The sequence below is a fragment of the Caloenas nicobarica genome, chromosome 3 (genome assembly GCF_036013445.1).
Source record: "Caloenas nicobarica isolate bCalNic1 chromosome 3, bCalNic1.hap1, whole genome shotgun sequence".
Classification (NCBI taxonomy): domain Eukaryota; kingdom Metazoa; phylum Chordata; class Aves; order Columbiformes; family Columbidae; genus Caloenas; species Caloenas nicobarica.
In genome coordinates, this window is record NC_088247.1 from 9,628,738 (window position 1) to 9,700,826 (window position 72,089).

The following is a 72,089-nucleotide window of genomic DNA, read 5'->3' on the forward strand; positions in this document are numbered from 1 at the left end:
ATATTTACATGCACAAAATCACATCCCTCACAAATTGTGCAGGTTTTCGGTATATGAACACTCTCTAGGGTTTGGAGTCCCTACTTGCATCCCCCTTTTGTGGGTGATCGGGATGCTCCAGCTGTACGTGTGTCCATGATGCTTGCTGCACCCTGCAAAGTACATGTGGGAAAGAAATGTCTACCAGGTCACACTTGCACAAACGAAGGTCCCTGCTTGCTACCCCCATCTGCCCTTTGTTGGCCAGGTGCAGGGTGATCACGGCATCCCAAGGGGCAGATGCTCAACCTAGCCTAATCAGGACATGGGGCAACTTCTGGCAGGACAAAACCAGACTTTGACTTGTTTTCTGTTACTTTCTGTCTGTCTCTCACTCACTGTTCCTCCCTACTGTTAAAACAAAAGTTATATTTTTTAATACGTTTTTTCAAGCTGATTTTTCCCAGAAGTCCTTCTGCAATTAAATTGGATAATGATCATCTTCCTATTTGGCTTTGTCAATCTGGGACAAATGCCACTCAGGCAGTTTTAGATATTTCAGCTACAGACACTGTTGCGCTCACATTCCTGCCTCAACATTATTTTTTAACCAGGCCGTGTTTCCTCAGAAAGGCCAAACAAGCTCCCCTAGAGATTGTAATTACAATGCTAAATCATAAACTCCTCCTTAATGAGTGTCTGTCATAAGCAGGCAGTCTGAATTTTATAATAGAGTTGAGTACAAACCCAGAATATTAGGTGTATCATTCTATTCTGAATTCTAGAAATGAATGTCACAAACAATCAGGCAAAATATTATGGCTGAAACAGAGTTGCTTCTATAAAAGTCTGAATAACAAATGATCTGTGAGATAAGTATTAGAGTTCAAAATGTGGAAAGGCAGAGTGCTATTTTTTTCTAGTAGTTTCCACTTGAAATTCTGTGACAGGAGAATTTACCAGTCACTCAGTCAATAAGTCAAAAATGACTTATCTTTTCTGGTGAAAAGTCAGACAAAAGTATGTTCTTTAAATTACATCCATTTTATGAATCAGATTAAGCATCCAGAATCTAATCCGTACTTCTCAAGTCTTTATAATATTGTCTATAAAGAACAAAGCAGAAAACTACTAATGTAGAATAGTAGAAAAGTTTACTGGAGCTTATATTTTGTTTGTGTTGTTTTGTTTTGTTTTTCTGATATTGAAAACTCTTCTTGACCCTTCAAACTAGAACCAAAAGAGTGATCCTGAGGGAGGAGAAGGACGTGGGGGTGTTGGTTGATGAGAAGCTCAACATGACCTGGCAATATGCGTTTGCAGTCCAGAAAGCCAACCATATCCTGGGCTGCATCAAAGTAAGCATCAGAAGGTAGAGGGAGGTAGTTCTCCTTGTCTACTCAACTCTTGTGAGATTCCACCTTGAATATTGCATTCAGCTTTGGAGTCCCCAGCAGAAGAAGGACATGGACCTGTTGGAGTGGGTCCAGAAGATGATCACAAAGATGAACAGAGGGCTGGAGCACCCTTTCTGTGAAGATAGGCTGAGAGAGTTGGGCTTGTTCAGCCTGGAGAAGAGAAGCCTCTAGGAAGACCTCATAGCAGCCTTCCAGTACCTAAAGGGGGCCTACAAGAAAGCTGGAGAGGGACTTTTTAAAAGGGCAAGTAGTAACAGGACAAGGGTGTGCTGGGTTAGCTGGAATAGAGTTATTTTTTAGTTGGAATCTTTTTTTTTTGTCAGTAGCTAGCATGGTCTTTTGTTTTGTATTTAATATGAGAATAATGTCTTAACATGCTAGTCTTCTTATGCTTTGCCTGAGAAGAACTAACTTATTTCTTTCCAGTAGCTAAACTATGTTTTGGAGTCAGTATGAAAAGAATGTAAGAACTCACTGATATTTTGGCCATTGTCAAGGAGACCAAGAACTTTCTCAAGTGTCCAGCTGCAGGTGTAGCCAGAGAATACTTAACTTTACAAAGTCATCATCCCTTCTTTCATCATCTTTAAACTTCTAGAGAGGTCTGCTGTTAGACTACAGAAGAAGATACCTAAGATGTACATGGTATGGAACTTGTGAACAGACTAAATACCTAACTTGTCAGCACATTAATCTCTAACAGAGGAACACATCCACAGTCTTGAAGATGAATCTACATCCACACACTAGTTTACTAAGAGCAGCTAATTCCTCCTCCTAGGAATATTCTCCACTGTTACTACTGAGAAGAAAAAAGATCAAGCTAGTGCTTTCTAAGGAGCTCTTTGTTTTCCTTAGACTTTGTGGCTCGTCTCTGTGTCTGTACACTCTTGCTTACAACAGAATTGATAATATCCACACAATTTAGCTCCTGGGATGAGCCAGTCAAATAACTTTTCTGTTCTGTGAAGAGTTCTAGAAACTGATCTCCTAATTCTATCTTGTTCCTACAATATATAAAAGGCAGTCCCTTTTCTGTGCCAGGTAATTAGTTATCATGACTATAAGATTTTTCATTATTTTTTGTCCAGTCCTGCAATATTGTGTCAATCCTACAGTCCTTTTATATGTGTAACTCCTACTGACATCAGATGAAAAAGTTGAGAAAGTCAATATTTATTCCTGCTCGTGACTTTTGTATAAAGTCATTCAGGTTAGAACTGTAACCTGGCATCTGTCTACCTGTCAAATTATGTCCTTCCTGCACTGATATAATAATTTGTGATTAACTTTTAAGACCTCAGAGACTTAACAACTGAACAGAGACAAGGACCAAGATGCTCATAAGTCAGCAGTGATTTGGGGCATGTAGCTCGAGACTTCTATTTCCAGGAGGGCAGAGTTTCCAGTTCATTGAAATTTGTCTTTAAGGGTTTGCAGTTCTTAGCACATTTTTTTTAATGAGTTGGAGAAAGTGCTGTGCACTTCTTATAAGCAAGTGATGTTGGAGGTCAAAACTGGGTCTGTTGTAACACCTCGTGTAAGAAGAGAATCACACTTCAGACTGGAGGCCTAGTACGGCTGTTCTCTCTCAACCAGTTCCCATTTATGGTGTTTGATATCCTGCTTGAATTGAGAATTGACTCAAGACTGAAGATTTCAATTGGAAATCAACTTCATTAAACTGTTAAATACATGCATATTTCCTGAAAATTAGTAATAAGTTGACCTGATACTATGAGGGAAAGATAGATCTAAAAAAAACCCCACTAAGTTACATAGTTTGACCTCTCTCATAATACATTCTTTTTTCTCTTGAACCAAGACTAATGCATTAAGTTTTTTCAGAAACTGAGATTGAAAGCATCCAGTCACACTCCCATCAATAAACAGATATCAAGAGGATAGTTGCCACAATAAGGACTTCTGGTGTAGGTCTCTGTAGCAATAACATTCCCATATCTACTGGAATATTGATTAAAGTTAGATGAAGAAAGTGTATACTTCATTCTTAATATACTGCGTCATATTGTAAGAAGTTTATGACATTCTTTCCTCCTTTTTCTTATACATTAATAATAAATTAAATATTGTTTAAGACAACAAGATAGCAAAGTGAAGTATTTTGTTTCTAAATCACCCCCTTTAATTCTCTTCTACAGTTACTTCTCATATATGTTGAAAAAGAAAGTCTGCCTACACTGGTTACAAAATCCCTTTGGGGATCCCAGCTGAAAACCGGTCATGTAGGGAAATAGAATAATTAATCTAAAAAATAAATGTAAAATGAATGGATCAAATAGAGAATACGTACATTTTTTGTGATGAAAAATCTCTCCCGTGACATTTGCATAGAAATGGCCTGAATTTTTGGGAATATAACCCACACTGTTCAGCATGGAATGTTTTATTAATCATAGTTCTTAAAGACAGTGAACATGGGAGGGGATAGATCAGGAAATAAATAATACATACAACAGAAATGGCCCTGAGATGAGTGGCTCTTCTCTTTATAAATATTACAAGCTTCCCACAATCCCTCAGGTAAGAACACAGTATTCAACACATTTAATGATGAGCAACAACAAAAGAAGAGCATTTTAATTTAGCATGGGATGTAGTTCCAAGTCTATCTTGGCTATCCTGAGAAGTGTATTACAGCCCTAATATTATTATCTAGTGAATTCCGGTATATTTTTATCCTTCACTACTGGAAACTGACTCATGCAGTAACAGCTTTGTATCATATTATTGGGGATGAAATTATCTGACTCTGTATGAATCATCAATATCAGATTAAAAACTGGCAGCAATGAATTTTGTACCATACTGCCACTTGATACAATAATGATGCTAATTATATCTGAAATTACAACTTCTAGTCCTAGCTCAGCAAGAGATCATTTCAGAAGAGAGGTGGAGGGAATACTTCTTTCTTCCTATATTCTTCTTTGGAAAACACATCTCTTTTTCAAATAAGCATTCCTATGAACATAAACACATTTATTTAAATTAAAAATCAAAAGCAAAATGTGCAAAAATGTTGGAGCACCCCGATGTGATCCTAGCTCTCCCCACACTGACAGTATAGGATGAGTCACTGCCTGATGGAGGTGTTCTGAATCATTCTGCCAGGGTTTTGAATGTACATTTTAGGAATTGCAATAACATGCACAGTAGCTGGCCTAAATCCCTTCCCCAGAGGCCAGCACTAATTGTGTGAACATATGAACACTGTTACTGGGTCAGAGCAAAAATCCACCCAGCTCCATTACCAACACTGACCAAGGGCAGATGCGTGGGGAGGTGTGTAAGAGCAGGGCACCATCTGGTGACACCTCCCTAGTACACTCTTTTGCCAGCAGTGACTTATGCCTCTGGGACTTCCTGGATGAAAGGTGATGCCTTTGAGTTTAATAGAATCCTGTCAATTTTATTTCATTAATTTTTCTCATCTCTTTCAAATCCAGATAAGCTTTAGGCATCCGCAGTGTCTTGTGGCAGGCACACAGATGAGAAAGTACCTCTATGGCTTGCTTTATCTGTTATTTGCTAGTTTTATTTGATGGCTGCAGCATAGATGAGATAGTTTCTATTCATTTCACCCACTCTGTGTTACTACTGTTTTACAGACATCTGTCGTATCCTTTCCTCAGTGACTTCTCCAAGATTAGGACTGTTATTCTGTTTGAGTTTTCACTATCATTGGTCCTCTTGTTGTCCACCTCTGTGTCTTTCACAGTGCTCCTGTATTCTTCTGAAGACAAGGGAACACTGAACTCTATTGAAAACACCTGAGGGAGGCAAACAGTGGTATTATGACATTTTCTATTTTGCTTTCTATTCCTGTACAAGTAATTCTTAATTCTGCCTGCTTTTGGCATCCGTTAAACACTGAGCTAATAGTTTCATAGAGCTACCTGCTGTAACTTCAATATCTCTTTCCAGAACAGTGATAGCTAGTTCACAAGCTGTCACTGTGGAAGCAAGATCACTGCGAATGCGTAGCGAAGTTTTCTCTCCCACAACTCTGCTTGCCTGTCACATCATTTTTACTAGTGAAGCGGAACATGGACAGAACTGCTTTTTGCAGCAGACACAGCCCTACAGATTATAAGATAAATATCTTCTCTCAGTGGCAGGGTCTGTTCCATTGGAGCCTAAAGAGTCGGAGAGGAAGATCTGAAATGAACTTTTTGCATCTGAAACAAAGTATGTCAAACGACTGAATGCACCTCTGTGGCAGAGAGATGGGAAAGGTAAACAAGGAGGAGCTGATAAATCACTGAGATAGGTCTAGAAAACAGTAGTGTTGCCATAGCTATTGTATCAAAGGAAGAGGGGAGAGTCACTGGAGCAGAAGGGACAGAGGTAGCCCACCTAGACTTGCTGAACCCAGGGAAAGAAGCAGAGCACTAAAAATGACTTCTAACAGTTCCTCTGCCTTCTCACTAAGTGAAGTTGTACATTTTGCTCGGCTGATCCTGGAGACCTTGTGAAGTGGGAGAGATATTACAAGTGTGGAGCCAAATGTGGCATGATGAAGCCATCCTTCTCTTGCCAGCACCAGCCTTCTATATCATACATAATGTCTTTATTTAGATGTGTTGATCCAATATGAAATATGAGCATCTTCTAAATCTGAGGAAAGGTTGAGGAGACCTTTTCTGGCACAAGACAAAAGAACATTTGTTGATGCTGGTACAGACTGTTACCAGGATGACTTATACATGATAAGGACAGAGGCTGATTGCATTATGATATTGCTGGGAAGCTTTACAATTTATTCATTCAATGGGGTAGTGAAAACTGTCACTGACAGTGATCTCTCAACCTCAAAATATGGGGTTTTTTCATCTTAAATTCCACAGCTTAAGAATTTTAGTACCAAGGAATTAAACCCACATGTATTTGTACAGGTACAGTTTGAAATTAAGACACCTAAACAGAGGTATAGACATGTTGTTTGCCCATACTATAGTCGATGGACAGTCATTTAGTGGAACCTTATGAATGTCCCCAGTCGGTGAGCCAGTAGGTACTTGCTGAAGCTCCCCAAACATAGGCACCTCATGCCATATCAGATGCCTTAAGTGTTCATAACACCAGTGCTGGGCTGGTAGATATGACAGGGACTTCTGGGAAGATAGGAAACATACTCCTTGGTGCCAAAAATAAATCCACATCTTATGCTTAGGATATTGAATCCCAGTCTTAACCCATATGGTCTGAGGAGACTGGATAATGATTCATCTTACTAGACATACAGTGTATGATTCAAGTGCTTGAAGAGATGTATTTAATCACAACTGGGCTATGCTCAGTTTCCTGCTTGGCCACAAGTCACCACTCCTAAGGCAAAGGATATAATATAGGTCTTGTGTGTTACACCTACCAGTCTTGGGTGGATGTTTTGCACATAGCAGTCTTTCTCAAATGGTGTTTTTGCCTGTGTGTAGGAAACTGAATTGCACCCCTAGTCACTTGTCAGAGAAATCTCCCCCTAAAAACAATGACTGTATTGACTATATCTCTATTGATTATGTGGCAAGTAAGACACATAGATCACCTGCATGCACATTCCTTTAGACATCTGTATTTGATGTCTTCATTTTGAATTGAATCCACTCCTCTAGTCTGGCTTCCTGCATATCAACTATTTCTTTTTACTATTTTTTTTGCAGGTGAACTCCTTTTTACAGCTGGGACACAATTACAGTATACGCATTACTTCTCTGCAGAGAATGACATTCACGGAAGGGCCTTAGCTCTAAATCAGCAGTATATATATTGTGATGTTAGCCTTTAATTCAGTCTGAGACACCAGGCACATCTCAGCTATAGCTAGTTACCAGCAGCTAATCCTGCATAACTCAGTCTACATAAAAACCATGCTGCAGATAAGCCTCTGCCAGTTTGTGGAGGACGGCGCACACACACAGATGCACACACACAGATGCACACAGAGCAAACCCACATGCTACTGACATTCAGGCAATTCAGTTTTGAGATAAGGTCTTCACAACATTTTCCTTAAATTGTAACATGCTGCTCAGCGAGTCAGATGCAGCTTTAGACCATTAAAGTGACCCTGCCTGGCAAGACCGGGACTTTTAGGGCATGCCGACACCAGTGTAGGTTCTCAGCAGCCTTTTTCTGATGATATTTCCCAGTACCATGCAGCAGACTTGAGAACTAGGATCCTTCCAAGAGAGTTTCCCTTGCACATCCATGGCTGGGCATGAGGAGGCAGGTAGAGTTTACATTTTCCTGAGCTTTGCTATCACTGTGTTAGCTTTACTACTATTTCAGCAGTCCTTTCAGGATCCCTTTCTCTACCCCTTCTGTTTTTTCCACTTCCATCAGCACACAAGATAGCAGGATGCTAAATGGGTGCCTTGGGTCTGAGCTGGTTTCTTTTTCTTCCTCCTTTCCTGTTTATTTTTCTAATGCTGGCAATGGATCTACTGCAAGGTTTCACCTCACTTATACACACAAAAAATTATCAGATTGTGAATTAGGTAGAAAAGTAGGGATATTATTTAGAAAATTACCTCCTATTTCAGCAGCTCTGTTGAGTACCACATTTACCGTGGATTAAAATCCATGCTGTCTTGAAAGGCAATTCTCTTTTCTAGTCTCAAGACTCTTCCTGCTATTCACAAACATATTCAAATGTGTGCTGAAAAGCAAACCTAACATTCAACTTTCTCCAGGTTGCGTGTTTGGAAAGAGTACTTTCCCAAAATTTGTTGAAGACAAAACCAAATTTCTTCTTCACAAATATGAAGCAGCTGTTCTACTTTTTTTGCAGGTTTTCTGCTGTTGAAGATTTTCTTGTAGTTATATTCCTCTGAGTACTTGTATTTATTCTAGGTTTGGAAAGGAAGGAACAAAACAAGCAAACAAAATGCCCTGATCTGGTTTTGCACATTACGTAGCGCCATAAGAATATACCAGTGAAAATACAAGCATTGATAAGTACGAGCCTCCCATCAAGAGGCTTATGAGTAATCCAGTCCAGAAATGAGAGCAGAGGAAGACTTATGGTACAAATTCTCTTGCAATGTGACAGAGGCACAGGTGAATTTTGGGACAGATGGTGTCTCAAGGATGCCACAAGTGTCTCGTCTCCGAATCCAGTTGACTGCATGGCATGCTGGTGCTACCTTGTCAGAGCCAGATCTGCAGCGGTGACTTCACCCATGTCTGAGTTCAGATACAGTGTTGTGTTGTGCTACAGCACAGCAGGAGAGTGAAACTACATCACTACTGTTTCTGGAGATGCAGATCTGCATACAGTAAGTTCAAGAGAATAAGGGAGAAGTAGTATCCACGTGTTTCAGCAAGAGGTCCATAAGTGGAGTCTGCAACAAGGAAATCTGGTACCATGCATGGCATCCAGTAAACCTCTTTGCTCAAATCTGTTTCAGTTGTAAACTTGTCTGTATGTGATTGTTGCCTACAAGCTTGGTGGGGAGAGACGGGAGGAACACAGAGCAGTACTTGGAGAAACAGCAGAATAGAAGAACTACACAAAAGGAGAAACGGGAAAGATGCTGCTTGTAGTAGTCATATTTCCCCATGTATTTTTTCTTGGATTTGTAAAACTGGAAACATCCTTCTACTCGGCACAGAGGTCCTGAGCTTTAAAACTTACAAGGATAGATGTTTCACTTCTACTAATTTGTCTGTCTTCCTGTGTTGCTCAAGAACAACCACAAAAGGAAATTTTGCAAAAAGCACTGTGCATGAGGACTCCTCTGGGGTTCCAAGGCGTCTGATGTTCCTCAAAATGGGCATGCATGATTAATTTTTGTTGCTAAGGAAAGTTACCCTTTTAACTTGCTTTTATCTTCTGGAAAGTCAGCTAAAAGTTAATAAAAATGGAGCTGGTGAGTAAAGCCTCAGTAGAGTGATATCCATTATATCTAAAAGGAGACATGGAAAGATCAAAGAAGGAGCTAAATGTGTCCTGAAGTACTTCAAAAGGTGGCTCACTTAGGGAGTATTGATCATCTCAGGACAGAAGTGGAAAATTAGCGAGCTTTTTCTGGAAGAATTGAAGAAGCTGTTGCAGAGGTGGAAAAGCAACAAGTCTTTCAGTCTATATGTAGGCTTATGTGCTGATAAATGTTAAGGTTATTTGCAGCTATGTAAATTACCATGTGAGTTAGACATTATCTTGCCACTGGTGTTTTCAGTTGCAATCCATTTTATCTAGTGTTGAAGATTTTAGTTCTGCAAGTGTTCCTAAATACAGAGATTTCCTTTGTTTTCTAATAATGCAAAACACAGTTTGCTGCATTTCATTCATATCACAATTTGTAATAAGTTTAAAGAATACAGCTTTCTACTCTTGAACATGAAAGACATAACAAGGACTCTAAGAAGCAATGAGTATAATATTGTTTGTAAAAAACTGCAGAGTTTTTGTTTATGTGTATATAGAGATACATATAGAAACACATACAAATAATTAAGTATACATGTTATATTACATATTTAATATTACGTATGATACAATGTAATTATATATAATGTAGTGTAATAGCATTTTCCCTCAATTAAGAGCAGTAAAAATAAAATAAAAAGAAAATGAAAAAAAGAACAGGGAAAGAAAAAAAAAATAAATGTACATAGGAAGTATTTCCAGGAAAACAGAGCAAAACCACTCTTTTTGACCTGAAGTGAAACAAAATTACGACTTTTGTCCCACTACCCTGAATGGGTCCCCTCAGTATTACTCCATGCTTACAATGTTAGTGGATTGACAGCAGCTTTCCAGGAGACCAGCTGAAGCAGGAGCACTCAGGCTTTTTGTGTCCTTACCCCTCCTGCCAGTGTAGTGAGGAAGGGTGGTCCAGCCTGGAGAAGGCAAGAGCTCGGGTACTCAGCTCTGACAGTCGGCCCAGCCAACGCCTGTCAAATTTACTTTCTGCCTGCAGAAAGTGAAGCTGACAAAAGCCTTCCAGGTGAGGATCCTGAAGACCTGTCAGTTTGATTTTTCCCAGTGGAAAAATGGAATATTTGTTCATATAAATGTTCATTTGTTTCAAATAAAAAAGAAAAAAATCAATTTTGCAAGAAGGGCATGTTCTATTAGAAAATCCTTCTGACCGAATGTTCCCGACTAGCTTCACTGAGAATTTGTATCTGCTGTGGAAGCAGCATAAAAGGAGTGCAAAATATACACACACTGTTGGTATAATAAGAATATGTGGCTCAGAATTTAGGGCATTGTTCAAGTACTGATCATATTTGTTACCTTCATAATGGTCAGTGTGTTTATTCTGCCCCTTATTTTTAAATTTGCCACGTTTCACAGTGTGTATGTATACACCCCTCTATCTCCCATGAGCTAGAAACCTTTTCTGAAGCTTAAAGGTGTAATTGGCTGTGGAAACTGTATGATTTAGACAAGGAAAGTTCAATTTAAGCAGCATGAGAAGGCCAGATGAGGAGCTGCTGTCAAGGGGGTGGTGAGGACTCCCAAAGACCTTGCAGAAGCTAAACTTCTGCAGACAGAAAAATGAAACATTCTCACGAGTGTCTAAGAAAAAAGACTGATAGTCTAAGAGAAGAGTGTGCGCAAGACTTTCCATGCAAATGTGTCTGTTGAATACAAAAATGAAGAAGATGGCCTGCTTAAGGCTTCTGTGATGTACACCCTCAAACACATGAGTCACTGCCATCAAAAGAACAGGCTGAGTGATTGCAGTGAGTGGAATATTGCTGCTTACCTGAGAAGGAGCTTGAGAAAATTCTTAAAAAAATATTTTTTTTTTACTTTAGAAGGCTGACTTTTTTTAAGTGATGCATTTGGATTATCTGGCTAAGAAAATGTGGGGTTTGTACACTAAACATTCACAAATACTCTCTTTTTACACTCTTACTTAAAATCTGAAGTAAATTCATTAGTGTCAGAAAACTTCTGTTTTATAGCACTGCAAGTAAAGATAAACTAAGGCCCTATTTACTGCAAGGAAATATGGAAGAGGCTTTTTGGCTTAGAAGAGTTTATGAAATGCTCATGATTTTTAATGTGCATGTCCTTGACTGTCGAATTAACCCGGTAACATCAATGAAAAAAGAATGAACATAGAGCCAATACAAAAAACATAATGGCTTTAGGTATTTAATGTAAGCAAGAAAGAATACAATCATCCTTCAGTGGAATCAATGGATTTTAGCAGGATTAGGTTCTTAATTCCAATGGAGTTTCATCGGCGAGAAAGACATGACGAACTTTGAGCTGTCTTGTTGACATTAGTAGTCATCCCTGTGGTGATGGTGTATCCATATTATATATATACACATAAACACATATATACATATACATATATATATGCATGTGTGCATGTGCTAAGTACTTACACAAAGAACCCCTTTGGTAAAAAAAACCCCTAGGAACTTAAAATTATTCTTATTTCCTCAAATATTTGCTAAGATATGAATCTAACCTGAAAACTGTCAAGCAGCTCCTTGGTTTACATGTTCCACGTATATCATCTGGATGGTTTAAATGGGAAATTTTTGGTTTATAATATGTAGCATTTAAAAAAGATTAAAGCTTTCTACAACAGTTTTATTAAGAAAATAACCAGTGGCAAGTGTTGAGCTACTTTCTGATGTTTCCCATAATAATGTCATTAAAGCAATATTTAATTAAAATCCAGTTAGTGTATGATGATAAAACATTATTTTCAATACTGAATTTAGATGATTATTTTTTCAAGGGTTTTTTTTGGCATGAAGGGAGTTATAATCAGCATGCTACTCTACTGTGTTTTCAATGCAAATTTTTTTTTTTCCAGTTTAGAAGACTGATTTTTTGAAGTGATGCATTTGGATTATCTGCTTAAGAAAATGTGGGGTTTATATGTTAAACATTCAAAAATATTTTCTTTTAATAGCCTTTAAATTTCAAGCTACAATTAGGCAGCAACAGACCTGAAGATTTGTGGTTGTGGAAATAAACTCATATTCAGGACAATGTGCTTAGCATCTTTCAGGCCTATAAAATGGTAATTCTGTTAGCCATTGTTGTTATTTATTATGTTTTATTGCATTTCACACAGCCTCATGAGCCCATTCTGACAGTTATATACTGCCAGAAGACAGTCTACATTCAGAAAGGCTTGTATACTAAATAGGACAATAAATGAAATCAACATACAGGGAATATGAGCAGGAGAATAGCATACAGAAAACTGATTTTTTAGGTTCAGTATTACATTGATCATGCGAGAGAGAAAAAGTGAATGCTGACCTCTATTTTCCAGGATATTTCTGGATTTTGCATAAAATATCAACTGTCTAAAATCTGTAAACATCCTGGGGAAGAAATAACATTTCTTCATGTTTGCAGGTGAATGTCCTACAAACAAGGTACAGCACCACTCTGGCTCTCTCCTTCTTTCTCAGAAAAAAGATGTCACCTCCTGTTCTTCACTTTCCTGTACAAACACAGTCTTTAGGTTTTATTTTTCCTTTTTTTCAGTCTCAGAGACAGAAGCATATTCCAATACAGGGAATAGCCACACAAAAAAGGGGCAGGTCAATGCCTGGCAGCCTACACATACCTAGAGGAATGTTTGATCAGCTCCTTTCCCTCCGCCTTTGCAGTAACGTGCATTGTAAATGAATTCAAATTAGACATTTATCGATATGCTTTTTTTGAAAAGCCCTGATGGAATCATGTACAATACCCTTCTCTGAATAATATAGTCCTACCCCACAAAGCCTGTCAGTTTCTCTGCAGAAAGGGAGCTCAGCAGATTTATATTTAGTTACACTTTCTACATTACCTTTCTCATTAGGATAACAAGGAAACACGCTTTCATGATTCACAGTTTTCCAGCCATCTATATGAACTATAGATCTATATTTCAGCTTTAGTTTTCTTCATCCTCAATTGGCCAGTGTGAAATCTCCAATATCACATCTGTCAGTCTCTGTCCTGTGCTAGAGTTCAACGGTTGGTTTCTTCTGCTCCACTAGCCATTCACAGCTCTGACTGCTGGTGCAGCTAAAGGTGGTGTGATTTACTGAGGGCACATGTTACATATGCTCTTCTCATTATATGGCTGTCAGGTCTGAAATATTTTAGCTACCACTTGTCTATGTATTATATCACTGGCACATGCCAATACGAGGTCTGGAAGCTCTGCTGAACTTCTAAGCAAGAGGTCAGCCTGTCTGTGTTCACTGCTTATTTAGGACTTAAATGCTGTTGCTTCCTTTGTCTTCTTTTCTTTTTATTAAAAATCATTGAGGAAATAACATCAGTAGAAAACTACTAGTGTGATTTGGTATAGCCTGGAAAGAGTGTAAGTAAAACGACTGATCACCACAAAAAGATCACAGAATCACGGAATGATTTACACACATTGATAAGATCCCCTTGAGCCTTCTTCTCTCTATGATGAACAGTCCCAGCCCTCTCAGCCTCTCCTCATACGAAAGATGCCCCAATCCCTTAATCACCTTTGTGGTCCTGTGCTGGACTCATTCCAGTAAGTCTTTGTCTTTCTGCATGGAGGAGCTCAGAACTAGACACAATACTCCAGGCGTAGCCTCTCCAGTGCTGAGTAGAGGGGAAGGATCACCTTCCTTGACCCACTGGCAACACTCCTCCTAATGCAGGACAGGTCAGCTTGTTTTCCACCAGGACCTCAATCTTCTTCTCTGAAGAGCTGTTTTCCAGCCAGTGAGCTTCCTGTGTACTGGTGCCTGGGGTTATTTCTCAGTCACAGACCACAAAGGAGACTCTGGGAATTTCCTGCTAAGGACACCATGGTAGAATTCGAATTTCAGATGGTTATGTAGGAAAGGTACCAAATGTCCTGCTGGAAGTTAAGATAACTGAAATAGCAAAAGTGTTTGTCAGTTCTGCATGATGGTTAGGCAGATCATGAATGAAGGAACAGATCTTTCCTAAATCTCCATGACATTGGCCCACAGTAAGTGTTCTCTTTTAAAGATCTCGATGCAAGGATTTTTGCTTCTGCTTTGCATACTACTAAAAAGTTTTGGTACTGATAACATTTGTACTTCTGGAAAAGTAGTTGTGTAGCTGAAATGCTACAAGTAGGAAGAAAAGACATATGCTTCATTCTGCTCTCACTTACACCAGTATGCTACTACGGATTTCAGTAGATTTAGTCCTGAGCGATGGAAGTTTGAATGAGAAGTAAAAGAAAAACATAAGCCATCTAGAGTGTGGTAATCTGGAATATGATGTTTGATGCCTCGAATATAGGCAGGAACAAGAGCTACATATTGTGAAGTCATTGGAGAATACACTGCATCTTCTTTTATTTTGTGTAGACTTTCATTTCCTTCTAATGGAAGGTTAGGCTATGTAAAGAATGCAGTAGTGGGCTCTAAATCAGCTTTGAAAAAGTCTATTGACTATTGTCCTTAGAGAAGTTGGTAATTTACTTCCTTTTCTTCAGGTGGATTGGTAGTTCGGAGTTGCAGCTCTTGATTTGCTCTTCCTTGCAAGAGACAGCATGAAGAGTAAATAAGGTGTTTCTGGCAAGCACTTCACTTCTAGTTCTTTGTGACTTATTGTTAGCAAAAGTAGAATAACCTTACATAATGTGACATATGGTAGAAGTAAAGTGACAAGACAATCAAACAGGCAGTGCTGCACATGGATATATGATATATCTCATCCAAAATAAATATTGCTCTTAGCAAAGGCACTTTTCTCTCTACCCTTCAGACTATTGATAAATATATGTGTCATTACAGAGACTAAACCTCTACCCCCAATAACAGCAGAAGCCAAACAAATTGCTGAATTTAATGTTTAAAATGAGAAGATTAAAATTAGAGATAAAACCAAGCACAGATGTTGAGCTGTGTGATCAGAAGTGGAAGATGATGGGATTTTCCCCCATTGGCTGTCAAGTCAATTGTGCAACTAACAGTACAAGGCAACAGTTGCTGTCAATTAGAAATAACACAAGTGAGATTTCACTACTTTGGGTCATTGTAGTTGGAAAACTACTTGCAAAGCCTGAATTAGTTCTATGAATTAATAAAGAAACACATTGGAAATTTTACCATGTATTGTACTATGCACTCGTCAACCACAGTTCAAGTTTATTCAAAGTTTGTTATTATGTATTTGAAAGAATGGTAAAATAGAGGAATTATCTACATTCTTTTGTATTTCTTTGTCTGTGCGTGACTACCTTTTTCTTAAGTGTCAAGAACTTTGTAATAATGAATACACAAAAATTCAAAACAACCTTGTATATTGAAAATTGCATATTATTTATTTCTGCTTGATGAACAGGTGAGCTGGGGCTCAAGGAGACTAAATAAACTGCAGAAGATGGCATAGAGAATCAGTGACCAACTCTAGAATGTGCCGTCTTTGCCAGTCTCCACTTAGATCAGATCACAGGGTTGAAACCAAGGGCAGACATAGTGAGTGGGCAAGGGGTTATGTGGACTATCCAAACCTTAATACTGCATTTTGTGTATCTGCTTTATATCTGTTAGTGTTGTAAGCAAATATGTTGGCTGCTGAATAGGACCTGGCCTGAGGTTAAGCAACTGAACAGGATATGGAAAACTATTGGACATGACATGTGGAATCACTGGATGTGACAGATAACAATAAAAGAAGCTGACAAAGTTAAAGATAGATCCATGAGGAATAGATGGAGTTCACATGTAGTTAAGGAGGTGTTATGTGAGAAACAGCTAGACCTCACAGATTATTGGAGGGGACCCTTGGGGACCTTTTGGTGAGCAAAACATTGCAAGATGAACCCTTGGAAGCACCTGGATTAACGTATCAGTAATACCATATAAGAGCGTGATTATTTAGGTAAAGGTATCAGAAATACAACATTTAAATACAGATGTAAGAAAATCGTTAAGTAGGAACAGTAATTAGCTTATCTGGGAAGAGATTAGCACAGAGACGGTGAGGTACAAGGACAGTAAAAAAGAGGATGAAGAAATAAGAAAAGAGACAACACAGTACACAAATTGTAAATCATGACAATAAATCAAATCTGGTTTTCTGTCAATGAAATGTAAATCAAGCTTGCATCTGTCATCAGGAGGACTTGGGCGATACTTATCAAGCTGAGTGCTTTCCCTGGCTGTTAGACAAGCACCGAGATGGATGGATCCAACATCCTGGTGCCACTACATTATTGTCCACTCCACGCTGATAGAAGTAGCATCTGCCCACTGCCTCCTAACAGTGTCACCAGCTGTATCCAGAAGTGTGTCCGCATCCCACATCCATTGCAGGAACAGCTGATGTCATGTGAGATCAGCAATGAATGCTAAGATAGCTGACCGTGGAATTCAACACACTTTTTTTCCCCCAGATTCCTATTAACTTTCTTCCAACTTAACTTTTTTTTTTCTTTTCTTTTCTTTTCTTTTTGAAATATATATATAGTGTATCTATATATCCACAGCTGATCTTCATGTTAAAAGTTTTATTTCTTCTTGGGTGAAAAATCCTTTATTTTGGGTTAGATTCTTTTGCAGCCCATAAATCCTTCTACACTTACTTTTTGTTTACAGTTTTCCAACATGTATTTGTTTATAAAGTCTTTTGCTTATGCCTCTTTTAATCTACCAAAACACATCTTTGCTCATAAATCAGTCTTCTATCAACATTTCCAGTGTGTTTTTCCATGCTCCTGTTGTATGACCAGTTTTCACACAGTGCAAGAAACCATAAAGTGAGGTTGGTAGTTTCTCTTTGCTTCACCACAAATGGCTTTATATTGCTCTGGATGAGACATTGGCATGGATTTGGGAGATGTAGATATGAATTCTGGCCATAAATGAAAGCTGTGGCACTAAGTTTTTTTTTCTCAAGGGCCTCATTTCTGGCTTCCCAGCTGCTTTGAATGATATTTGGTATATCAGCTTACCTCCTGACCTCAGTTGCCCTTTCTCATTTAGAGACAGAGATATGAAGCTTTCTTTGAGGAACTTTTTCTGATTTAAGAGGTGAGAATAAGATAAGAATAATTCAAGTAATTATGTGTTGCTGTGTTTATTGTTATTTAATTTTACCATTATAATAGTGGACAAGCTTTGAGCAAAAATGGGGGAGTGCTCTTTAGGAGTTAATATTTGATGGTTCCTTATCAAATGAGTCCTCCTCAGGGAGACTTTTGTTAGATGTCAGCACTGTTTAGATAATGTTTCAAAATGCAAATGTTTTAGAAGAGGGATTATCCACAGAAATCATTCTAGTTGGATTAAAAGATTTACAAAAGAAGAAAATTGGACAGGAAGAAACACATGAAGCTATTATTTTCTTTTCAAATGTGTTGCTGCTATCATAATTTTAACAAACTCCTGTGGGTCACATCCTGAATACAAGACTGTGCTCGAAACACCTGTACTATTAGAGAAGACAAAATTTACTCCTCTGCATTATATACCTTTTTGGGTTATTTTTTTATTTCTCTCACTGGTTTTGAACAGTGAATTTTCACTGATTTAAGGAAAGGTGCTTCTGGTTTATGTCAAAAAAGTGAGCAGAAAACTGGACTCTTAATTTCAGTCTTCATATTAGCTCTCTACTTTTGCTCAAGAAAATGTGTACTAAGTGAGAGTGCATAATAATTTGTTATCTCTATACCAGGAAAAAGATATTCTGGTATGTACCAAACTATATTGTCATTTTTATTAATAACTTGAGCCAGTTGTCCTATTCTAACATTACATGAGGTGTGTTTGTGGGTGTGGGTGTGTTTTCTTTCCCTTCTTTAGTTTTTAAATACTCTCTTCAAGATTATTTTGTATAGTTTTGTGGAGCTTGTTGAAAGAATCAATGGAGTTAAGGTAAAAAAAATAATAGAAGGCAAGAATATAGTTTTCAACTTGTATAGAAAAGTAATTAGACTTTACTGCCTTAAATCACGGCTCTGGGTTTTTTCTCAGAGCTAAATTCTTGATAAACAAGTTCTGCTCTTCACTGAAGAACTCATTTCCCTGCATTGTTAATTCCAATGCAATGACCTCCAGGAGTACCCTAACAAGAGATATATTTCCATTGTGAATGTACAATAACATGGGTAGCTTTGGACTTGGCTTTGTTTGCTTTTGACATAAATATCAACCTGAAGCACCATCTCTCTTCTTGAATCTTGGGAACCAGGGGTTATACGGCCTGACAGCTGGCAGCCTGATTCACTGTCTCAGAAGACTTTGTGGAGTGGTGGCTTTTATTCTTCTTTCTTTTTATACTGCTTCTTTCTTGCATGTTGTTTTTTTTTTTTTCTTTTTTCCTTAGGTATATAGTATTTTGTCATTTGAAAACTGAATGACACATTAATTTCATGCACTAATGGGAAACTTTCGACTTGATTTCTAGTCAATTTAAAGGAAGTTAAATGCAGTTTTTGCCAATGCATTTACCTTGAGACATCCTGCCAGTGTTGTATTTTTGCATTCACATTTTCCTAACTTTAAACCATATTTCTTTTTCTCTATTGCTGTGTGAAAGACAAAATCTCTGGAGGATGATAGTGACAGAATGAGTGACTACACAAAAGGTGCCCACAGAATTGTCTCTATACCATAAAGAACAAGTTGAAAATTTTGTACATTTTTTTTCTTTTCTAGAGGAACTTCATATAACATGCAAATCAACATTTAGTTTTCTAAGAACACCCACTGTTCTTGAAGAGATTTGTTACAAAATTTAAATCAAACTTTGCTTTTTTAACAAAAGAATAAATATATAAAAACATAGTTGCAACAGAAAATATCTGATCAGCCTTGGTACAAAATGTCCTTGCCAAGTACGTGGATGAGAGCAAGAAAGGCAGAATTCCTAATCTCTTCCAATGCCTTGCAGTAAAAGGTATTACTTCTCATAACAGTGGTTAAAACGTTTTCAGAAAGAAATATGATTTTTATGTTAAGAGTATCCCTTTAATTAATTAAGCATAACATATTACCCTTGGCTGGATGGTACTGTCTGCAGCTGAGAGCGAATGAGTTCCTACCATCTGAGATATATTCACGCTATTTAGTTGCTTTTAAGGCCACGAGGCCTTCTGCTTTTTCAGTGCAGAGAATTCAGGAGCCACCACCCAAGCATTACCTTAAAGCACACTTCAGAGTTTAATACTTCTCTTTAGGAATTCATTTAACCAAAACACTACTCACAGACATGCAGGTTTTTTCTTGTCTGTTCTAACTTGATTTTCAATTTGGTGATAAAGTTGCCTTTTTGCACACATGAGGGAATGCTGCAGAGACAGTTAATAGCCATTATTTTTACCACAGGTAATGTAATGAAGGTTACATGACTCTGGACAAATACAAAGACCTAGCATTTATTTTAGTTTTTATTATTTTTAGGAGAAAATGCCTATGGACACCAAACTTAGATCTCAATGCATTTGGCATTTTCCAGCAGGTTGAACTTCCCCCAGCAGCTCTCTGTTCTCTTAACTAGCCTGTGTAAATTAAGAGATATCAGTGTAACACTTGAAATATAACTAAAACTCTTTTTCTTTTCTCAGATTTTCGTGAGTACAAACTGGGGTAAACTGTCCCACAATAATGCACAGCTCCTTTGTACGGTTTGTCTTTCTATGCAGTAGAGGTGGTAGTATCATGGATCACTTGCCAGTTTAAGGCCCAAAACATCAGATGATTAAATTTATAAAGAGAAAACAATTTAACAGAAAGAAGTGTATTTGCATAAGTTAGTAGTGACATCAGTCCTAAAGCTAGTGACTTCAAGACATGCTACAATAAATCAGTAATTCTTCACGTTCATCCACTTTTCTGTTTCTATTTCAGACATCAGGAAATATCTGTCCTACTTCATTTTCCCTCTGAGAATGAAGAGACCATGCTGACTTTAACTGCAAAGACACAGATCATAGGCAATTTGCTTGTCAACAAGGATGCCCTCCAACTAACAAGTACTCTAACATATTGGAGTGATTCATCCCTCACATGACAATAAACATTTAATGAGAAAGATGTGGGGAAATTAGGTAGCTTCATTTTCACCAGCTTACCCATAAACTTTTTGTTGCTTTTTTTTTTTTTTAACTATATCCAGCCACTGCTTAGCACATATCAGCATATATCAAAGTTTTATTAGCTCAGGGCAACGGTACTGCACTTTTGCTTTATTTTCTTGAATCCTCTGACAAGAAGCATAGGCAAGAACAGTTGATTCTTATTTTCCAGATTTTTTTTCAACTGAACTGAAGAAAATATAACAGGCTCTCAAGCAGAAATCTTTGTCAGGTCAAAATTTGTCTTGATTCATGTGATATTCCTTACGTGAAACTTAAATATAGGCAGGGTGGCTTTCATCAGAGGAAGAACTTGGAGTAGGTGGCTAAATAAAGGGCCTGACATTAAGAGAAGGCATAAATCTGTCTCACTGGATCACATTAATAGGCAATGTGCTCTGTATCAGGATCTGGTGAGATAATGAGAAATGCTACAGAATTCAGGCAGTAACTACCTCCCTAAAGACAAGCACTATGTATGCCACAAGCTTTTAAAGCTTTGGACATTGTCAGCACTTCTAATTTGTGACTTTTAGACAGCAATTGTCTTTTGTTAATTGGCTATTGAAATGTTTGCTAAAGCGAGTAAGTCTTCCTCAGACACAGAGAATAAAAATTCCACAAAATTAAATATTTGCATGACTGCTACAGAATTCTTTTCAGACCACTGCATTTTGCGAGATTTTGGATTTTCATTCAAATCTTCATTTGATTTTTCAAAAGTCCTAATGAAGAAAGTAGTATTTTTTACACAGTTTTACTCTTTTTTTTTTTTTCTTTAATCTCATCTCCCTCAGTTTGGACACTTCTTATTTCTTTTAATTATCCAACTCTTTGCATCAAAACTTGTCTTCTAACCAGCTGTAAACAAGATTTACTTTGGTGAAGTAAGTGTGTTCATTTCACATTAGATAATCTAAAATCAGCAGTGAACTTGGATTTCTTAGAATTCCCAAATATAGTGTGGAAATACTATCAAAAAACCCAAAGACGACTCACAATCTTCTCTGCCTGAGAATTCCATCAAGTCCACCAAATCTGTACAGTAGTCACTTCTGAAAGGGGCAGGATGACTGTATTTAACCAATGGAAAGATCACTTGTTTGCCATCAGTTTTTAACTGCACTTTGACTTTTTTAACAGGTACTGCTTTGCTCTAACTGTGAGCTTTCTATCAACCATGTATACGTGCTCATCTTCACATGTCATTTGGACCTTTTTTCTTTACCATTTTGAATTGCCCCCCACCATTTAATCTTTTTCTATTTTTGCCACAAACTCTTTCATGAAAATATGTTGTTGGTGTTCTAGATTTAAGAAAGCCAATCCACAGTCTTTTACAGCAGGTGAGTAGACTGCAAGAGCAGCGAGAAAGGCAGAAAGGCACATGCTTTCTTTATGTCATGTAACATATTCCTTATTGGTAGAGATAGGGTTTATCATATAGTGTTTGATTTTCTGCGGAGACCGAAGACCATCCAGATTCCCCTTTGAATGTCTTTCCAGTATTAAGCTTGACCAGCTGCAAGGTTGAAGGTTTTAAAGGTGGTTTCTTGTTCCCATCTGTGTATAATGGTGGATTTATGCCTACATCTGCTTCAGATAATTGATTTTACCATTTATTTTTATGGACTGATCATTATTAGAGCCATGATCTTCTTCGTGAAAGTCCGTCTACCTTTTCCCCAACAAGGTTGAGGTTGGCAATTCCAAGTCACCAGCCATGTTGTATTAGACTGTCACATCCTTCAGAAGTCATTGTGTCTTCTACTTTGTGTCACTCTCCTGCAAACACAGGAACAATGCACGTAAGAGAGACACACCAAAGACTACAGAGCTGCAGAGGAGCAGCATGTGCCATTCAAAAGTGGGAGAAACTGTAAAGCTCCTACTGCTTGCATGAAAGTGATATGTAGGTGTAGAGTACTGTAGTATATTTCTCCATTTAAAGTCAGTTCTATGCTAAAAATGACCTGATTGTTATTCTCCTAGTCACAGAAGCCCAGCAAGACAGATTTCAGTGTTGGTACAGAGTCACTGTTTGTGATGCTGTGTGTGGGACTAGGCAGAACTGTCAAATCAATGGAAAGACTCATGCTGACTTCTGACTCATAGTATTTCCAAATGCAGAATTAAGAAAAACTTTCCTGCTTTACCCTATTTCCAATATTATTCATTATATGTTTGTTATTAATGCTTTTTTATGATCTGTCAATTCTATATCCTCTAGAACAATGTTTCATTTATATTCTAAATTCACTGCTAGAAGATCAGGAGCACTTAAGGAAGGTTATAGATTAACAAATTATATCATTGTAATGTTATTTTTATTTTAATCCAAATTATAGAGTATTTCTCAGTTTCAGATCTCCTTGACAAAACACAATTAATGTGAAAAATGCCAGTCCATCTTCTGTATCCCCAGGATTTCTAATTAAAAAGCTGACTCATGGACTATACTGGTACATTTACAGTAAGACAAATCAAGAGTAATTCAATTGGTACTGATTCACATACTTCAAGTTTACAATGGTGTAAGTGAGAGCAAAAACTTGCCCAGATCCCTAATGTACTTCAATTTATGTCAGCCATGCCACACACTTATAGATCTCTCCTTCTAAGTCATTTTAGGGCATTGCAACAGCATGACTTTCCTACCAAAGCCATAAATATTCTTAAAATGACATTGGGGAGTGTTTCTAAAGTAAAAAGGGAAGAATACACCATTCTGAATTCAGTGTCTCTCTAGTTAAAAGTTAGAAGTGCATCATCAGTGGTGATGCTGAGGGAACTGTTGCATGTAGGTGGCCTTGCCTTTCATAGCGTTAAGGGCCTTTCACAGGCATCTCAGCTGCCTGTTTGCCCATAACAGCTCTGCACCCTTTCACCCAATCTGCTGTAGCAGCGCTGTCCCAGAGCTTCTCTGGCAGCATTTTCCCCTTGTTGTTCTCTTGCCATTGTCTTCATGTCATTATTCTCACAGCCTTGTGCCCGCATACACTGATACTGCCGTTATGGGGAGTATTTGCCACCAGTGTAAGTATCATTCCTTCTTTACCTCCTTTCCCTACACTTTGGTTGTAGATTTTGGGTTACCTTAGGGACCCTAGTAACACAGAAGCATAAAACTTAACAGCTATTCAGCATGTAGCCCCTGTTTCTAATCAAAATGTACTTCAGCATCATAAGCAGGGACAACCAGTGAGGGGCTTGGAACACATTCCGGTGAAAACTATATTGTTACTGTGGCAAAATATTACAGGGACACCCACTGCACTGGATGGGAACCCAGGGCAGGAAAACACTCATTGGAGGACACCCATCGCTTCTCCTTCTCTCTCTCTTTCTCTCCTGTTTTGATTTTTCATTTTCTGTAGAAGTAGATTTCCGCCTTAGAGCTGATGAATGACAACAAGTGCAGACCCCACTAATAAATCTTCATGAGTGTGAACTTGTCTCAGTCTAGTTTGTGCAACAGAGGCACTATAAAGCAAAAAGACTGAAAATAATAGCCTCCCCAGTAAGACCATGCCTGTCCTAGTAGCACAGAAGTGCCTAGGACTGTTTCCTGGCCTTGAAGTTGACTGTCAGGAGTGAACAGTGTCCACACAACCTGTTCCACCCGATCAACACAGCCGCATCTGTTCTTTCTGCCAGGAATTACCCTGGTGTGAGCTAATAGTGACACAGATGTCCTCAAGTCCAACAGACAGTGATCCAACTCAACCTACAGTAGACTTCTACGGATCACTTCAGTCATGCACACATGCACCTGGTGCCAGCTGAGCTGCCTGCAGAATCTGAGGCATCCTAATGGGGCTGGCAGAGACCACAAAGGACCTGTGTAAGATGCTATCCTGGGCCAGGAAGGACACCTCAAAGCTTCTGACTTGTAGGTCAAGAGTAACTCTTTAGGTTGTACTCAGTATTCTTAGGTCTCCACTGACTGCACGGGGAGCTTAGAAACTCCCTTGGAGTAGCCAATTCCCAATGTAGACAGCTGATATCAGGATAGCTTTGTTGTGGGATATCCAAAAAATTTCCTGAGATGTGGCAGGTATCAGAAAGAGCCTACAAGAGATCAGATCCTTCTGGAGAAGTAGAAGAAAGGACACCATTGAGCAGCTAAAACGAGACTAGACTTCTCTTTTTAGGTAATTAAACATTCAAGTGCACAGGCAAAAATTTAAATTAAAGTGCCTTAATCTGGATTTGAATCCTGCCTTTGGCCACTATGATGATGAGTTAGGGAAAAAGCCTTTAAATATAGTGAGTTTTTTTCTGGCATTCTGCATGGTAACACAACACTCTGCTTGAGTAATGCTGGTATAAATGGCCTCTAAATTCAAACAAAACAAAACAAAACAAAGCAAAACAAAACAAAACAAAACAGAGAAGTTGTATATTAATTAATAAACTGAAGTTAGATAAAGTCTGGCTGTGATAGACTTCCATCTACTGTACTATTTCATCTTATGTAGTAACTTCACACCATGAGCACGTGAATAAAAATATTACAGTGTAAATAAACAAGCAAGAAAAGCTTTTTAAAAAATCTTCATCTTTTAATAGTTCTTGACAGTTCGTTCTATCAAGCTTTGTCTCTAAATTAAAATGATCTGTCTCATATTAGAACTCACACCTAGGGATATTATTGCACAACTTAAAACCCTGACCATATAGCTGATATCAGATCAATAATTTTGTAATTACTTCTTTTTTTCCCCCAGAATTCTCTGATAGCTTAATAATAGGAGTAAACTACACTTATATGTACCCTGCTTTCACCATTATTTTTATTTACCACCAGGGACATCAGAGCATTTTTATTGTGTTCTCATATGCAAGGTTGTTGAAAGAGATTGAAAGATGAAGGAAGGGGAGATCATGAGAAATGAGAAGGATTATAAAAGACTTAGAAATAAGCTTCCATTTCATTGAAACAGGCACCTATATTGTTTGCCTTTAAGGAAGTTTTAAACCCTTATCTGAAGGATTCTTGTCACTGCAAAATGAAGTGATGTTACAATGATTCAATACTGTGCATGACGTTTCTGAGCTCGAGTACTCTGCATTTGTTGTCTGTGTCATGGAGGGTTGAGATATAATAGGCAGCTACTGAAAGACCAGCATCCTCTTGGAGGTGTCCTACTGAAAGTTTTCTGAGCTCTCTTTTTGAGCTTTGAACAAAGTAAAACATGAAACAGTAAGGAAGAGTGGGAAATGGAGAAGCTGGAAGTATAAAGAGTCAGAAGTAATGAATCTGAAACAGAGGCAACAGAGGTTTGATGAAGTCAATGGTAATGAGATGAATGGAAGGTATGCAGGTTCTGAAAAACACTGTTTACCCTAGGAAAACGCACAAGGCTATTTCACGCTAAGGAGGCTGTTATGCTGTTAATTTTTTGAAAGGTATGCCTAGTGATGCTTGGTGCACCTCCAGAGCTCTGCTCAGAACTATGATACTTTACAGTTCTGCTTCAGCTCCCTATTCTCAAATCAGAGGCACATCAGTAGATTACTTTCATTCCCATTCCCATTTCATTTCCCTTGGTACCCTTTGGTGAACTCCAGTGATTATGAGGATAAGGGATTATTTACATGCTCTAGATCCAGGCAGGGATCAGGCTTTGCAAACATTTATTTTATGGTCTGCAAATTCATTGCCTTTTGTGACTTGCATTAACCCAAGCACTGATTAGCAGTCATGTTATTAACCTATTATATAACCTATTATATCGATAATATCAGCCTGGCTAGTACCTAAAAGCTTCAGACTCATTTAGCAAGCTTGCCTGCTTGCTTGCTTGCTTGCTTCCTTCCTTCCTTCCTTCCTTTCTTCCTTTTCTTCCTTTCTTCCTTTCTTCCTTTCTTCCTTTCTTTCCCTTTTCTTTTTTTTTTTTTTTTTCCCTAGTCATGTATTAAAGGTGTTTACAGGATTTTAAGAAAAAAAAGTTTGATGATTGCTTGCTATAGTTAAGGGAAATATTTCCATTTAGCCATTTTTTCTGATTTGTAAAAACTACAATTTTCTACTAAAAGCTTGATCAGATAAGGAACTACCTTTAACTAGGTAGATGGATTAGGAAGCAGCTAAATAGGGAAATCTAGCAAGAAAGAAGCTAACTTCTACTTACAATACACAGTAGAAAACTCTGTCTTAGTATTAATTGATTATAGTCTTGTTCAATGATTTCTGACACAAATATTTTCTGAAAAAAACATATTATTACAAGTCATAATCCTTTGTGGGAAGTAAAATTTGAGTCTGAGACAGAGTATTTTCTCATGTCTGTCACTTGTTCTGGAGAACAACAAGTAAGTTTGTGAACCCATCTGTAACCTGTTCCTAATAACAAATACTACTAGTCGGTCAGTTTGACAGAGTATGGGAAACATGAGCAAGCAGTTCAGAACTTGTCAGAAATGGAATAAAATACTCTGTCTCTATATTTTTCTCTCTTTTCTCTTGAATTGCATTATTTGATTTTTTTCTAGCAGCTTTGTTTGCTTTAAAAAATACAGAAGGAGCTGTGGAGGAAGGACTCTTGAAAATGTCATCCGTGTTTTGAAAAGGGGAAACTTTACATTTTCAAAATCTCAGCTTTAAAAGGAACATAGTCTGCTGGGTAAGGCAAAAAATGTTAAAAGCAGACAAAAGAAATAACCTTAAACATTACCAAGTTCCAGTTTGCATTTGAACCTCTGCCTCAGGCTTTCATTTTATATTTAATACTGTTTCCTGGGTCTAATTGCTCCAAAGAAGCAGTGATGAAAGCTAAAGAAAAAGACCCTGTAACAGTAAAAAATCTGCTTGTGGTTATATCTACTGGTTAAATAAATCCCTCTGTGTGAAGTCCATTTGTTGTGAACTCATGAAGAAACAAGATAGTTCACATCTGGAATGTTCTCAAAGGTTCCTGGTGGGAGTTGAGTTTACTGGTCCTGACTGTCTTGTCCTTCACCCTACTTGCATTTTCTCTCCATCTCTCCATACACATGCACAGAGTGATCCCAGTAGGCTGGAGTAAGATGTGCAAAGCGAACGCTCTTGCTCCTTTTCCAAGATTCTACATCATCTCTGGAGGCAAAGTAGCCATGCAAAATCCATGAAGAGGTTGTGTTGCTGTTGCAGAACACTTAAACCACATTTTGATACCCAAGTTACTGGGGACACCTACACTTCCATATGGTGTGTATGGGGCAATGAACCCTTATGGCTTCAAGGTGAAGCAGAAATCTTGATTTATATTCCTCAACCTGCAGATATTTTGTCACTTTTGAGCAAGTTCTGACTTTGCTTATCTGTCCATAAAATGGATTATGGCAGGAATTTCTTGCCATCAAGTCATGTTGTGTGGCTAATTAACTTATATTTGCAATGTCTTTTTATGGCACTTGTATGAAAAGCCTTACATTGCTGCTGTAATGAATTCACTCTATTCATATCAACTGCAAATGAAGCAATGGCTGTGTTAATACTGAAGCATATTTCTACTCTTAATTATGGGCTAGATTATTATCACTCTCAGCCCAGCTTGAAGGTACTCTCTTTTTTGCAATATCCATTTCTCAGGTTTATGCTGTTAGGTTCAGCTAATTTATTTTTGTAATTGGAAAGGAAGTAAGTTTGAGGAGGCATCACTGTGCTTCATCTTGCCCATCAAGACTGAATAGCTTGTGGTCATTTGAATGTGTTAAGTATCCCGGAGCACAGTCAGGAAAAGCACTGTAAAATGTAAATTGCATTGCACTGAAAATGTAGCAGCTGTTAGTAGGAGTGGAGAACAGGAGGGAAAGGCAGGTGAGCCTCAGCTCAAAGGCTGTGCTCAGTGCCATGGGTCTCTCTAACAGGGCACAAATCCATTTCTAACTCCTAGTATTTACAACATCCTATTACTTTGGTATTATTTGGAAGTTAATTACAGGATCCATCAGCTCTTTTGGCTCAACGATACTTCAGTGAAAAGTATTCAGGCATTATGTGACTGGTTGCAAGGGAGATTATCAAAAAGTCAGAGAAGTGTAATAATCAGGGGATTTCTTTGTTAATAAAGAACTTGATGAAAAACAAATTAGTTAACACTACACTGACTTGAAATCTTGCTGATGGCAAATTTTGAAATTAATTTGAAAAAAACAAACCTGGAAGACATTTTAAAAGTTTAGCATAACACAAAAATTACACAGAAAATGTGTAAAAATGTAGATGTCCAACTTGCCTTTCTAAGCATGCAGATATATGCTCACTGCTGTAATATCTCAAAACTTCTGGCATGTTATTTTAAAACTCAGAAACCAGAAACCATTGTGTTTAAAATTAAAAACTCAATGAATTTACCATGTTGAAATCCACATCTATCCACAGTTGCATTAGATCTTGCTATGACTGTTTAGGAATCACATTCATAGAAGAATAGAATATCTTGAGTTGGAAGGGACCCACAAGGATCATCGAGTCCAGCTCCTGTCCCTGCACAGGACAACCCCACAGTTCACACCGTGTGTCTGAGGACGTTGTCCAGTCTCTTCTTGAACACTGTCAGGTTGGGGCCGGGACACCTCCCTGGGGAGCCTGTTCCAGTGTCCAGCACCCTCTGGGGGAAGAACCTTTTCCTCATGTCCAACCTGATCCTCCCCTGGCACATCTTCCTGCCATTCTCTCGTGTTCTGTCGTTGGTTGTGAAAGAGAAGATATCAGTGCCTGTTCCTCCTCCCCTTGTGAGGAAGCTGTAGACCATGATGATGTCTCCCCTCATTCTTCCCTTCTTCAGGCTGAACAAACCAAATTACTTTAGCTGTTCCTCATACAGGTTCCACTCTAAAGTACAGCTTGTGCTTTATCTGCACTTTATCTACTGAGAAGATGAGCACAATGTGGCTGCATATGCTTCTGATATGCCAAGAAAGAGGCTGCTAATTATGCCAGATGCTCAATGTGTGGCATGCCTAGGTAGAGCAGGAACAATTGGGCTGGCATTGCCAAGACCACACCTGTAGCATGCAATTTTCCAGTATGAACTGAAATCTAACTAGATTCTGTCAGAGACTTTCCCAAAGCAGTAGCTGGAAATCAGCGTATCATCCTGTATCTTGCTGACTATAATGTGTGACTTAGAGACAAACTTTTCCTCAAGCAAGAAGCTTGTTTCCACATTGGTTTCCTCCAGCATTAAGTATTTGTTCCCTTGCCAACTAATGTATATTTCAACTGACATGGTGTTTGTATGCTGAAGGGAGAAGAGCACTCTTTGTATTAATGTTTGCATTCCCAAATGAAACATTCACACTTTAATGATAATGCAGTATAGGGAAAATTGTCTCGCATTTGCTTTCCTTTATGTACTCTGTTCATGGATTGCGTGAAGATTTACAGTGCATGCATTCAGCATGAAGTCATGCATCAGCGCCAGAGCATTTCCTTGATTCTGGCTATTATACTTTTCAAATGAATAATATAATGCACACATATTTTGCCTCGGGAAAACAAATGCATCCTCACAAACTCCAATAAGGAAGGGAAATGTATTTTTATCTTAACAATTCCAGCCACAAGTGGAAACACATCACAGGTCAGGTCCCAAAAAGTTGCAAATGTGTCTTAAAGGTCGTGACAACAGGAAAAATTATAATACCTTTCAAGTAGACTTTTTTCTTTTTTTCTCTTTTTTTAATTTCTTTTTCTTTGAGTATTGAGAGACACTTGGAATATGTTTTCAAACTTTTATTTTTCAACTAGGAGGCTAGAAACGTGTTTTTGAAAGAAAAAACTTTCCAAGACTTACATACAAATTTCAGTCACGAAGTCAGATTTGAATAAATACATCATTATTTATTTTGACCTTCATACTAAGATCATGATCGTGGCAAGGGAGTTGTCATATTTTTGCAGGCAAAAATACATGGCACATAATAACCAAGTCAGAGATTTGTAATGAAAACTCTTTTCAGCAGGACATGCAATACCCTTACAGTCTCTTGGAAATGCCAACTAGAGGCGAGTTCATTTCACCTAATCCAAGTTTGTTGTTTGGGGTCTGTAATGGAAGAGATTCATATCACCTAATTCTATCTGTCTTGTAGGTGTCAAGCTTAAATGAGCTGCTAAGGCTTCTTTTATAGTTAATGGAGAGTGACAGGAACCTCCAGACTGCAATTCATTCCACCTGTCATAGGCACCTGTCCTGCGGAAAAGCGAATGTTTCTGCAGCCTCCACTGATTTCACAGGAAGCTTGAGGCAACTCGTTTCCACAATTATTTTTCAGATAGCTCAGGTTAGGAGTGAGGGATGCCAACACAAAGTCCCTTTCCAACCACAACTGCCCCCATGTGTGAGCGAGTTAGAACCTGAACCAAACCCTGAACACTGTGTACCACCCTGGTACTGGGTAGTTAAAACGAATGCAAACTTTTGTACTTCTATGTATGTGACAGCTTATGAAACAATTTAGTTTGTAATACATTTGCTTAAATGAAAACCTGATTAATTCCACTGTACTGACTTATTAGAACTAATAGGTTTTGTTACATGTGTTGCAATTTAAGCATTGTTAATTATTCAGAGCTGAGTGAATATCACAAAACATTTGTCATGAATATTTGCACACATTTTAAACAAAATTGTCCTTGGCAGTGTTTGCAACAGTTAAATATTTGATTTTCATGTATATTTGGGTGAGACAATTTTCTTTTCATGAATATCAGCAGAAAAGGAATCTCACATGAAAATTCACACAAATATTTGTTTAAGTAAATAGTTGTACCTGCAATATACTTGTCAGCACCTTTGAAAATCAGAGAAGCGAATGGTCCTGCAGCAGGCAAAGCAATTTGAAATATATTAATAGTAATTTCTGTAGGTGTCACTACGAAGAAGATGGGAATGAGGGTCGTGTAACACCACATTCAATTGAAAAATGCCACAATGGCCATTTGGTGGTATCTCAAGCACATAACAATCCACAATCTCCACTTTCAGGGAAACAACTCTGGACCTCTTAGATTGACCTGTCACTGGGACATCCACATTGTGTACTACACAGTACACCGGGGTCCAGCACTGTGTTTGTACCAGCTATGCATCTTTCCTGTTGTCTGCAGTGAAGCTTGCAGTGTTTCCATCTAGGATGAAGGGTGTGGGAGGAAAATTAAACATGTCAGAGAGTGACAGCCTCTGAAACCAGTCTTTTATATGGCACAGTGCTTGATATTCCTGCCTAACTCTGGCATTCCATGGCATAGTTATTTGCACCTAACGTATCCTACTCTCTTCAAAATGCACAGAGGAAATAGCTCTAATACCCAAACCTGTAGCAGACCTTAGGAAGGAGTAAGTTATGTTTTGTAAGCGTCTCTACACCATCTACATGATCAAATAACTCAGCTTTCTTCTTTGGTCCCAGCAAACACCCTTTCACCTGAGCTTGTTGTCTTCCAAGATGACACCCAAGGTCAATCTGGGGATAGTAAGCCCCAGGGACAATTTTATATGGGCCATATGCGATTGCAGTGGACCCAGCTCCCAAGTCCAATAGGATAAATGTCACACCTTCAAATCACCTTGCAGAGCACAGAGCACATACTGTTATCCTCCTGATATTAAAACATCATTCCCTGTGACACAGCCACCATGTCATTTCAGTCACTTTGAATTGGACAAAAAAACCCAAAACCCACAAACAATCACAATGTTCTAGGGCCAAGTGCTCTAATGTGTAGAAGCAGACTGTTTCTGCTAAAGTGGGCAGCCCTGAGCTGATATGTCCTGGCATCAAAGTACAACCCGCTTTAGCTGCATAAATGGGGCTATTGCTCTCCACTGCTAATAAAGGGATTCTAGGCATCTACATTATTTATGTCTAAGAACAGGTGAGATAATTCCCTTATGCTTTGGATGGCATCTCTCGGTTTCCGCCTTTTCAGGAGGGAAAAAAAATCATTAGGAAGAAGATCAGGCCAGTGGGATGAACCAGCAGCTGTTGAGTGAGGAATGCACTGGCAGTTTCTCAGGACTAAAGAGAGATAGTGCGTGAATCCAATGCCTGCTGCTCTTTGAGCTAGTGCCTGGACCAATAAACCTCCTGTTAAAATGAGCCTGCTGTGACTGTTTTGTTGGTATTTTTAATTTAAACAATAGCTAATTAAATATGAAAGCAATTAGTATTTTTGTTCAAACAGCTGTCATGTAATGTCTGGTGCTGCAGTTATAATTCCTTAGCAGTATTGCAAATGGTTCAGTAGCAATGGCTTTTCGGCAAAGGAAGGGGAAACAGAGCAATATTTTCTACAGGCATTGAAAACCACTGGCAGGTGCATTTAGCTTTTGCTGCTTCAATTTACAAGCATGTGGGATGCTTAGAAACATAAATATCCTTTGGATTCTGGTAGAACTTTAGGCAGCATCATAATATATAGCAAGGAGAGAAATACAGTTGCTGATGCTGTCTTCCACCTTTAACAGTGGAAAATTTTCTTATACAGAGTCTCAAAACCTCAGTGGAGAAGGAAAGTATCATGGCCTTCCTCCACCATTGAGACTCTTTGTACAGCCCACACTGATGACAGAAAAAAAAAAATAAAAAAAGAGGACAGTAAGGAACTGGTGAGGCACAAATCCAGCTGGAATTCCTGTTCTCATCCTGGCAGCAGATTGCAGTTTACATGGGGAAAAGCTAAGGTACTTCTGGCTTTCCTACACTTCTTACCTTACCTCCTAAACTGGTGGGTTCTCCAGTGATTTGGGTTTACTGAAGACACCCTGGCAGTGACAGAATCGGCAGCAACCTGGGTGCAGGCAATGAATGTATCTCCCCGTGTGTACACTGGCAATGCACATCTTGTCTTTCACTCTCTTCATAGCACATTTATTAATTATTAGGGCCTGTATCCTGACCCACTGGAGCTACAGATTTGTCACTCCTTTTAGCAGTAGCTCAATCTGTTCTTTCATAATTCGAGCTGTTAAGCACACTTGATCAGATATGTTTTTCACCTACTAATAGTGAGGGATCCATAGTATTTTAGGTTCTTAATGCTGTTATCATGGCTTTCTGTGTTGAACCAGCTACTAAATTACTGGTGTAGTTAAGCAGAAGAGCCATCACACAAATTCCATTCATATGTAAGTATATTGGGGGAAAGGTATTCTTAAAGCAGACCTCTAGCTGGTGTAAATCAGCACAGTTTCCTACAAATTGAAAACCCGATTTTATTTACTGTGGCTGGGAACTAGGCCTGCTCTTGGCTTTGGCCGGCAAGAATATAAAAACCCGTCATTATATCCAAGTTTTTTATTGTGAATAAATAATTGGCATTGATCTATATGCAGTCACCTTGTATACATTATTAAACACTTGTTTACTAAACAACTCTTACAATTTAAAAAGAAAAAAACAACCATCAAAAACTCCACTGAAAAATACATCGAATCTCAGTATAAAATTAACCTAAGGAGTTTAGCAATGAGGTGAGTGAAGTTCATTTAATTAAAAGATTGCTAGAGGGGAGACATTGGCAGATCAATTTTTTAAGTTTGTAGAATTATGCACTCATATGCAAGTTTAAAGCCGCTGCTTCTGATTGCAGAATATAACAAATGGGAAACATTATATATTTATGAACCATGCAATATCTTCCCTCTTTTTTTCCAACTGGTTTATTGGAAAAAAAAATATCCTTTCTAAGTTGTGACAGCCAGAGTTAAGCGGACATTACCAAAATATATATAAGAAGGTGTTAACGTACATTTCAGCATGAAATTCTAATTGATACTTCCACAAAGGGAGAAGCCAGGGAGTAAGTTTAACGGCCTGGGGACATGCAGAAACTGCTGTATAAGAAATTGCCTTTTTGATAACGAATATTAACTGATTATTTTTTAGGTTCATAATTTATTAAATAGGTTGTTACCATTGATTTGTACTTGGGGATTTTTCAGACATCTTGAAACTTTGAACCTTTTAGTTCCTCATTAAGGGATATATGTTAAAAATATACATAGTGGAGAGTTTTTAAAAGTTTTAGTAAAAAAAGAGTTCTTTTAACTAATCAGTAGTCTCAGGACCAGAGACCTGCCAATGCATATCCTTAATGGAACCTGTCTTAAGAGTTGAAAATATGCAACACATTGAGATCCAAAGGTTTTGGAAGAGTCTATAAAGTCTGCAGTATCACCATAATTGTGAAGAATGAAGCATTTTGGAATTTTAAACATTTGTACAGTGATCATATAAATGGTCTTTTATGAGTTCACATAAAACTGTGCTATTTTTATTAATATTACTATTATTGTTTATTATTATTGCAGCATAACACAACACTTACTCTAGTTAAGGGTCCCTTAGTATTTCCATTACATATCCAATTTTGGAGGGGTTTATGACTCAGCTATTAAAATTCTCTGCAGGCTAGAAATTGGCAAAGGAACTCACAGTCTGAAGTAATCTGTTTAATGAAAAAAATGGAACAAAATCAATCTGCTGGCTAGAAAAATGGGGGGGGAAACCCACTGCTCTGTTAAGGAGTTCCTGAAGTTTGTTTATCATGATTCTATTTTTAAAAAGCTGCTCTTGTTTAGAAGCAAAGCCGTGCACCTATTTCTTTCGTCCTGTTTCAGTTTTTGTATGTAGTCTAGGAAGTGGATTGCATCCATTCAGATTTGGTGCAAAACACTTGTTTTGTATTGATGTTATCTTACATGAGGTTCACATATCTGAATTTTGAACATGCAAGACAACAAGAAATTCGGCCTCTTGACTATGGCTAATCAGTAGGTATACAAAAGCTTCTATTTCACAAGTTGATCAATCATGCCATGCTGGAAAGCAGGGCAGAAATTCCAGAACCGTCACTGCTGCAAATCAGTATGTCTGAACATGGAGATTCTTTGCTCCTTCTTTAATGTAAATCTCTTGTATCTCTTGTCTGACTCCTAACAATATTTACTTCGTCTTCTCCTGTAACTACCTTGATGAGGATGTATGAAATGTTTCATTGATGAGGTTTTCAGTTATATAGAATCACAGAATGATTCAGGTTGGACTTCAGGGTGCCTCTAGTCCAGCCTCTTGCTCAGTCGGCTGTGCTGTCCAGCCAGGTTGCTTAGAGCTTTGTCTAGTCAGGTCTTCAAGTCCTCCAAAGACAGAGACTGCATAGCCTCCCCATGGTTGACCTCCCCTTGAAGCCATCTCCTTTAGAGGTTGAACAAGTTCAGCTCCCTCAACCTCAGCAATACAGCAAGTGGTCAATCCCCTGACCATCTTCATGGTCCTCCACTGAACTCAATGCAATTTATCAATGTCTTTCCTTTATGATAGAGCCCAAAAGTGGATGCAGATTTGGGCTAACAAGTAGTGAGGACAGGAGAGCAATCACTTTGCTTAATCTCCTGGCTGTGTCGCTGATCATGCAGTCCAGGGTGCTGGTGTCCCTTTATGCTGCCAGGGTGCACTGCTGGTTTGTGCACCTCCCTGTCCACCTGATTCCATGGGGCATTTTCTGTGGAGCAGCTCCCTCGCTTCTATGGTTCAAGGGGTTATCTTCCAGACATTGGACTTTGCTCTTCTACTTATTGAATTTCTGTTGAGCTATTCCGCCAACTTGGCCAGGTCCTCTTGGTGGCAGCCTGGCTTTCAAGTATACTGACTTTTCTCCCAAAACTTGGTGTCATCTGCATATTTGATAAGCAACTACTCCTCCAGATCATTGATAAAGATGTTAAAATGTGACTGGAGCCAGGAGAGATCTCATGGTATTCCACCTGATACCAATCACAAGATAGAGTAAGACCTATCAACCCCTGGCTCTCAACCATGCAACTAGATTTTTACCCATCTGGTTGTCCACCTGTCTAGACTATAATATTCTAACTTGAATAAGAATATCGTGAGAAACTGTATTTAAAGACTTGCTAAAGTTAAGACAAATAATATTCACTTCTCTCACTTCATACACAAATCCAGTCATCTATCATAGAAGGCACTTCGTTTGGTCAGGCATTTTTTATCCTTGCTAAATCCATTCTGAATATTCCCAGTTACCTTCTTCATCTGCCCAGAAATATGTTAAAAGAAGGCTTGCTCAATGATTTTCCTAGGGACCAAAATGTTGCTGACTGTCTGTTCCCAACTGCTCTTTTGTCCTTTCTTGAAGATGGGAATATACAGCTTTTCATTTTTATAAAAATAACTGCATAAGAACCATTGCACCAGGCTACATCTGCAACATAGGGACTTAATTAATTTGAAATTTAATGTATTTTTTTTTTTATAAAGATGATTATAAATAAACAAATTGTCCTTTTCTCTATTGTCCAGGAAAGAACAAGACCAAAGTATGTTACTGGGACCAGTCAGGCTATTGGAATATATATTACAAGCACTGAGTATTGCTTGATGGCAATGAAATTCGTGTTCCTGGACCCAAAGTACCTTTGTGAATTGCAAATAAATTTATGTTTGTGTATCAGAAAATCTATTTGTGTATGTGCGTACATGGTTAAAATACTTTGGTTTCTGTCATTTAGAGACCTTACTACACCATTAGAAGAAGAAACCATATATTCTGGTTTTAGATCTAAGAATACTGGATGGAAGAAGGTTTTTTGGTAATGGAATGCATTCCTTTGGTGTCACAGGCATCACATCATATCATCACTTTCATAATGTGATCAAACTCTTACATTATTTTGCACATATTCAGTGGTTTTGTTTTATTCTATTTTCATAGTTCTCCTTGTGTTTAAAGACTGTTACATCACCTGGAGTATAGGTATCTTTGATCTAGTCAGTAACTCTTCTCCTGCTCCAGTTTCACTGCATCCTTCTTCAAGACAAGCAACTAAACACCCGAACAATGTTCTAGATGAACACTTAGATATGCCTCAAACATTGATGAATTTTCTTTCCTAGATATACCTGTCATTTTATATTGTATGACATTATTCCATTACCTCATACTTTTCCTGCGATTGACCAGAACTCCAGGGTGTTTTGCTTCCTCTGTGTTTTCTAATTGATGGTCACCCACCTTATGGAAGAAATTCTTCCTCTTAAACTGTAAGCGCATTATCTGGCACTTTTTACAGATCTACAATAAATATTTCTCATTTCTCTTAGTACAGTCTTCAAGCTCCTCCTACTTACAATGGCTTCTACCATTTTACATTATCAGCAGACTTGCATCAAGATCAGTAATGAAGACATTATGAAAAAATTCTTAAGCATTAGTTTTGGAAAAGCCTCAAGAATAATACTTGACTCAACTTTTAAATTATCCCTAGCCTGTTAAATTTAATAATACTTTTTTAGTACTCTGTTATGTTGCTCCCTTTGTTTGCATCTAATTCTTATACTAATCTATGTCTTCTGCAATTTAACCAATGATTTCCCATATGGCAACACGTCAAATGATTTACTGGAGTCCAGTTGGATTAAAACTATTGCCTTTCCTTTAGCTAGAAAATCAATTAACTCATCAAAAAGAAATATCTGCTGAAGATAATGTGATCTATCTTTGTGGAATCCATGTCACATTTTATCCTCTTTCCTACTTACTTCCATACATTTAATTATTCATTCTCCTAAAATATCTTCTAACTCCTGGATAATGTGTCAGTCAAATTAATGGGTGTACAGCTGTCCAGATTACTTTTTTTTTGTCTGTTTTTTAAATCTAGTAGTAGTAGCAGTAGCAGAAGTAGTAGTTGCAATAGTAGTAGTAGTAGTAATATTTATCAATATCATTAATTCTTAAATAATATTGTAACACATTTTAACATATACTGTGTTCAGTTTTAGGTCTTTCATTACAAGAAAGATATTGAGGTGCTGGAGCACATCCAAAGAAGAGCAATGAAGCTGGTGAAGGGTCTGGACCACAAGTCTGATAAGGAGCAGCTGAGGGATCTGCAGTTGTTTAGCCTGGAGAAAAGGAGGCTGAGCAGAGACCTTATTGCTCCCTACAGCTATGTGAAAAGAGGTTGTAGCGAAGTGGGTGTTGGTCTCTTCTCCCAAGTAGCAAGCAATAGAACAAGAGGGAATGGCCACAGCTTGTGGCAGGTGAGGTTTAGACTGGATATCAGAAAAAAAATATTGACTGAAAGGGTTGTCAGGCATTGGAAGTGGTTGTCCAGGGAAGTGGTTGAGTCATCATCTCTAGAAGTATTTAAAAGATGTGTAGATGAGGTATACCTAAGAACCTCATCTACACGTCTTTCAAATACGTGGTTTAATGGTGGACTTGGCAGCATTAGGTTCACAGTTGGACTCCATTCTTAAAGGTCTTTTCCAACCTAAATGATTTTATGATTCTATGATTTCCAAAATAGCAGCTTTAATAAAATCCCTTACTAGTGGTTTTCTGGGATGTCTCCTGGCTGACAGAAATCATAGAATCATAGCACATCTCAAGTTGGGAAGTACTTATAAGGATCACGAAGTCCATCTCCCTGTTCCTCGCATGACTACCTGACACTACACAATGTGACTAAGATCATTGTCCAGACACTCCTTAAACTCTGACAGGATTGATGCCATGACTACTTCCCTGGGAAGCCTATTCCAGTATCTTCATAAGATGAACTGATGATACCAACACATATTCTGAAGAAAAGAAAACCAGTTATTAATACCTTTATATTAAACAAGTGTGATACTGAGATGTTAGACCAAGACATCATATCTTTGTGACTAAATCTTTAAATTTATAACTGTGATTGCATATAGTTAATCATCAATACCAGGAAGTACAGGATAAAACATGAAATTTTCTTGCTTTTTCCCATCCAAATTTTTGTGTAGATTTAGGTAAAAGAAGGCTATCCTAGTGCAAAAATCACTCTGCATGATAGTTTCAAGGGATATTTGGTATATTATACAGTTGCATTTGAGCAACCTCTTCTAGCCCTTGGAGATGCAGTACAATTCACTCTCCAGTAAACTTTTTGTTTCCTCATAAAATTAGTAAATAATTATAGGTCATTTTGTATATGATTACACTGATTGCAATGTTTAAGTAGCTGAGGGACCAATGTGATGCGAAGGGTCTTCTATCTGCCAGGTCTTAATGCATGCCTTGGCTGCGTCCCATCTGTGTGTCCAGACAAACTGCGAGTGCAAATTATTCCCCTTGCTCCTTCATACTCAGGCTTTTGTGAAAAGGAATCCCAGATGCCTTGGTCAGAAAGGATATTTATGGAGCAATCGTGCATAAATGGCATTTTATGGATCATTTAGGAGAAGAATGGAGGAAAATATATCTCTTAATACTACTGGCAAGTGCTTCAGACCTGCTAGGAGACTTGATGCCAGTTCACTTGGTGTCAGGATTGTGTAGTGACAGGGCGGTAAAAGGAAAACACCAGAGCAGGGAAGCAGTAGGAGAAGCACCCTCCTTATAAACATACCTTGTTGCAGATCTGCCCTTAACAATTTGAGCTAGTTTCTTGTACCTTCACTCCTGATATGTGGAAATGGTATAAAAGCTCTTTCTTATCCCACTGGGTGTTCTGAAGGTAATTGCAGTGAAGCTTGAAAAGGCTCATATCCTGTTGCAGTATGGTCTGCACAAGTAGTCAAGACACTGGGAACATTACACAGTGTGATAAATATTGACCTTTTAAGTAGCATTAGCAGTACAATCATTCCAGTGTGTATTCAGAATAATGTAAGTCAACACATTGGAGGGTGTTCTTCCAAATACCACGGGTCACATTTCACCATCACTGCATGCTGCATGTTGGCGACTCTTATTTACCAAAGTCTGCAAATGATTTGTTCACATAAAAATAACTTATCCTCAAAGGTAATGCAAAACACTGTGTTAATTTTTGCAAAGGAAGGTATTTTACTACCTAATTTCATAAGGTATCAAAATCAGTAAGTATAAATGTTGCTTATGAACGTAAGCCCCATGAGTTAATTTGATGGTAGGACCCATGGTTACAAGTATCTTGGACAGAAAAAAAACAGGCACAGTTGACATAACTGCAAATGAGAGAGAAAAGACAAAGATGAAGTCATATGCAATGCTTGTGCTTGTTGTTCATCACTGATAGTAAACACACTGTATCAGCAGTAATCGTATAGCACACACTGTCAATATGCTTTACTTCCCAATCACAGCTGAAGTCCATGGTCTAATCCCGTGATCTGCTGCAGACATTTTCATCTTTAGGGATTAAAAGAAAGTATTTAAAATCTATTTTTAATTTCTTCTTATATCTAGTAAAAAGTTACTTTGACTTTTGAGTCACCTGAAATTGATAATAAATAAAATTGTAAGCAAAAATTATGTTTTCCTTTCCTCAACTGTAGCAATACATTAAGGTGTTCTACACCACTTTGCAGCCAAACATGATGCTAACATTGAACAGTGAGTGTGCCCTTTCCTTCCACTCCTTCCATTACTGTATCCCCCAAAGAAGACTAACACATAGGAAATAACACCATTGGCAAAAAGCAGATAAGGAGGAGGGAGGAGATGCAATCAGACTGGAAAGGTGATCAGAGAAAGGCTCATTCTGATCTACTGTTGTAAAGCATTGCAGTAGCATTTGCCAATAACTTTACCACTGTAGAGTGGATACTTTTAGATTATTTTTTTCTCCCATGAAATTCATAGGCAACCGACATAATCTGTCTGTCAGAACTATAATATTTATTTTAATCTAAAACCAGATAAGCACCTTGCAAAATTTGCACTGCTTTAATATATTCAAACTATCCTTTACAGGCATGCTGCTATGTATACCTCTCCTATATCAGCTGAAGGAGCTGTAAAGGAGTAAAAGAAACAGAAGGAGGGAGGATTGTTTTTGCCTCACCTGAAGAAGTATCTCAGACATATTTCTGAGGTTGGATTCCCTATGGATACCTTTACACTAATAAATTAAATGTTCTTGGGAACATTCCTGGGTTTGGAGGCCAACTAGCAGGGAGGAGCCTACATCTATCCCAGCCTCCAAAAACAGGGCGGCTGCATGAAAACTGCCTGTTGGGAATGGTGCCTACAAATACACTGTTCCCAAGCACTGTTTGGGAAATTGCTAATTGGGACAAATCCAAAGCAATTCTAATAATTTAACAGTTGAAGTATAGGTGATTGTACTGGAAAGCCCAGAAATGTCCCGGGCACTATTTAGTTGGATGGTACAGGCATAGTCTCAAAGTGCCTATAACAAACTGTCATAATTTATTTCATGCTGCATCCCAACTGAGAGATCCGAGAGGGGTATGATATCCAGAACACATGCCGAGTCATCCAACAGTATGTTGATCATCTGAACCAGGAGACTGCTGGGTCATAGGACAAATGCCTTGTATTTTCAGTATTCATTTTCTTGACATACAGGCAGTAGTCTGGCTTTTTCAGAAGTTGAAAGGATCCTACTTTAATTTCTAAAAAAGTGATAATATGGCAAAATTCCTAATTGTAGTGTCAACTAAAATGGAAACACCTAAAGTCTGACTGAAAGCAAAATAACTTTTTTATTCTACCTCTGAAGATTTCTCCTCAAAAAAGCATAGAAAAAAACCCACCAGAATTAAACAAAAGCTGTGTTTGTCTGTAAGCTGCAAGCAGAAGTCTGAGAAGGTTGCTTTCGCTTTATTTATTGCAGCAGTGAGCAAAAAGATGATACTACTCCTTGGATATTGTATAGTGTCTGCATGTAGCAAGAAAAAAAAATAAGGCATCAGACAAAGACAAGTGATATCACAATGCCAAAGTTTATTTCTTGCTGGAGGCCAAGACACTTTAGAAGTGGCTGAAGAATATTTATCTTTACCTAAACAAAACAGCCGTCACTACAAGAGGCAGCTGCTAATATAACATGAAGTAGTCAATTCAGTGCTTTGATAACCTTTGTTAGCCAAAAGAGCTGAATGAAAACCTTTTGGTCATGTGAATCTTATTTCCCGCGGGTGAACGAGTGTCACAGTTATGCTACAGTTTTAATTAGAGGATGAAGAACCTCCACCGTACAGATGTATGAGTAGCACAGCAGTCACTGTTTGGTCTGTTAATAATTAATGACCAAATACCTGCAGTGCCACCCACAGGCACTTGCTATTTCTCCTGGCTAAAAACCAGGTTCGCACCTTACACTTCTAATCCCAATGGAATTGATAAGCATCCCTTTTTGTTTTCTTCCGCTGGACTAAGTCACCCTAGGACAAACTTGAATCCCTGCCCGATTATGAAAAGATAAAGCAAAAAGAGGAAAAGAAAAAAAAGGAGGAAATAAAAGAAATATTTTCAAGTTCCATCACTACTTTTAGTTCTAGTGCTGACAGCCCTGCCTAAAGCTTTCTACTTAACTGGGATGAGTAGTCAACATCTGTTCTGAATTATTTATTTATTTTCAATTGCAGAAAATTGGCAGCTCCAATGTCCCTAAGAGAAGGATAATTGTAATTATCTGTGATGTTGTGAAAACTGTTTCAATGGCTCAGCAGTTACTGAGGGCCTGGGATTTTTTTTCTCTCCTTCTAGCATATATGTTCCAGTGCATGTATGGATGAGGAACAAATAAACTTTAGGGTTCTTTTTGTAAGTTTTGATGTCATTTTTTCCCCTCTGTACCACTTCGAATAGGCTATGATATTTTCCCAATTAAGGGTTCCAGAACATGCATTTTAAATACATCACTTATTGTTAAACTTGATTAAATGGCTACTGGTCCAACATCTCCATCCTTCAATATGCTGTTCTTGAATGGGCTCTGGCACCTGTATAGATCCCCAAATATTCAGGGGGCCCTTCAAGCCAGCAAAGCACGAGAATACCTAATACAAAATATCTGAAGAAGGTGCAGAGCTAAATATTGTACCAAATTCTAATAATCAGTTATATGTAATTAACAAATTAGTAAAAACACTGATCTCTCATTGCTGTCATTTTGCAGGAAGAAGAAAGGATCATATTTCAAATCCAAGAAGTGTGTCATTTTCTCAGAAACACATTTTTATGGCTATTCGAAAGAAAAAAAATGAACAGTGAATCTTTCATTGGAACATGTGTCACCAGCTCATCAAATCACCAAGGAAGACTACTGAAATTCTTATTGCCTGGCTTTAAGTAAAAGGTAGACAGATTGAGAAGAGAACTGCTTTCCCTGGAACTAAAGGAAAGAAAAATGGGGAAGATATTGCCTTATATATTGAGGAAAAAAATGCAGTGAATCTGAGCACAGAAGAAAGTGAGATATGGAATTATTAAACCACCATGGATTCAGATAAAAGGCATGCATGACTCCTATAGAGCACCAAGTCCAGAGAACGTGTCAATGGAGATTTATTAACCACGTAACTGTGACAGCTAAATGTAAGATCTGATGGGACTGAGGGATTTAACTAACTTAATATCTGATGGATAAGGAAAATATCAGGAGATAAAAGCTAGATCTGTACTAATCAACTGAACAGTGCCAGGGATCATTCTCTGACACTGAGGCCAATTGGCGCAGTCTCGTCACATCCATGCTGTTAAACTCTCTTGGCCCCCAGCACAGCATGGTCAGATCTGTACAGCCATTTGGGAATGGTCCCTGACCTGTATTGACTCCTGAACTGGACCCAGAAATTATCTGGCTGGTTGGCTCTGGCCAAAAGCATGGGCATTATATCTATTCAGCAGCAGTGCTGGTTCTAGCTCTAGTTCATTGAGTCATTATCTGTACACAGCCGTATTAAAAAAACAAAACCAAAAACAAATAATAAAACCAAAACCAAAACCAAACCAAAACACACAAAAAACCCAAACCAAAACAAAACTTAGATTGTATTAGAGAGAAAGTTTGATTTTAAAATGTGCAGAAAATTGTAAGTGGTGCATAATACTGAAAAGATCATATTTCAAAGGTTTTTTTAATGTTTGTTGTTAACTCATCATAATTAACAACAGAACAGGAAAATATGCCAAAATAGGCAAAGAAGATGCCAGAGTTACCTCGATAAGTTAGCTTTGCATATCTGAAATATACCCTCAAGTAGTTTAAAATATTAACCAAAGTACCAACAATTATTTTCACAGATGCATGCAGAAGAGATAATTCAGAGCACAGAAAAAAAGCAAACAACATAATACCAATATTTAGAATGGGAGAAGGAGATCTCAAGGACTTAAAAAAGCATTTGACCTCTTTTTGATACCCCAAAAGATATTGAAACAAAATTGTTAATCTGTTTTTGTGCAGCTGGTAGATAATAAGGTGCTAAGAAAAGGGCAATATGGATTTGTCAGGATTTGACAAAACATGCCAAGCCAGTCTAATTTCTTTCTTGACATGTTAACTGGCCAAGCAGATATGGGAGAAGTGCTAGATATATTTGATAGTCTGACTTATGTCTTTTGATGTGGATGCATGGGGCATTCTTACAAGTAAATTTGGGAAATGCAGTCTTGCTCAAATGCAGTTGATGCAGAACTGGTTGGGACAAAAAAATACTCAGAGCAGACTTAGCACTCGTTTTCTGTTTAACTAGGAGACTCTTTCAAATTGGCTTCACACATCGCAATTCTGGGAAATGTATTATTTAATATTTTCATTAAAGACATGGATGATGGAATGGTGAATATACTTATGAAAAGTTCAAGGACTTTAGGTTGGGAGTGGTTATATCACTTCAGAAGACAGAACAGCAACTCAGAGAGATTATGATATATTAGAGAAATAGTCTGAAATCAATAAGAAGAAATTTGAGAAAGGCAACTACAAAGAAGTATACTGAGAAAGGAAAAATAAAAAGATACTTAAAAAGGTGAAAACAAAAGCAGATCAATATAGAAAATGCAAGTTGTAGTTAACTTTAAACTGTATATTGGTAAAATATATGATGATATATGAAAGACAATGTCATTCTAAAATGTATAAATTTCAGAGTTGTATGCAGGACTTAAAAAGGCAATTATTTGATTCTGCTTGAACTGCCAAAGTCCTTGATCCAGCTCAAGTTTCTAGAATTTGCACTACTTGTTAACAACCAGGCTAGTAAAGTCTGTAGAGTCTAAAAGAGATCAGCAAGGATAATATAACATCATGAAAAGATGGATTATCAGGAAAGGATGAAAAAACAAATGTTTAGTCCAGAAAACAGAAAATTAGGAGATGTAAGCTGTATTCAAATCTATTAAACAGATACAGATTTACACAGGCATAAACAGGGTTTGCAGGTCTCAAAAAAATGTCATTTCATCTATTTTTTTTTAATTTGTATGTAAATCCAAGGTTTTTTCAAGTTTGTGATGAATCAAAAGTTCTTCAGACTGTGCAGCTGTTCATTGAATTTGATGCTACTTGTCAGCTTAACTGCTAGTATCGGCTTTCAGGGTCTTTGGCTTCAGGGCATACTTGCCAAAATTGTCTGCTCCAGGGCTATGGATCCACGACTTTGCACATCCCCAGGACAGACCTGCTACTCATCCCCTACCCAGAGCTTCAGCCTCGTTGGCTGCCACCATCCTTGTCCCCAGGGCAGATAGTCTGTCCTACCCCTTGCTATATACACACTCTCCAAACACAGTCTAAAGTCTTGATAACAAAGAAATGAAGAAAAAAGATTTCTATTATGCTTTCCAATGCTGAAATTAGGTTTATATAACAGTTAATTACTACTTCTTGTGTTCATTTACAAATAACATTTCCATCTCCTGCAGGAAGGACAGGAAAAGAATCCCAAATGTTATCATCAGCATCTCACAGTACCTGCTGGATAGGATGCAACAATGGTATTATGCTGCCAAACAAAACGCAGGTGCAGATTTTATAAATGGGAGGTTGGGAGGGGCAGGGGGGAAGCAGTAATCTCATTTTCTCCATGAATTCTTATTGAGTCTAGCATGAATGTCTGAGGTGAAGAACATAGTCATTGTTGTGTAACTTCACTGTCCATCAGGCACTGCCCCCTAACCCACAGGTCAGATTGATTCAGTTGTGAAAAAGGAATGAAGAGTTATCTGAGGAAAACAAAGACATGACATCCTGTTGCTGTAAACTGAAATATGCATGGTTTGCTAAACCAGAGGGAGAGAGCAGAGGAAATATATTCCTGAGGAACATGCTTCCCTTTTTTCAAGGATTTAGGAGCAAGCACTGTGTATCAGCAATGTGTGATATGGATGGAGCCCTGCTCAGTTAATAACGTTATTTCCTAGCCTTGAGGTAAAGGGTTTGGAAATTTTGAGTATGTGAGTTTTTGCAAAGAGGCAGGATCCATGCTGAAGGCACAGATTTAAATACATCTGTGGGCTATACTGCTTTGGTCTGTGACTTGTACTTCTGCAGCTGTGGTACATCCCTCCATGACAGACTGGTGAGGAGGGAGTGCAGGCCATGCTGGGTAAACTTTTTGTAGCTTCAGACCCTTCATCCTCTGTTACACTGGTGGAATTTATGGCTGAATCAAGTCTATACTGAGAAATGCTAATGTAACCCAAATACATGAGCAATAATCCATAGCCTGGAGGAAGGTCTCTTATCCTCACGTCTGGGAGTGTGCTACTTTTGTGCTGCTGAGTTGATTTTGCTAGTAAAATAAGGCAGTTCCTGCCTCCAATCATAGGTGTATATTGTATGCTTGCTACTCTGCTGAATTTCATATACCCTAGGGTTCCTTGTGGTTTGAAAAAAAAGGGATAAGGACAATGCTACAAGGTGATACTTGATATAATGAAAATCTAGCAAACTTTGGTGATGTTAAAAGCAACTAGATGAGAAATTGTTTTGACTGAAACAGGCGTGAACAGTCTCATAGATCTAAAAGATTAGAGGATTTATTATACTCTCAAGAAAATGATAGAAGTGGCTAGCTCTCTGGCTACCTGCTGTGTCCTTAGTGGAGATCTGATTTAGTTTTATTTCAATTTCTTAATTATGGCAGAACTGTTTTAGCTCTTCAAAGTCCAGATTTTGGGAGCCATAAGGCTGAGATTCTTGTGTAAACACAGGTCCAATTCTGCACAAAAGAGCAGAAAAGCAAATACATATAGGGCAACTGGCATGTTGCAAAATAATTATTAAGTCAGTTTTCTTCTATAATTTTTATTTGTTGAGAGATAGTGGTTAATCCCAGACAGTTTTTACCCCCTTAATAAGGTCAAGGGGAAGGCAGAGGAGAGAGGAATAAAGAAATACATCTATAGCTAATTCCATGTTGAGCTGAGCTTGTTAAACCAGATACTCTGAAGATAAAGAGTTTCACAGAAGAAAAAGGAAAGCGCTTTTTCAACTTCCAGAGAGAAGGTAGCAATAAACTGGCTTGATGATCACTGTTGTTAAATTGAGCCCCTTGGGATGCCAGGTAATTTGCTGCTAACGTGAAAGACTTGGTCTTTAGCAAGCCTGTTTGAATGACTGTCTGGAGGTTCCATCTTTATAGTCCCAAATTCCCTAGCACCTTTCTTCGCAAGGGAACCTTTTATGCTGCAACAGTCAGTTGATGAACTGCAGAAAGTTAGAGAAGGCAAAAGGCCATTTTCACTGCATGGGCTAGATTCAAAAGCACTAAGAGTAGCAGGCTGAAGGGAGAAGAGGTGTTTTATTGTTCATCCTTAGAGCAACAGTGGAGTTACAAAGCAGATCATAGAGCGTTGAGAAGTTTTTGGAGATATGTGTTAAATAATAAATAATGTAATAAAATTGTTAATTTATCAAAACTACAGAAATTTTCTAGACTTTCTTCACATTCTGAGGAGTAGCTCAACTAGTCTGTTAACTGCCCATTTAGCAGTATGTACTATTTTTCCCTCAATAGCTCTGCAGAGTGACTTAGTTGCAGAGTTTCTCAGTTAAACATAGAGAGGGGGTTTTTTTATATACTTCACCACTTCAGGCTTATAGATTGTAAATGCTGAAATGACTCAGTTGTGTCACTGGATTGTTGCCAGGTCCAGTTGTCACCTCTTTCCAGAAGACACAATTATGTTCTCCCAGTAATATTAATTTCCTGTTTTCAAGGTTGCTTAGTTTTCTTCTCATCAACCTGGAAATCTCAAGACTTTCCATATCCAAAGCCTGTTTCTTAGAGAAGGAAAATAAGGTACCTATACTTTCACCTATCCATGACTAATATTTTCCAATCCAGCTGTCAAGACAAGAGCAGGGCAACTCTATCTTGCATGCCGTGTTTTCTGATTCCTGTTTTGAGAATATCTGTGCAACAGTTTTACCTCTTTGTTAAGAATGATACAATAAATGATCTCGTTTGCTCCTGAGTGACAATTGAGCACTGACCCAATCTAGTGAAGAGAATGACAATTACAAATTAGCAAAGAAAAAGTGATGATGTTTTAATGGTGTTGCTTAAAGATTATTTCAGATACTGACATAGCAATGGGTGCCAATATTGAATGAATGCTTAGAAAATATTTCTGCAGCTATGCACTCAAGTAAAATAATTGAGTTCACCAGAGTAGCTTTTTTACTTCCTTTGTGTTTGCCTTTTGTGAATATTCTACAAAGTGAATTTAATGGCATAAAGCATCTGATACTAGTAAATTTTAAGCAAATATTGAAGAATATAGTGAGCCTATAAATACTGAGTTTGGAGATGCAAATATTAGCACTGTAGTTCTGAATATTTTTGATGAACTTGGCATTAGTACTCTTCCAAGTATTTTTTTTTACCAAAACCTCATAATTTCTATTGCACTCTGGATGAGTAAAAAATATTTCCCTCAGTCTTTGACAAAGTGGAAGTAGCATGGTCGTAGTAGACAAAGGAAATGCTTTTGAACAGAAACAGATGCTGTTATATCAAAGTAACATCTAAATTCATGTTTGTTATACATGGCATAGGAACTGTGGCAGTTAAAACCTTGCACCCTGCTATCTGTGAGCACCCTGGGTAACCCTTGATGCAGCCACCCCACCAACCTCAAAAGTCACAAAAATCTAGAGAGCGATCAGAAACACTGCTGTTTCACCATTTTGATCCACTATTAGAAAACAGCACTAGGCATTTTTAAGTCTATTTTTGTGTTTTTACAAGAAATGCATGTGTACCTGGAATCTGTGACCTTTGAAGAATGATACAGGATCATGGGAATTACTATACTACAGCAAATATTGTCCAGGTAGTCCAATATTATATTTCTGACAGAAAGCCAATATCAAACACTTCAGATAAAGAGAACGAGAAATCCTCTTATGGACAATTATGTTATAACCTGGCCAGTCCAAAACTCTTTCATTTAGTAGTTGCCTCATATTCTGAAATGCTTCCAATAGTCAGAGGTGACCCTTCCAAAAGTCAGAGTTATAAAATCTTATTTTCTCTTCTGATAGTCCAGACTTTCACTAGTCTCAAGAAAGGTTTGCAAATTGCATTGAAAAGAAAGTAAAACTGTAAAACTTTGTGTGGAAAGTGCATGTCCCTTCTTACTCTTTTGCACCAGAGGCAGTGGGGAGAATGTAGGAAATGGAGGAGAATAAATCCCAAATTTTCAGATAAGTAGATTTGACAAAGTAAATTATTTTAAAAATTATTTAAACTAAAAATCTATGTTTCTTTAAAAATTGTGTATTTGAAGCTATCAACAATCCTAAAGCAAGCACTATTTTTAGTTGATTTTTAATTAAATACTCTCTTTAACAGAATATTTTTCAGACTAAAACCTTCCACTTTTCTTTAGCATTATTTCATCTCCTGTTCAGTTTAAAGGGTGCTGGTTTCTTTAGTCTCTACATAGATATTCCCTGCTATTTTTCTCATCTAATCATTCTCACCTCGGAGTAACCTTAGGAATTTTTGCACATCATGAAGTAATCTAACACAAAGATAAATCAAGGCATTTTTTTTTACTTTTGCTGAGTTAAAGTTAAATGTTTGCACAGGTTAGGTACATTTGCACAGCACAGATTGTCCATGGATTCTCTAGAAATACTAGCCAGTTTTCAGTAGCTGTCCAAAACATAGCATCAAAAGAGAATAATAGGATGTGCAGTTTGCGAGGAAAAGCTTGATTCAAGTTTTCTCCTGTAATTTTCTTGTTTCTTGCTTGTAAGTTTTGGGTGGGTGGTTTGTACTTTGAAGGATCTATTATTGGCTCTTTAATAATGTTTTTTGTTTTTTTCAAGATCTAGTGCTCTATTATCTCTGTCTGGTATTTAATGTATCCAATTACCAATACATGTCTTTCAAGTGTCCTTTACAATGTATAACAGCAGCAAGTGTTAATTATGTCCTCAACAGCCTCCTATATACACAGTTGACGGAGGAAAAAAGAGAGAACATAAATGTACTGACAGTATTATATTAATTACTAGGAGACTAAGAAGCCCATATGCTTTAAAATTTGTACATATGTTCCTTGGCTATTTGCTCTCCCCAGTGCAAGTGTTTCTATTAAAGCTGAATTTGTCATTTTTTTAATTTGTTACTGACATTTGGCAAGAGTGTTGAGCCTCCTGCCTGAAGACTGCCAACCTAGCTACTCAGGGAGAAGTAAGAACCTCTCTCAGTGCTCTTGAAGGGATGGTGCTGAATTCCCTTTACCACATACTGAAGATATATATTGGAATATATTACTTCATTCCCAAATTAATGCATTCCTTCTCTCCTTTTTTCCTGGTATATCATCTCTGAGCAGTATGCCATTAACAACATTTATTGAATAGGATCAACTTTGAAAACTGTCCTTTCACTGTAATCCATATACCCCCTACAAAAATCTGCCTCTTTCCACAGTTTTCCCCTGTAAAAGCCTGGGACAAGTGACACAAGGGGGACAAGTATTACACAAAACCCTGAGGAAAGATTGGTAAACTCACTTCTGCACATAATGATGATCCACTTAAATTTCTTTGCCCCTACTTTGAGTTGTTTGTTGGAAGTGTTATTTAAGTGTCTTAGATGAATACATCTGCCACAGAGGCAAGTCAGAGAATAGTGATCCGGCATCCAGGATCTAAGGCAAACAGGGAATACTAGTAAGACAGTCCTTTGAATGCATATGGATGAAAACAGGAGAATGATATCATTTTCATCAGTGTTTCATGTACCTAAGAATCTGCTTGCTTGGTGATTAGGACAGTGATTGTTGAGGTATAGGTGTGTTTGGGTCAGCTATTGTTTTGGTTTTTTATTTTGGGGACCATGGCCATCCACTTTGACTGCACTCATAAAAATAAAACAGTGGTGGAGCTTGTTCTGCTGCCCTTAGGCCAATTACAGAATCACAGAATCACAGAATGTTAGGGATTAGAAGGACCTCAAAAGATCATCTAGTCCAATCCCCCTGCCAGAGCAGGAACACCCAGATGAGGTTACACAGGAAGGTGTCCAGGTGGGTTTTGAATGTCTCCAGAGAAGGAGAATCCACAACCTCCCTGGGCAGCCTGTTCCAGTGTCTGTCACCCTCACTGAGAAGATGTTTCTTCTCAGATTTAAGTGGAACCTCTTGTGTTCCAGCTTGAACCCATTACCCCTTGTCTTACTGTTGGTTGTCACTGAGAAGAGCCTGGCTCCATCCTTGTGACACTCACCCTTTATATATTTATAAACATTGATGAGGTCACCCCTCAGTCTCCTCTTCTCCAAGCTAAAGAGCCCCAGCTCCCTCAGCCTTTCCTCATAAGGGAGATGCTCCACTCCCTTAATCATCTTTGTGGCCCTGCGCTGGACTGTCTCCAGCAGTTCCCTGTCCTTCCTGAACTGAGGGGCCCAGAACTGGACACTATATTCCAGATGAGGTCTCACCAGGGCAGAGTAGAGGGGAAGCAGAAACTCTCTCGACCTACTAACCACCCCCCTTCTAATACACCCCAGGTACCATTGGCCTTCTTGGCCACAAGGGCACAGTGCTGGCTCATGGTCATCCTGCTGTCCACCAGGATCCCCAGGTCCCTTTCCCCTACACTGCTCTCTAATAGGTCATTCACCAACCTGTACTGGAACCTGGGGTTGTTCCTGCCCAGATGTAAGACTCTGCACTTTCTCTTGTTATATTTCATTAAATTTTTCCTTGCCCAACTCTCCAGCCTGTCCAGATCTCGCTGGATGGCAGCACAGCCTCTGGCGTGTCAGCCACTCCTCCCAGCTTGGTGTCATCAGCAAACTTGCTGACAGTGCACTCGATTCCCTCATCCAAGTCGTTGATGAATATATTGAATAATACTGGCCTCAGAACTGACCCTTGAGGGACTCCACTAGATACAGGCCTCCAATCAGATTCAGCCCCATTGACCACAGCTCTCTGGCTTCTCTCCTTCAGCCAGTTCACGGTCCACCTCACTACCTGATCATCCAGTCCACACTTCCTCAGTTTAGCTGTGAAGATGCTGCGGGAGACAGTGTCAAATGCCATATCCAAACTGCGTCCATATTCTGTTAGCCTCCGGAACTGGGGATGGGTGGAACAGACACATGCAAACTGCCTATTAGCTGCAGTTCTTGACCCACATTAACTCCTGTACAAGGCTTAGGAATTGTTGGAAGAGTGATAGATCTCAGGGCAAAACAGTGCTGGGTGCCTTTCCGGTAGTTTACCAGATTGGAAAACTCAATGTATTGCCTTTGCCTGGATTTGATTGAATTTCCTATTATTGGTCTACTCTATGTATATACTTACAAATATATACCTTTACATATAAATAAACGCACACAAATATACATGCATATATGCAGACATATGCACATACACTATAAAAACCATATAAGAATGAAGTGTCTCTAAAAGACCTGTAAAACTCAGCCTTAAGCTCCATGTCGTGGTATCTTCCCCGTTAAATTAAAGGCAGTGTGAATATGCTGATACATGCTGCAATCACACAGCTTCTTGCAGTGTAGACATACCGTAATAATGAGTGTCAGTTAAGGTCTTGGTTCAGCTCTAATCATTTTGCACTGCTCCGCAGTGCAGTGAATGCATTTCATCTGCAAGTGGAGAGTGCTCCCAGCAGAGGGAAATTCTCTACTCCTATAAAGTCAGCACATCAGATTCCCACAAATGCCTTGTCAACCCTGTGGGATGGACATGCACAGGATGAATAAGAGAGCAGAAAGAGAGACTTTTACTGGTCTCATAAAAATACCATAAGTTAGAAGAGCCCTCAAGCTATTTTAAATGAGGTTATACTACTACTGGCTTTCCTATCCTCCTTTCTGACTACAATAATATGACAGTGTTTAATTGTACAATTTTTGAGAATGAAGCAAAACAAAGCAACTCTCGGGTATTAACTTCTTGTCTGTGGTATGCTGAGCAGAAATCGAAGGTAGATCCATGGCATATATCTTTTGTGGAGAGGAAAAAAGCAGGACAGAATATTTGTTCACACATAAAAGTAACAGAGTCAGTATGGATCTCCCTTTTTTGATGCAGAAAAAAAGAGAGTAAGGTAGAGGAAAAGACACTGAGAAGTCTGAGGGTGTACTGACTCATTCAGAACAGCCCTATGTCACCTTTATGATTCAAGCATATTTTTTCTCAAACATTAAAACAAATTGTTCTAAGAACAAAAAAATTATGAACTCAGGTCTTCTGTGCATTGCTGCCTTATATCCACTCATCTGTTCCCCACAGTTTTAATACATTGCCCCTATTGTCCAGATGCCCATTAGCCCTTCAGTTGTTTTGTCAGCCTGAATCTGGATCTTTAACCACCATCTCTTCCATCTGCACTGTCCTGTTGCTCCTGTTTCTTCTCACTCCTGACAGTGAAGGAGATGTCATGAATAAGCTTCTTCTGAGTGGTGTATAGGTTGGCCAGGAACCAGGATTCCTGGGATGGTTGTCTAACAGCAGGGCGACTGACCAAATCGATGCTGAGCTCTTCCTAAAGATGTCCTGGCAGTCCCAGATGTCCAGGGACACTAATTTGGGCCTTTCTCCTTGGCCAAGCTTCTGATTTTGCTGAATGTGTAGGAATTTTATTACCCTCCAGAGGTCAACTCCTGTGACAAATCTTGAAACTGGCTAATGGATTCAGGAGTTATTAGGCAAGTAAAGCAGATAGCAGATAGTGTGGTCATGAAAGTTTCGTTTCTTCAGGAAACCAGGCTAAACATGGATTTATTTTTCCTACATTACAGTCAGAAGACAGCAAGATAGACATTATAATGTAACATCAGACTAATTGTCTGTTTTGTCTAGTATCCAGTGCCAGTGCTATTTACTTCAGATGATGTTGCAAGAAATACTGTAGTGAGCAATTAGGGATTAACCTCTCCATAACAGAAGTTTCTTAATTCCCATCAGACAGTGATTAGCTTATGCTCTGAAGCATGAAGGTTTATATCCCGTATGAATTTTTGTTTAATCTAATATAATTGTGGATGTTCTTGTTATCCATATAGCTGCTTATTTTTTTTTTTCCTTTTGATCCTGCTGTGTTCCTTGCCTCAGTGATATGCTATGGTAATAAATTATTATGGAAATAAAATCTCTATCCCCAGCATTGTCCCTTATTCTACAGTGTGATTACAAGGAAATATATAGAAAAATAAGAATTTGTATAGATGGGAATATACACTTTGTGTATAGGCATTGTTTTCAAAGCAGAGCTATGTGAACTCATTCTATATCCAATTATCAAAATACTACATTGCTCTGTTTAATACAGAGGGTAGGATTCATCCTGCCTAATATCAGTATCTGAGCTCATTAGCTCAGACTCTGTTTTATAAAGAAGATACTTTGGAGGACAATATATCAGACCTATTCTAGATGTCCATTGTAAGAAGATATGAGATAAACCTTGAAAATACCACTTTCCCTCTATTCACTATTATACGTACTTTTGACAGCTATCTCAGATATAGATGTTTATAATATAGACATCTATTTTTAGTCAAATTAATACTTCTTCTGTTGAGTGGTTAAATTCTCAAAAATCAGTGTAGGGATTTGGATACTTCCAGGGACTCATTTTACCAAATAAAGTCGGGTTCTGCAGGAACCCGTCTCCATTGACTACATGCAGACCATAACACAGAATGATTGTTAACTTCATGAAAGTCATCACAGACGTTTTCGCTTTGTCCAGTCATGCCAGCTTTTCCTATACTGTATTTCTCAGTTTACATTTTCCATATGCGTATGTGCACTCATGGTGGTAAATCAAAAGTGAGTATTTTCCCTAATAGCTCAGTTTGGCATGACTGTTCCTGGAGTCAAAGTCTCTTAGAGACGCTCTGCCTTCAATTCTGGGAAAAGAAGTAGCATACCATCACTGTAAATATAATCCCAACTCTGTATGAGGAACTGGAGAAGACAGAGAACCAGATAAGTCAAGGTTAGGGATAGGACACCTTTACTCCAAGCATCAACAGGCAATATGGTGGAAGAATGATATGGCAGAGGACTGACCACAGTACCAGTAACCAGTGTCAACTTCCTGACCATTCTTCCTTCACCTGGAAAGAGGGAAATGAGGCTGACAGTGCAGCAGTATCTCTGGCTTTCAAATTCTGGTAAAAAAAGACTTTGAGAGCCAAAGATTTCTGAAAACTCTGTCATCACAAGTGCCTCATTTTCCTTTTACAGTCTTGCCTTTTGCTTTTTTTATGATCTGAGACACATACTCCACTTTTATTCCTTAATAAAAGAAAGTGTGAAGGTGTAACATTATGCATATCAATGTGCTTGAGAAGCTTTCAAGTTCACAAGGAAAGAATGCCAGAAAGCTAGCTTTCCCAGTTTGAATAACAGTTGAAGACCGACCCCTAAACTCGTTCATTAAGCGTTGTGATTTGGTAAGGAAAAAAAACAAAAAACAAAAAACAAAAACGATTAAAAAAAACCCCAACACTAACCCCAAAACAACAGTCAGCTGCAACTTTCTATCAGAAGCTGTCAGTCTGATGTCTACTGGGCTGCTGCACGGACATCTGTCCTGTAGGATCTCGGAAAGCTAGAGGAGGGCTTGGTGGTACATTCTACCAGAACTAAAATGTAGGATGGAAATGTTGTAACCGATTATTTTTTTTCTTATATTACAGTTCAGAGAATAAAAAAAATAATTTATTTGCATTATCAAAATAGTGAAATAGTTAACTTTCTCCAAACTTTTACTTCATTTTGTGTGAAAAAATTCTGTAGTTTGGGTTAATAATTTATGCAAGTTGTCTTTATTGTTCTGTTGCTTTTAGTTACCTAAGGATTAGAAAGTAGTTTTGTTACAGACACATAGATAGATTTAATATTGTTATAAGCCTTCTATTATACCTTTTTAACTCTCAGCTATTTATTCTTGTTTAATTTTAATTCACATATAAATATGTAGGAATATATGTTGTAATATCATTTCCAAATTAATCCTGACTTAATTTGCTGTCACTGAGCAACAAAGAATCTGGATTATTAGAGATTTTCACATACATTAAGTGGTGAACCTGGACGTCTAACTGGATGTTCTTCGTTAACGCTAGGTCTCACAAGGCACGGTAAATATAAGTCAGAACTGTGACCACAGCTTTGTCCATTTCAGTTGTGTCTCTCAAATTTAAATGAGAGTTAAATGGTTGATGACTTTTAATAGGAAGTTTCAGAGGATGGGGTTTTTTTGGATTTTTTCTTTTCCCCAAACAATGAAAGTATGCTCCCGTGGATGTCTTCAATAGGAGTGTTTCAATGACGGTAGATTTTTGTTTAAATGGATTTACTGAAAAATTTCTTGGATTAAGTATGATTTGTTCTATTTTCAGCCAAAGAAAATAGCTATTACTTTGTGGTAACATTTAATAAAGACTTTCTGCAAAATAGTCAATGGTGTTAGATTATATCTCTGTTACAATGTTAGTAATGGAAAGCGACAACCTGAAAAATAAGGTGAAATCAAGATGTTTTTATTTAGAGGAATAATTTTGATTTCCCAGAAAATAATAGGCCCATCACTATATGTTACTTTGCATTTACTTCTGAAAATGCAAAATAACAGTATTGTCTGTGACTGCTTAATTCTGTTTGACAATAACAAAATAAATTTGTTATTGTTTATTAGAGATTTTCAGAGAAGTCAGCTAACTTATCTTTGATTTGAATTTCAAATACAACCTTTTTAAAAAACATAGCATGAGATATTAATCTAAAATATTGATAAGAAATTTACATTTGAGAATATCTAGTTGTAGTCACTGCTTTCACATTAACAGTCACTTGCTGTTTGCTTTTTGGAAATTACAGTTTTTATTAGATTTAAAATCACAATGAGCTAACACTTTCAGGTGTATTTCAGCATACATCACTTTTGCATGTGAAAGAATAAATGCATAGAGGTGTTTGGAAGCAAAACAAAACAAAACAGTATCTTTATTTTAGAAATACCTTTCATTGTTCACAGAAGTAACAGCTGCTTGATCACAGAGCCTCTAGGCACTTGAATTTGAGCAATTAAAGCTAACTTTTAAATTATACCTAATTCAAGCTATACATCATGGTTTCATACATCCAGAAGCTTTATTGCAAAAATATGTAAAAAAGATTCTTTTACAATCACTCAATTAAATAAAATTCTGGTGGTGGAAGAGGAGGTGGAGGAAGAATAAGAAATAGAGACAATTATATTACCACATAAGGAAGATAATTTTTTTTTGTCTTAAATACATGGTGGGAAGTTGCAGAGAAGACAGAGCCAGACTTTTTCGAATAGTACATTGTGGTAGAATTAAAAGCAATAGACACAACTTTCTGCAAGGAAAAATCTGGTTAGATATTAGGAATGTTTTTCACAATGAGGAGGGTTAAAAGGAGAAGAGGGAGGTTGTAGAGTATTCATCCATGGGTAAGCAAAGGTCACAGGGACCTGATTTTACTTTGAATTTGTATCTAACTTTGAAGTTGGCCCTGCTTTGAGCAGGAAGGAGAATCACATGACCTCTAACACCCCTTCTCATCTAAATCGTTCTGAGTTCATAATTTCAAATAAATGTAGCCTGAAAATCAAACTAACAATTGGAGGAGAACTAAATATTAATTGGAGTTCAAACAACTGGTATGGGATGTGCAATTTAAATTAGCACTGTGTAAAAAGGGGCAGTGTTCTGTTCAGTCTTAGCCTCATGCTTGATTTATTGCAGTATTGTGTTTTCAAGTGTACAGCTTGCAGCTATCTGGGAAAATTCCTGAAGTTTAGCAGTGCAAACTGTGTGTGTTTGGTAATAAGATAAAGATAAATTTACTTCAGAACTCCCCCCACCCTCTGCAGTGCTAAAAGCCATTGCCCTTCAATCTTTTTTTTTCCTCTCTATTCCACAGAGATAACAAACTAGGTTTTGTAAACAAAGGGTCCAGATTTGAAACACTTCTGCAGAAAAGAGTTTCCAAGTATAACACAAGATCTGTAGGCAACTGCAAGGTGTATTTATCAGGGTAGTGAGAATGTACACTGAGTATGAAGGAAAATGGGGTTGGGGACAGGAAACATTGCCTGAAGCAGGATTAACTGTCATGCATTTTAGATTAAATATATATGCAAATATTTTGATAAATTTGAATCATACTCCTTTTATTTATCTAATAAACCTGGAATTGATTAGTTCATGGTGAATATCAGTTGAGTAAATCCACTGCTTAGTGATAAGAGTATTTTGCCTTTTCAAAAGCTGCAGACAGATAATGATTGCAGGTATCTTTATGAAATCCTTCAGAAAAATATCTGGATTTCAAAGGGAAAAAATCATGACTGAACTTAATTGATTAGAAGTAACTTTATTTATGATGCTTTTAGCTTGAACCATAAATTTAACGTGAGTAGACAAAGCAATCCAAGAAAATGAAAGAATTAGATGTTATGTCCACTTCAGCATACATCTCAAATGCCAGTGCATTTTATTCAACATTTCAGATGTTATGATGCATGTCTTCAGAGCCACAGTATGAATTTCTTTTATCATGTAAGCTAATGATCATTTTGACAAATGTCTTTACACAATTTCCTTCCTTTGAAGGATTGGGTTCTGGGATTCTTAGGAGGAAAAAGACTTTGACGTTCTCTTCTCATTGAATGATAATGGGAGATGGACGGCTAGATATTTATTGAATATACATTGTTGTGTATATATATCAGGGATACTGTTGAGAAGCCCATTTAATGAGCTGTATATCCTGCATAAATTTTGAAGTATTTAAAAATATGATTACTTCTATTGATTTTGGAATACTAATACATCATGGTCTCCTCATATATTTTGTAGTATAGTATTCTAACTACTGCTACTGAAATATATTTAGTGGATCATCAATTATTTCCTTAGACTTCTGAAATGATATAAATTCCAGTGTTTAACTGAATGTCTGTGAGATTATCAGGTTGTCATCTTCCAGGGTTTTTTTTAAGTACAACAGAATGGTCAAAAGATGCATGAAAGTATTTACAGAGGTAAGGCAGAAAAACTCTTTAATAGCGTTTTCATGCCTCAACAGAAAGGTGGTTGTGTATTGGTGGCTTTCCAGATCTTTGTTGAATTCCACATCTGATAGCTGCTTGGCTTCTACAAAACCTCCCAGTCTCACCATCAAGTCTGGTTGTTCTCACAACACAAATTGCACAATGTACGTAGGAAGTGCTTCGCAGAGCAATTTGGTAATGAAGTAATCCCCTGTAGCAAAAAAGATTTTGCCAATATGAGTTAACAGGAATTCTATATGAAAAATATTGATTTTGCCCATTGAAGTGATAAGAAAACTGCTGGATGAAGTGGTAATCAGGACTGCCACCTTTAAGTGCTCAGCTCCAGGAAGGGAACTCATCAGGCTGATGCACATTCCTTAAGGTCTCTCTACACATAGACAAGGAGTTGTTTGATGTCTCTACTGAGATTAGCAACACCCACCATGCTGAACAGCAGTAAATGCGTGACATTAAGAAACGTAAAGGATGAAGGATCAAAGGATATGAGAAATCCTGCCTCTTGCCTTTGGGCCATCTGAGTTGGGTGCTCCCATAAAACTGGAAAATGAAAGTGATGTGGATGGACAACAGGGTTGGAGCTTCCTTGTAAGGAGGATGTGGTAGCAGTGGCTTTTTCCTTTTGAACAGCAGGTTCTCATCCTGGGAGGTTTTGAATCTACATGATGAATAAACACATTAGCCACCTGGCTGAGGCGTATTACAGGAAAATGTATTTCCATTCCTCCCATTAACTGGCCCCATTGTGCAGACAGGAATGCAAATCGTGAGGTCACAGAGCGAGCAAGAAGAAGTATATCTCCAACGCATTGTTAATTCATTCAGCTGAGGGTGAAGAGTCCTACACTGTTTATACACTTAATACCAGGCAAACACTCGTAACACTTGCAAAAAATAGGATACCTCTCTAGCTCCTGCCAAATGCTTTTTCAGAGATGGCAGAAAAATGGATAAAAGACTTATTAGAGACGGTGACTAGTGGATGAGAACAAGGAAATCTGCTTCTGGTTAGCTATCAAAGTACAAGAAGATCAAGGGAGGACTATAGTTCAAGAATTATTTCTTCTTTTTGAATCCATATTCTGTTAGCTGATCAATGTATTGAGCTAAAGTAGCAAATCTGCAAAGAATGACAGATGCATATCAAGAGTTTGTAATGTAATCTATGAAATTCATTCACACCAGGATATAATTCACAAGGAGTCTATTGATTGGGAAAATAAATGTTATTTTGCATTTATTAGAATATATTTCAATAATGTTGGAGCTCCAACTCTTGGCTTTTGAAAGATCCTTTATTATTTAATACAAAATATGCATCTTTCCCAGTTCCTGTGATTTTATTGTATCATGTTTAGTACTCAATAAACATATCAAAATTTCTTCAGAGCTGTGACATTGTTAATTTTGCTTGTAGTCTGAGGCAAATATGGTTACTGGTGGGAACTTCTTAATGGTTTGAAAATGACTGTTTTGGGAACAGAACTTTCACTGCTTTTAACCACCGTAGATCTATAGATCAAAGGCAAAGCAGCCAATTTTCCAATTAACACTATGTAAGGACTTGGACGAAAGCGCTGTCCTTTTCACACAGCTCATCCTGCAGGAGCACAGGACACACCATGCCTTGCTGAAATTAGAGAGACATTTCAGGAAGGTGTGGTGTTAAAAGGCAGTGAGAATTTGTCTTAGAGCTCGCTAATGAATTATTTGTTCAGTATGCTGACCCATTTTGTATGTTTCTTGTGATTTTCTTTTTTTTCTCTTTCAAATAAGGCAATAATATTTTCCTTAGTGTTGTGGGATAGTCCAAGGTTAACAGTATTCCTCATAGTCTCATAATATTTTGCTGATTGGTTATACACCAATCAATTTTTTCCACAGAAAAGCCTTCAATTAACCTCCCAGTGATTGGGAGGTGGAATTTCCAGAGTAATGTTGGAGAATTCCACCTCCTATCACCAGGGGTTTAATTGAAAACTTTTCTGAGAAAAATTAATTGGTGCAAAACCATCAGTAAAATAATCTAAAATGCAGGGGACACTGTTAATTTCAGTCTATTAAATGGGAACATAGAACAAGAAATAAACAAAATTATTACATCAACACTGAGATTAAAAGGAAACTTGTGAAATGGCCCTGCAAAGTCACAAAATGCAGGAAAACTTACCTTTAATTTAAATTACAATCTGCTAAAAACAAGCAAGAGAAATTAGCTTCTTTTACGAACTATTTCACAATCAGATGATATACTTCAAATTCAGAAACATAAATCACATTTTAATAATCTCTTTCCCAGTATGAAGTCTGTATACAATCTGATATGTAGATTTTTTTTAAGTAGATGCTTTCTCTGCATAACAAGAAGCTGCAATAAATTAAATGGAGCCCAGGAAATCTTATAATGCAGCTGGGTAATGAAAGAAAAGGTGCAATTTGAATCTACTATTGCAAATATAGATATCCTTGCTAATGATGAAAAGGAGACAGTGTGAATGGATGTATCTGTGTGCAATAAACCTGTCTGAACATGGTATCTTTAATAGTGCTCGGATAATTATTTTTTTGCATGAAGCAGAATAGAATTCGACCTGCAAATTACGAAAAATATTAAGATATGCATCAACAGAGAGATTTATGTCTAGTGTTCACAAATTATTCATTAATTTTTTATGTAACAGGCCTAGAGAGAGTATTAAATAAGATTATTATGGCAGTTCTTATAAGCGTATTCATCTTGACTAAGAGGTCATGATAAAGTTTAGGACTGTTTACTTACAAAGCTTGCTTAATTAGGAAAAAGAGAAATAAATGTTCTCCATTTGGCATCTTTCACAGATTTTATCTTTATTACTTCTCTCTCCCAATACTGAGAAAGATCAACATCAATGAAAGTAAATCCATTACATGCAATTTGACACATCATGATTTCTAAATACAGAGAAAGATATAAAATTTCCTTCTGAAATTAGCAGCACCTTTTTCCTTATGAAAATCCTATGTTTTGAGCAGACATAGCTTTGTATCTGGAGTGATCATTAGTAAATAAATAAGGTAATTATCTCTGAAAGGAGTTACTTTCAGTGAAAAACAACCTTGTATTCCTACTGTAAAACACAGCACTTTGTGTTATACTCTGCCATACATTATACTTTTCTGCTGTCAGGTGAAAATTCAACCAATGGCTATTTGATTACTTTGGAAACATTTGAATTGATTTTTATTACCTAATCGTTTACATCTATAAGGAAGATGTATGACCATTCTTCTTGGAAGAACTGAACAACTCCTCTCTGGCTTTTGATGAAACACATAACATAGGCAGGTGGAAGGGAGAGAAAAACACATTCCTACAGGAAAAAATGCTACTGAGCTTTGGGAAAGGAAGACATAATTTTTTAAAAAGTTTTATTCTTAACTAATGTGGCACTTTGCAAGGGTTCAGATGAAAAGGATCTTCTTTAATAATCACTGAAAACCTCAAAATTCTCTGCAAATAGTAATATTTGCAGTAATTTAATTATTTATAGCTATGTATTTGTTTAAAATGCTTAATGTGCATATGAACTGTAGAAAATCAAGACGTGATTTTCTTTCTCTGAACACTAGTTGGTCATTTTAAGTGAGACTTCCAACCAGTAGCAGTCCATAGAAGTCTCCTTGTTTAGAAAAGCTCCAAACTAGCCTGTTTGCATTCAGAGTACCAAAGGCAACATTTATAATCATACTCAAAGAATGAACACTACTGATTTGCACAGTTCTTCCTGCTTTGGCTTTAGCCCAGAAGAGAAACATTTTTTTTTTCTTTTCCAAAATGATGAAAATGTTTGTCTGACGAATATTTTATTACCTGTACATGTTTAGTGCAAAATCAAAAATGGTATATTAAAATATCCTCTGAAAGATTCCAGTGGGAAGGGTGAATCTCCTCTGCATGCAGAAGTTCTGTTTTCCCAATTGCACCACGGATTTCATCCTACTGAAGAACTTGCCTGCATAAGATCTTTAGCAACTACTCATTGGTGTTTTAATACAGAAACTGGTGCACTGTGGTTTGGACTATAGTGTTTCGAATGGCCTCACAATTGATTGAATGATAAAAGAGTGGCTATAGCTCTTATGGTGTTGCACATGGGAAGACTAAGTGTCACTATATGCATGAAAAAGATGGCATGTCCTTTTATTTTTCTTTCGACAGTACTACTGAACAAAGGAGGGAATCAGAAAAAAAGAAAAAAAGGCTTGTGTCCTTCCAACTGCATAGGCTTATTCACTTTTTTTTGATGAATTGTGCAAGAATTTTCTTCAATCTTTTCCTTTCTGATTTACAGTTTTTAGGAAGATTATTTATTTAACACCTAAAAAGGAATAGAGGGACACAATCTAATAAGGAAAAAATCTGTCCTTTATATGATTCCAGCAACAGCCCTGGGAAACTCACATAGTTTGTAGTAGATGCAGATTCCTCCATAATCTTTCTTGATCATTCCTGCAGCTCTACTTCATAGCTGAATGGAAAGCAAAGATTTTACAATGAGATTTCATTACACAAAAGCCTTTTAATAGGAAAGAAAACAACCATTCTCTATTTCTCTGGATAGTTGATTGTATGTTTGTATAATTAACACACTGTCCTGCTCCGTAAGAATGATACACAGGAAAAATTATGCATCATATCATTCAAGCTGACTTATTTCCAGGAGATATGCACTTAAAACAGTGGCAAAGAAAACTCTAAACTGATCAAAATTAGGCATCCCATGTCTCATCTTGCCGCTACCCGAAGCATGAGTGGATGTATTAGTAAAAGAGCATAACTGAGGCCAACTATTTTCTCCAGCTTTATTATGATGGAGAAGTTGAACAATCAGACATCTCAGAAGGAGAGTTGAATCTCATATCCTGGTATAAATTTAATCTTCATGGAAATAAATTTATGCACTTCTATGTTAGCAGAATATATGACCTGGAAAGTCACATACAAGTCATATAGTCAAAACTCTAGTATTCTTCCCATGTTATATTCAAAAATGTGCCAGTTGTGCCAAATACTATTAACTTTTGCATGATGTCTGTTATACAGTCTAATTTCCACTGTCAGAAATGCTATCTATTTACTGTACGTTCATTCTCATTTCTGCTTTTTATTCCATCATTTCTTGTATTCTAAACTACTCTTTTGGCCTTCCTTCCACCATTTGCATATATAATCCTTCTCATATTTTTTGTTCTAAATCAATTCCTATAATCCCTTATGTGTAATAGCATTTGTCATCAATAGAAATGAAATCTCCAACACATTGAAGGAAAGAGAATTTGCAGGTACTGGTTTCTAGCAGCAAGTTGTAATAGAAGCAGTGGGGAATTCTATTTGCATAAAAAGATCCATATTTGATGCAAACTGATGCAACTTTCATGATGGATATAAAATTTTTCTCTATCCTTATGCCATGGGCACAAAGCAGATAATACTCTACAACAGTGTTACAGCATTATTTTTCGTAAACTCTTGTCTGAAATGTATAATAAAGGTAGGAGTGTCTTTTGATAATTAGTGAGGCTGATTCCAAGTCTCACATTATCAGCACCGTTATATTAGAAATGAAGTAAAATGCTACAGTTCCAAATCACAGAAAATTCCAGCATTTGGAGAGCAAGGAGCGAGACTGAAGAGTTCATTGTAAAAGAAAAGGCAGGCCTGTTTAAATACAGTTTTAATAAAATACTTACAATAAACAAGAAATTATTTAAAATAAATAGGGTCGAACCTGACAATCCAGGTCCTAGTATTTTGTGGTTTCTGTGTGACTTACAAGAGGGGGACTATGAGAGGCCAGGGCATAGCTGAGCAACAGATAGATGGACATATAGTTAGGCTACAAGGAAAGGTTGGAAATAACTGAATTGATCTATACACACTTTAGCACTCCTTGATTAGACTACAAAAGATGATCTAAAAAATTCCAATTTCTTATCTCCATGTCAGTAAAGCACTAAGATTTTCTAGCGGCACAAACTAAAAAAAAAAAAAAAAAAATCTAAAAAATTCCAGTTTCTCAGCGCTATGTCAGTAAAGCACTGAGATTTTCTGGCAGTGCTCATAGTGTGATTCCCGTATCCCTGTATACGGTAAAGGAAGTTAGGTTTCCCCACTGAATGCATCAGCAGAAAATCAAGCAGTTTCATTAAGCTCTGGCTGAATTTCACTGGGTGTTTTTCAAAAGCAATGTATTCCTAATAAGCATTTTGGTCTTGCTGAATAAGCTTCTTCTGGGAAGAAAAAACTCCTAAACAACTTTAATCTGTACCCAATAGATATTTCACCTTGAGGATTTGTCAAGTTAATAGAGCCTACCCACTTAGAGAAAAAGGGAGGAGGTCTTTCTAATTGGTGCCTAACAGCTTACACTTAAGGGTCATTAAGAGGCAATACTAGAGATAACAGTCTTAATGGCTCCAGCCCACTCTCATGGGGAGTACTCAAGGTAGCATGAACAAAAGGGAACAAGACTGAAAGACCCAAAGACACAGCAGGATCTGGGCTGGCTAAAGGGATGCAGATTGATTTAGTTCTGCCCCAGTAACTTAAGAGGAAAATTTATCTCATTTGACTTGTAGCGAAACATAAGATTAGCTGCAAATACTACAAGATGGATGGAGAGGTAGAATATAAAAGGCATTAATCATTGTTTTAAAATATGTGTTTTCTAATCTATGCTACCAAGTGCTAAATAGAAATGTTTTTAGGGAAGAAGCTGATCAAACCTACCAGCAGAAGCTTCTGAACTGAATAAAACATAGCTACTTGAAACCCAACCTGTTCAGCCCACAAAGTGAAAAGCATTTGAAAAGAAGAGCATGACCCTGTCTATAGATTGCAGTTTCCATGCTGTGACAAGAAAGGCCAAAGATGGTTTCCCCTGAACTCCCAGACCCCACCTACACACCAGACGCTGAAGTTCAGCTCCAGAGATGTCTTGTGGCTGTAACACAAAATACAACAGCTTCAGTAACCAGGGTGCCTCAGTTACTTTGGCATCGTGCCCCATTGGATGGCATAGTCCTGCTCAGAGAATCCTGAGTGGTGCAGAGGTTCAGCTCACCCTGTCCTGAAATGAGTTCTTTCTCATAACTCTTCTCCGTAAATCCCCAAGACATCTATAAAAAGGGGTGAGGCTGAAAGGTCAGACAATTAGCTTTCCTATTTGTGAAGAAATAGCTTTTCTGAGCTTATTAATGTAAAAATACAGGATGAGATCTTCAAAGCTATAAATCAGCATAGCTCTGCTGATTTCAGTGGAGCTGTGCTGTGTTATACCAGCTGAGATTATATTTTCTCTAATATTAAATAATAATAAAAAACCTTACACTGAAACAATATTGTTACCTCTGGTGACATACATGCTGAAATGTCAGGTGTATGTTTTCCTAAACAAATTAATTTGACTTCCATACATCTTCATTTTATCTTAAATGTTACTGATCTTCTATAGGATGGCTGCCTATTTCAGTTCATCTGATAGATGATCCTCACTGAACAGATTTCAAATATTTTTGAGCTCAGAAAGGTTCAGTTAATCTGATTTCCTGTCTGATAGAAGCCTTGGACTTTGATTCAGTATCCATCTAAAACCTTGTGTTTGTTAAAGCCTGCCCACGACAAAGACATCCTGCAAAAGACTATAGCCTCCATAAACTGGGAGATTAACTTCACCTGTTCCTTTCTTCTGGTGTATGACCTACTCTGGTAAATACTTGTGGGGTTTTTCCCTCCTTTGAATTTCTGTAGTGCCACTTTCTGCCTTTTTTTTGTTTGTTTGTTGTATACTCAATTTTTCATGTGTACTATCTATTTTATGAAGTATAGAAAGACAGATTATTTCTTCATGGTCTTAAATCAGCATTATCACCAACTTGAGTCTTGGTTCATTAAAAGGAGATAAGCACTGATATTAACTCCTTCTGTGTCTCTGTTCTCAACAGAAAGTCTCTATAAACATTTACATTATTAGTGATGTCTGCATAATCACCCCAAAGTTCAGAGGCAGGAAAATAATTATGTAGTTTGGTCTCATTGACTCGAAAAGTCACATTTTTACCATGTCTTCATGTGCTAGACTGCCATGTAATACTTGTCTCATACCTCAGGTTGCCAGGCAAAGAAGGAAACCTTGGAACCTTTCTCAAGGGAAGAGTTTCCAGCAACCTGTGGACCTTGTCCCTTCATTACGCATGTAGCTGAGTCTCAAAGAAACCTTGCAAAGCAGACCTCAGAAATTTCTCCTGTGTAGTCCCTTCTCCAAGCCAAAGATTTGGACTGCCCAAGACTGCCTTTTGAGCATGGTTTCCCTTTTATTTAATTGGTGGAAGCATGACAGGGGAATTAAATATGTAATGCAAATTCATGTTACAATCACAGGTTGGCTCTGGTATTTTATTTTCCTTGGCTTTTCCTCGTAGGGATGAGGAAGTTCATTGTAATGAAGTTCATCCTCTTGAAGTTCAACAAGGCCAAGTGCAAGGTTTTGCACCTGGGTCAGTGAAATCACCAGTATCAATACAGATTGGGGGAACAATGGATTGAGAGCAGCCCTGACAAAAAGGACTTGCGGATACTGGTGGATGAAACATTAAATACGAGCCGGCGATGTGCACTCACATCCCAGAAAGCAAATCATATCCCAGGCTGCATAAAAAGAAGTTTAGCTATTACTCAAGTATGTTGAGTTGTGAGGTGATTCTCTTACTCTGCTCTGCTCCGGTGAGATCCCACCTGGAGGACTCTGTCCAGCTCTGAGACCTCCAGAAAAACACAAACCCTTTAAATAGGCCTAGAGGAGGGCCATGAAAATGATCAAAGAGTTGGAACACATCTCCTATAAAGAAAGGCCAAGACAGTTGGAATTGTTCAACCTAGAGAAGACAAGGCTTGGGGAGGACTTTATTCATAGAATCATAGAATGTCCTGAGTTGGAAGGGACCTATAAGGATCATCGAGCCCAACTCTTGTCCCTGCATAGGACAACTCCAAAATTCACATGATGTGTCTGAGGGTGCTGTCCAATTGCTTCTTGAATGATGTCAGGCTTGGGGCCGTGACACCTCCCTGGGGAGCCTGTTCCAGTGCTCCAGCACCCTCTGAGGGAAGAACCGTTTCCTAATGTCCCACCTAAATCTCCCCTGGCACATTTTCCTGCCGTTCCCTTGGGTCCCTCCCACCAGAGAGAAGAGCTCAGCATCTGCCCCTCCTCCTCTCCTTGTGAGGAAACTGTAGGCCGCAATGAGGTCTCCTCTTACTCTCTTCTTCTCCAGGCTGAACAAGCCAAGTGACTTCAGCTGCTCCTCATATGGCTTCATACCTTTCACCAACTTCATGGCCCTCTTCTGGACACTCTCCAGTAGCTTTATATCCTTTTTAGCCTGTGGCGCCCAGAACTGCACACAGTGCTCCAGGTGAGGCCGCACTAGTGCAGAGCAGAGCAGGACAATCGCCTCCTTTGACTGGATGGCCATGCTGTGCTTGACACACCTAAGGACACGGTTGGCCCTCTTGGTTGCCGGGGCACACTGTTTCTTCATGTTCAACTTTCCATAGACCAGAACCCTCAGATCCCTCTCTGCAGAGCTGCTCTCCAGCATCTCATTCCCTAGTCTGTACATACAGCCAGGGTTGATGTGTCCCAGGTGCAAAACCTGGCATGTGCCCTTGTTAAACTTCATGCAGTTGGTGATTGCCCAGTTCTCCAATTTATCCAGATCCCTCTGCAGGGCCTCTCTGCCCTCAGGACTGTAAACAGCTCCTCCTAATTTTATGTCATCGGTGAACTTAGTATTCCCTCAAGTACTGTGTCTAAGTCACTTATGAAGATATTAAAGAGTAGCCTGTCGACATGTAAAGATGGCTTATAAGGAAGATGGAGACTTTTCAGTAGGGCCTGTAGTGGCAGGACAAGGGGCAATGGTTTTAAACTGAAAGAGGGCAGGTTTAAATTAGACATAAGGAAGACTATTTTTCTTTATTATGAGGGTGCTGAAACACTGGAACACATTGCCCAGAGAAGTTGTGGATGTCCCATCGTTGGAAGTGTTCAAGGTCAGGTTGGATGGGGCTTTGAGCAACCTGATCTAGTGAAAGATGTCCCTAGCCACTGGCATTGGGGTTGGACTAAATGGTCTTTGAAAGTTCCCTTCCAAACCAAACTATTTCATGATTCTACAATTCTATGATCTTTATTTGCAAAACAACATACTTGAGTTATAGCAAAATTGTTGTAACGATGAAAAAAAATCATAAAATATATTTCACAATCAATCTTGGCATTTTGTAGAGTGCAGCTAATAGTAGCACTGCAGGATTGAGGGTCTTTCATTCACAGCTGGATGCACTATAAAGATATCATCCCTTAGGAATGAGCAAATTAAAAATGATATATAACATTTACCATTGGTTAGTATAGACTTAACCAGAGATGTTAATACATTAACCATAATCCCAGCAGACTCATGTAATACTTCAGCCAGCATTCTGCAGCTCTGATAACAAGAACATTTCCTAATGGCCAAGGATAATTCTTAGTTTTAATTATATACCCTTTTAAGTATGTGGCTTTTTGGAGATTAATCATGTGTAGAAGAGTATTGTGACTATGGATATATTCCATAATCAAGACTTGTTTAAAAAATAATTTCCAAAACTTTGAAACGGAATTTTGTGCTAAGGTTACTCTTAAAGTTACTATTGTAATCTTGACATCAGAAAAGAAAATTTAAGTAAGGATGTTATAGTGAGGCAAAGCATAAACTTAAGGAAAGCTATTTTGCTGTCACCTTCGTAACAGTAAAATAAAATCATTTATCAGAGTAATTGAGATGCCAAAGTCCTTTGTAGTATTCAGCTTCATATGTTTCAAGTTTTGGGCTTCACTTTTCACAGCATGCTTATGGTTTCCATCACATAAATCATAGAAATTGAAAGTGGGTAATACACACAAGCAGTTCCTTATGACATTTCCAGCACACAGTCTTCATTATGATTCTTCATTTAAAATAAAAATTAACTACTTTTGGAGCTGTGCAATGATGTTGATACTTTATGCATATAAAAACAGGACTAATCTTTCAAGCACATACTTCTATTTTGGCTTACACTATCTGCAAAAAGACAGAATGGTGACATTAATACAGAAGTGGTTCTTTTTGTTGTCTTTATTATTATTATTATTATTAACATTATTAAGAGTAATAATAATTAGTTGTATAATATAATAATAATTATTATTAATAATAACAATAATAATAATGTCACTGTCACCTTGAGGAGACTCAAACATTTTACAACCCTTTACAATGACATCATAAAGACACAGATCCCCAAAATCTTTGTGTTTGTCTCGCGTCTGAAATGCAGACATTCTGTTTTGGGGAATGTTGACATTATTTCTTTATTTACACTTTTTTGAAATTCACTTCAATCTTTCTCTTTCCATCTTCTCTACCAATTTTTATTTTGTTTAGCTCACTTCCTCTTTCTCTTGTTTTCACTAGAAAACTTCATGGGGATTTTTCATAGAAATAGGCACATTTTGATATGAAGAATTATCATTTTACAAGAAGACCAATATTAACAATTTTTTACTAGCTCTCCTTTGAAGTCCATCACTATTACCAATGTGGCTTTAGCCCTGAAAGATATAAGCCTTTATAGATTTCCCAGCAGGACTGGAACATAGGCTTGTATTAATGTCCAGAAAGGGACTACAGAGTAGACACTCTTCTCTCAACTAGTTATGCGGACTTTTTTAAAGTAAAAGGAGACTTGCCTAAGGGAGTAGTCAGATTTAATGCAAGATTCATCTAAAGAATCCAACTACATGATGTAGAAGATTTTTTTTTAATTTCAAAAAAACCCACTTTTTTTTCTCCACTGATTACAAAAAGGGTGTAAAAGGCCAACTCAGATGGAGTCAGCTTTTCTGTAGATATCTCATGTCCCAGAAGTCAAAGTCTCTTGATAAATGACCATGCAAATTCATATGGTTATTGTTATGGGATGCAGAGTTCCAGAATGTTACTTAAGATAGAATAACTCCAGAGTACTAGATAGTAAAAGTATACATGGGTGCATATGTACTTTATAGACGTATACATGTTTACACATGTATTTATATATTCTTCACATTCACATACATTCTGACTTAATATGTGGAATGACTTTGGTATAATCCTAGTTATGCCCCTGAAATGATTTGCAAAGAAGCATTCAAAGCTAATAATACAAGTATGTTAAATGAAATGTCAAATTA